Raw genomic sequence first — 71,817 nt, 5'->3', positions numbered from 1 at the left:
TATTAATTATGTCTTTATAATAAATGACATTATGCTCTTCTCGAAAAATTTTAAGTTTAAAATTTGCTACATCATCGTGATGAGTTTTAATTTTTTCAACGTAGATCTTGTCAGCCTTTACATATTCAGCATTTAATTGACGAAGTTTTGCATTTTCTTTCAAAACTTCGTCCAGAAGATATCTATAATATGTAACCTTATTTATGCAAGCTTGAATGCACAGATTGTGATTTACCTCTTCGATTGGTGATGTGTCGGGAATGATAGGACATGCGTGACTGCTTTTACCGGCAGCACTTGTCCAAACTTTATTACTTGTCCCAACTTTATTTTCTTTGGACTGATTGTTCATTTGGAACTTATCTTCCATTATTTCAAAAGACTTGATGTTAGAAGCCAACTCTGAGAGTGTCATGGTATACAGGTTTGTGGTTCTTTTGATGGTAACCACATTGATGCTCCATGTATAAGGCAGTGAATTCAACAGCTTCATGTTGATCTGAAACAAACCATTGATGATACCGACACTTCTCATTTTGGTGACGAGCGACTCAAATCTGTTGATGAGAGAGGCAACCGATTCTCCTTTAATATGTGTAAACACATCGAATTCTCCTTTTAACATTTTCTTTCGGCTTTCTCCCATATCCAGATTTCCTCCAAGATTAAGTTCGTAAGACATTCTTTTTTTTTTAAAGAGAAAAAAAAATTTAAGGTTTTTTTTTTTGCTACAGTACCGAGTCGCTACAGTGTTTCACATGAGTTGCTACAGTACCAAGTCGCTACAGTTACGGATGAATTGCTACAGTACCGAGTCGCTACATTGTTTCACATGAGTTGCTACAGTCCCGAGTTGCTACAGTGTTTCGCATGAGTTGCTACAGTACCGAGTCGCTACAGTGTTTCGCATGAGTTGCTACAGTACCCGATGCGAAGCGATTGCTATAGTACCCGTGCGATGCGAAGCGGTTGCTACAGTACCCCCTGTGCGAAGCAAAACAATTTGTTACAATACCCCCCGTGCGAAGCGATTGCTACAGTACCTCGGCGATGCGATTGCTACAGTACCCCCCCCCCCCTGATTGCTACAGTACCTCAGAAGCGACTGCTACAGTACCTGATGCGATTTTTTTTTTTTAATTTTTTTTTTTGAGAATATAACACCCAAACTTCCAAAAAGTCAAAAAGACTTTGGTCTAAAAATCAATAAATCGGCCTAGATCTGAGTTTTAAGCCGAATATGTGCTCAGACACAAAAACTTAAAATACTAAAAACTTAGATTTAGTTATTCTCGTGTGTTTCTAAGGTGTAAGGGAATCCAAAAGAGATGAGTAACACGAAATCAACCTCAAATCCAACAAAAACTAAGATCAAAATCCGAAAAGTTTGACCCGAAAACCACAAAAAGTCGATCCGAAAGCTCTAATACCACTTGTAGGTCCTCTAAATGGATCTCAAGACTTGACTCGGATCAACGTGTTGTTGGTTAGCGGAAATCACCAATGACACTCGGATCTCGGATCTTAGTTTGTTATTACAAAAGAGAGAAAATGAGAGGAGAGGTTTTGGAGAGAGAGAAACTTTATTTTCTTGAAGTAGTGAAGAGTTGTTATGGAGAAATGGGTAGGTGACCTTTTATAGGGTCCCCATTTCTCCAAAACTTACAAACTAAACGTACCGAGTACGTACTACACCGACTAAAAGCAAACTAAAATGTGATATACAATCCTAAAAACAATATAGAATATTGGCCCTGTATAAAGTGCATGTTCAATGTCGGTCGGGGCATATGCGGTATTATACGCCTGAGTGGGACGGGGACCAAGGATACCATTGCCGATTCCGGTGGTGTTGGGCCTCGTGGGATAGGGGCAGGGTGGTGAAGCCCACTGTGAAGGTTGTTGTGACATGGTTTGGCTTTGAGCCCATTATGAGGGTTGTTGTGGTGGACCGGTCTAGTGAGTAGGCTGTTGTTGTTGTGAGGGCCAAGGGGTAGTCCAAGGTTGACCGCTAGGATAACCCATCCCATGGTGGTACTGCTGTGAGACGGGGGAGCCACCCCGAGCACGACCCCAAGTGTTTCTGCCACGACCCGTCCACGAGAACGCCCGCGACCACGACCACGGTCAGAATATTGATCCAGGTTCGAAGAAGATTGTGATGGTGATTTGGTGGTCTTGGTGTGGAAGGCATGGCCAGCAACTTGTGCAGCATGCATAGCACGGGCTGCTTTGCGACCTTCTTCAAAAATAAGCTTGGATCGTACATCATAAAAGTCAGGAATAGGGTCGTTAGAGAGGAGAGTAGCAGAGGTTTCATATTGGTTAATGAGACCAGTTATTAACTGGATGACCAGTTTGTTATTGTCAACCGGAGCACCGACATTAGCTAATTGATCAGCAATAATCTTCAATTCTTGGCAGTACGCTGACATGTCCTTGAAATTTTCAAGGCGCGTATTGGTGAATTTCTGATTGAGCGGAACCGTGCGAGCAGCTTTGTTATCTTGGAATTTGTTTTGAAGAGAAATTCAAGCATCATATGCAGTTGCATTCTTTTTCATTATTGTGTGGAGAAGGTCACTAGAGATTGTTCCATAGATCCATTGCAAAACAATGGCATCTAACCGGTCCCAAGTGTCCACTGATGGAGTAGGAGTGTTACTGGTATTGGGTGTTTCTTTGTTTGCGACTGTTGGGGTTGGTCGTGGGGCTAGGTGATCAGAAACAAGAAAAGCAAGGCAATGAATTTGGAAGAGTTCACTCTAGGATGAGTAGTGGCTTGTTTCCATCTCGAGAGTGACGAGGATGTAGGTTTTTATGTTTGAAACCGTGACCGCGGGATGTATATTTGAGTCCATCATTCACAATATGAAAGTGGCAGTGAACAAATGAAATCAGGTGATAGAGAAGAGGGAGTAGGGACGAGCAAAAAGAAATGGCGGCTAGGGTTAGTATAGAGAGATTGAGAATCGGTAGGTGATACCATGATAGAATGTAATCCCCTTCCTCATCATTCATTATAATCATCTATATATAATTACATATGACAATCTTCTAATTAGGATAGTGATATAACATTATCTCATAAATATATGGAGAGATTTATATCCTAATATTTGTGTAACAGATTAGTTTTTTTTCTATTTTTTTTTTTTTTGGCAAACCACGTACACATTGACATGTGTCTCCCAAAAGCCTTTTAGTCTGTTTCTGGTTTTACATTTATAACTTTTGAAATATCATATCTTTTATAAAATTCAAATACACGGTTGCAACATACTGATTTTTTATTATGTTTTGAATCAAGTTTCGGTTAAACGAAGTTGCACGAGAAGCACTTATGTACATGTCATGAAAGTTGTATGCATATTCGACATCAATCTTACCACGGTTCAACGCCCGCTAAAAAGTACGGTGGGTCTGCATAGATGTTTGATCTTATTTAATAAAGCTATGTGGAAGTTAATTAGTTTTGGCATTTTAGTCGCCACAAAGTGCACGTGTTTAATACTGGTTAATGATACTTTTAAGAGAAAAATATTGTTTGCGTTCCTGTGGTTTTAGAGCGGAGGTACAAAAATGAGTCCCTAGAAAAAAAATGAACCGGTTTGGTCCATATGGTTTCAAAAATTAACTATTTGAGCCCCGACGTTGCTTAAATGTGTTAGTTTCTAGGGTAGATTTGACATTCACCTCTACATATACACATGGTCATTATAAGTCCAATAACTTTCATAATTGGTCAACTTGAATCATGTGGTTTCAGAACTACTTTTTTAACATAAATAAAAGATTCTTTTTTTAAACAAAAATAAACGAACCTTTTTTTAATACAAAACAAATGAATCGAACTACTTTTATAACAAAAAATAAATGAACCGGACTACTTTTTTAACAAAAATAAGCGAATGAGACAACCTTTTAACAAAAATAAGCGAATGAGACTACTTTTTTAACAAAAATAAATGAATCAAGCTACTTTTTTTTAACAAAAATAAACGTACCGAACTACGCTTTTTAACAAAAATAAACGAACCAAACTTTTTTTTCACAAAAATAAGCGTACCGACCTACGTTTTTAACAAATATAAACGAACCGAACTTTTATTCACAAAAATATACGAATCGAACTACTTTTTTAATACAAATATATGAAGCAAACTTTTTTTCACAAAAAGTTGTTCGATACTTTTATTTTTATTTAAAAAGTAGTTCCGCTTGTTTATTTTGTTAAAAAAGTGGTTCAATGCATTTATTTAGGTTAAAAAAGTAGTTCGGTTCTTTTATGATTTATTAAAAAAAATAAGTTCGCTTTGTTTATTTCTGCTGAAAAAGGTTCGGTACATTTATTTTTGTTAAAAAAGAAGTTTGCTTCATTTATTTTGTGAAAGAAAAAGTTTGGTACATTTATTTTTGTTAAAAAGGTAGTTATGCTCGTTTATTTTTGTTAAAAAAAAAGTAGTTCCACACGTTTATGTTTGTATAAAAAAGGTTCGGTTCGTTTATTTTTGTTAAATAAAGTAGTTTAGTTACTTTGTTTATTTTTTTTTAAAAACATTTCGGTTCATTTATTTTTGCTAAACTAAAACTCGGTTCGTTTGTTTTTGGTTGATTATGGTTTGGTTAATTGATTTTTGGTTGATTATGGCTTGGTTGTTTATTATTTGGTGGTTGATTTTTGAATTTAAAAAGAATTTAATTTAGGGACTAAAACTGAGCAATCACTTAAACCACATGGACTCATACTAGTCATAAGGGCAAACTAGTGATTTCATATTTTCCGTTGATGGTCAGTGATGTTCGGTTTATTTGTACATATTTAATTGTGTTAACGTACTTGTTTTACGTGTTTAGTTTAGGAACTTTGGTACTTCATACGTGTTCGTTGTATTTCAGGTCACAGGTACTTAACGCGTTTAATTTGGACCTGTACGAGCATGGAATGAAGACCGGGATGTCCAGCACGCTTACCGAGGCAATCATGTGAAGCTGCTGAGAAAAGAGACCCATCGCGTAGCGCAATGGGTGTTGAAGGTACGAGCATGTAAATGTCTGCGTTGACTTTTGGTCCATCGCATAGCACGATGGACCAGGAGAGGAGGCCATCGCGCTACGCGATGGTCCCCAGAATCGTGAAAGTTAGGGTTTTGTTTTATATTATGTTTTGACGACTCGAGACGCCATTCTTCACCTTCCAGGCGATTTCCAGAGCAGAAGAGCAAGTCCCGATCATCCCCAATCATCTCTAAGTGTCCTACATGGCCTACCAGATCATAACCAAGGCCCGAGAGATGCCGATGCGCGGGTAGTTTCTTCGAGTCATACCCGTGATCTAGAGTATTGTATCTTTCATTTTTTCTCATGTATTTAGAACGAATTGATTGTAATGATCTTTGATTTATCTATGAGTATTGATGTCTAGTATTATTGTGCACTCAGTCGGTTTAGGTTTATTTCGATCAGAACGATTATTGTGCCAGTTGCTATGATAATTGCTTATAGGATTGTTTTGACTAGTTGAATGTGATGAAGCATACGCTTTCCCTTAGTTGAGTCACACTGGCAGGGACTGTTTGATAACCAGTGCCGTGTGTTAGTAAGCGTTGATGCCTAAGGTTTATCTAGTTAGTCAATCGGTATTGATCAGTGATTGTAAATCTGTTAAGTTACATGAGTTTGCTGTTAGGTTAATAACTTGGATTCCCGGGTGTGATTTGTCTTTGTTAATTGATTGAACACGTGATTACTTGCTTGCTTGTTACAACATATAAACCATTTGCTAGTGTGATCAGCACTTTAATTGAATTACTTCATAAGTTTAGAAATTGATTTCACTTCACACTGACCACATACTCCTGGTGGATACGATACCTGACTTACCCTAGCTGCTTAGGTTAATTAGGTTTTTGCATGACTCAAACGACGGTCATCAAAATGGCGCCGTTGCCGGGGAGTTGGTGCACTTAGTGTTTTTGTGATTAATTGATTTCTTTGTTTAGTTTAGTTTAATTTAGTTTTTGTTTTTATTTTTAGTTTAGTTTTATTTTCCCATTTTACGCGGGGTGTGTTATTTGTGCAGGTAACAGGTTTATGCACACCCGCCATTCAGGAAGAAATTCTCCACTGATTTACGAGCCAGAATTCGAACGGTTAGCTCGGCAGAACCGAGCTCAGATCAGACATCCAGAAATGGATGGTCAGAACATGAACCAAAACCAAGACCCACCACCCGAAATTAACGTTTTCCAACCCGAACTGAATCCACCAAACAATGATCCACCACCACCAATAAACACCAATCAACAACCCCAAAATTCAGCCTGACACTCCAGAAACCGAAACCGAAACCATGACAGACCCGGGCCATCAGCCCCGAACAATACCCCTCATCACCGACAGACGATTATTCAAGAGTTTGACCATGTCAGTATTCACACGGAAGATGAAGAAGAGGGAGATGAAGAGGAATTTGGCCCGAGAAATGAAAATGCAGGTTTGCATGTTGAAGAGGTTGATGAGGTTGAGGAACCGGTTAGGGTGAGAGGTAACAGGTGGAGGAACAGAAATCTTGATCGAGGTGGTATAGGCAGGTATCGGGAGGAACAGAGACAACCGATTCAGGTTAATCGGGGAGGTTTTGAGGAACCGAGGGCTAGACAAAGGAATTACAGGCCTCCGGTTCAGGGTGTTAACAGTCGGTTCAGACCGGCTATTTCAGATGGTGCGTCACCGATTGTCCCACAGGTGCATGTTCAGGGACAACCGACATTTAAATCCCGTCCGTCCTACATCAACATAATTCCCCATTTTCACGGACTGGGATTAGAAGACCCGTATTCACACTTGTTAGATTTTTCAGCGATTTGCGGGTCTATTGGTGTTGGTACTTATGATCAAGATGAGGTTCGGTTGCGGTTGTTCCAGTTTTCATTAAAAGATAAAGCAAAACACTGGTTCAACTCGCTACCGATGCACAGTATTGAGAGCTGGGCCGAGATGCAGCAGGTTTTCCTTAACGAGTACTATTCACAGTCGAAGACTATCGAGGCCCGAATGGAGATTAGACACTTTTCACAGTTACCAGGTGAGTTGTTTCACGAGGCTTTTATTCGTTACAAGGAAATGATTCGAAAGTGCCCGCACCATCAGATTGAGTTGTGGGAGTTGGTTAAGTGTTTCGTTGATGGGTTGACGTATGAAGACAGAAAGCATTTGAAGGCTTCGTGTAATAGTCAGTTGTTGAATCAACCCGAGGAAGATGATTGGGAATTTTTGGAATTTATGTGTGAAGATTCCAAGGCAGAGGCAGCAGCAGATCGAAGACGAAAAGTCGGGGTTACCATTACAGTTAAATCAGCCTCGAGCAAGTCAGTCAGAATTGCAGAGTTGGAACGGGAACTCGCGGGTTATCGAAAAGAGAAAAAGGAGGTTGGTAAGGTCGGTGTGAAATTCCCGATTTGGGGCATAAGGTTGAAGATTGCCCCGGGTTCGATGATGACGAGTATACCGATGAGGCGGAAGTCAGTTACGCATACGGGGAGTCCAAGGGCCAAGGGTTCAATTCGAACACTTATCACCCGGGCCTGAGGAATCACCCAAATTTCAAGTACAGGAACGCGTCGAATCAGTCGAACCCGAACTTTCAGGGGTCCAGTCAGAACCAACAGCAGAGCAGCTACCGACAAGGTGGTTCGAACAGTCAGTATAACAGTCGGGGATATAACAGAGATGGTTACCGGGGTAACAGTTCGTCGGGTAATCAGAATCAGGACCAGCAGAAGGGTAGTTCGGGAAATTCAAACGAGTCGATACATTCAAAGTTAGATGCGTTGTTGAAGGTTGCGACTGATAATTAGAAGGAAACGCAGAAACAGTTTGAGTTGAGAGACAAGTCAGCAGAAGCAATGTCAAAGCAAATTGGTCAGCTTGCAGCAGATATGGCAAAGTTGCAGAAAACCGCGGGTCAACTACCGAGTGATACCACAGTGAACCCGTAGCACCTCAGTTCGAGTTCGAATTCGAAGAAGCACGTCAGTCAGGTAAGTATTTTAAGAAATGGTAAAAAGTATGATAATAAGGTTGGGGTTCCACCATCTCGGGTTGATGGGGTGGTGGAAGATGTCGATGAGACAGTCATCAGTGATGACGAGCCAGAACCAGCTATAATTGAAACGAACCGGTTCTGAAGGATGGTAACAACAAGTCTAAGGACACGGAAAAGGCCAACGCCGTTCCCTATCCCGATGCCTTGTTGTCGCCATCAAAGGTGAAGATGGCATCTAAACGGGGCCCACTATAGGAAGAAATGTGGGAAACGTTTAGACAGGTTAAAATTAATATTCCTCTTTTAGATGCCATAACAAGTTCCCGCCTATGCAAAGCACTTGAAAGATTTGTGCACACAGAAACAGAACCGAAAGATCCCTAAACGGATTGATTTAACAGATAATGTGAGTGCAATTCTTTCGGGTGCTCTTCCACCTAAGCTACAAGATCCGGGAACGCCCATTATATCCATTCAGGTGGGTGATTTTAAAATGACACGAGCACTCCTAGATCTTGGAGCTAGCATTAGCATCCTCCCGGGAAGTCTATACGATCAGTATGACTTCGGCCCGCTTGTAACATCCCGAAATTTCCAAAATGATATTATTTATATTACTTAATAATAGAGGGAAAGTTTACTCGGATTATCGGGAAATAAATAAATAGAGTAGGAGTTAGTATGGGTCGGGCTAGTGTTGGGTAATGGATATGGGTTATGGACTTGGGTTATGAAAGAAGGAAGGAGAGTCCATGGGCTTAAGCCCATGATCCCTAAATATAAATACCATTAACCACCATTTAATCCTCATTCTCACCTATTCCATACACACACACCCAAAACACACACGACCCGAACCAAGATCCGAAGGCGAAAACCCGAGCTTGTTGGTGCTGGAACGTCGTGACGGACCAAAACAACATCAAGGGTTAACCGTGTTCGTAGTTCGACTCGTTCAAGGTACGTTTATAGTTAGAAATCGTTCGTATAGGTTCGGTTTGATTTGAGAAATGATAGATCTGAGTTTGTATGGTAAAAACGAATCCAACAAAGCTAATCTTACTGAAAATGGTTATGATTTGATGGGTTAATCGATTGATAAAAAGAACCCGTAACCTATATGCCTAAATCGCACCCTTTAAACATCGATGTTAGGTCGATTTGATGGTTGGGGTTTGTAGGCGCTGGTCAGACGATCCCGTGGGTACCTAAATCGAGTTATTTGGTTAAGAAACGAAGGTGATTAAGGGATTTAAGAACGAACAGTAGCTGCAGACGACAACTTCGCCTGCAAGATAAGTTCGCCTGATGAACTTCGCCTGCAAGCTAAGTTCGCCTGATGACAACTTCGCCTACAAGCCAAGTTCGCCTGATGACAACTTCGCCTAAAGCCAAGTTCGCATGATGACAACTTCGCCTAAAGCCAAGTTCGCCTGATGACAACTTCGCCTAAAGCCAAGTTCGCCTGATGACAACTTCGCCTAAAGCTAAGTTCGCCTAAGGTTTAACTTCGCCTAAAGCTAAGTTCGCCTAAGGTTTAACTTCGCCTAAAGTCAAGTTCGATTAGAGAATAGATTAAAACAATAAGTAAAAGTAAGCTAATACTAGGCCACCAGATTAGATCAGGCGAGTATTGATACGTGTAACTTATACAGTCAGCCGAGCTCAGTTAAAGAAAGGATTTACAACTATCAGAGGAAGAAGCAGAGTTCAGGTGAGTTTCTAGCCCCATTCCTTGTTATGTTTTCGGGGCTGTGTGCATACTCGATGTGAAGTGTGAATACACTTACCTTAAGTGGTAAGTGTATGCTATAGATGTTATACGAGGTATATATTTTATAATGCTTGGCGGTACGTGAACGATCTTCGGATATTGCACGTATCGCCAAGGATAGTAAATTCCAAGTGGTTGATAGTGTGTACGAATGTTATGATGTGACTGGTTTATTACGTAAATACCGAGCTGATATGAAGTGTGATATAGGCAGGTAGAGGTAGAGTGTGTTAAAAGTGGCAAGAGTCTAGCAAGGGTGTTAGTGGCATAACGTGAGCGCGTGATAGGGAAAGCCTGTACGTGCCATCGTTATTATGTGTGTATGATTGTTGACGTGACATGCTTATTATGTAAATGATATGAAGCGTGTTGTAGACAAGTAGAGGTAGAACGTGTTAGAAGTGGCAAGAGTCTAGTAAGAGTGTTAGTGGCATAACGATAGTACGTGGTAGGGTAAGCCTATACGTGCCTTCGTTATTAAAGTGGCATAACGTTTTACGTTATTAAAGTGGCAAAGTGGCATAACGTTTTACGTTATTAAAGTGGCAAAGTGGCATAACGTTATACGTTATTAAAGTGGCAAAGTGGCATAACGTTTTACGTTATTAAAGTGGCAAAGTGGCATAACGTAATACGTTATTAAGTGGCAAAGTGGCATAACGTTATACGTTATTAAAGTGGCAAAGTGGCAAGGTGGTAGGTGTAAATAAGAGGCTAAGTGGTAAGTTAAGCAGGTTAGATGCGAAAGTGTGAATACACTTACCTTAAGTGGTAAGTGTATAGATGTTATACAAGTAGCTATTATGTAATGCTTGTCGGTACGTGAACGATCTTCGGATATTGCACGTATCGTCAAGGAGAGTGATTGTCAAGTGGTTGTTAGTGTGTATGTATTCTATGATGCGACTTGCTTATTATGTAAATATTGTATTGGTATAAAGAGTGCTGTAGACAAGTAGAGGTAGAGTGTGATATAAGTGGCAGAGTCTAGTAAGAGTGTTAGTGGCATGACGATAGTACGTGGTAGGGTAAGCCTATACGTGACTTCGTTATTAAGGTGGCATCAAGTGGCATAAAGTGGCATAAGTGGCTAAGTTGTAGGGGTAATTAAGAGGCTAAGCTATAGGGGTAATTAAGTGGTTAAATAGTGGCATGTTAGACAGTGGACTATGTGTCTTCGGATACGTATATATTGTATGAAGTGGTTGTATGATAAGTTGCTTGATTAACTAGAACTCACTCAGCGTAGCTGACTTTTAGTATGCACGCAGGTGAGTAGGATGAGGCAGCTCGCTTGAGGAGACACGTGGCACTGAATAAGAGGCTGGCATCGAAAGACTCAAGACGTTTAAGTTTAATGTTTCGTTTATTTTGAAAGACAAAATGATGTTTTAAGACAAGACGTGTTTTGTTATGAAATGTTTTATGAAAGTTTTTAAATTCCGCGAATGTTTTAATTAACTCTGATATTTAGAACTGCGTTTATGAGTAAATCCAACGCTAAAGTAGGGCCACCGGTGACGGGGCCTTACACCGCTTCGGGCAGCCGCGACTACGGTTGTTCTCGCGGACCAGACACCGAAACTTCCCCAGGGAATGTTACATGCCGTGATTGTTAAGGTGGAAGATTTTTACTATCCAGTTGACTTTTTGGTTCTCGATTATGTTTCGGGTGAGAGAACCAAACAGCCCACGGTTATCCTCCGTAGGCCATTTTTGGCCACCGCAAATGCCAAAATCGATTGTCGAACCGGTACTGTAGACGTGGCATTTGGTAACCATAAGCTTAGACTTAATGTTTTCACACATGTAAATAATTCTCCGGTCGATGATGAATGCTTTATGGCGAACATTATTGACGGGTGCATTATGTTATACGACTCTATCGTGGATCCGGACTGCACAATGGAGACGTGCTTTATGTTTGACAGGTTACAGGTGGAGACTGTTAAGCAGCTGGAAGAGGAGGAGAAGAAGTTGGAGGTTGCAGCTTTACTGGCAAATCAACCCGTGGTCGGTTCAGGTGGAACCGCTTCCCGAGAAGATCGATACCGTGTTGAAACCATCGTTACTGGAAGCACCGAAAGTCGAGCTGAAAGAGCTACCAAGGCATCTGAAATATGCATTTTTGGGTAAGAATGACACATTGCCTATTATTATAGCTTCTAACTTGTCTTTGGAACAAGAATCTGCTTTGCTGAAGGTGCTGGTGATGAACAAGGAAGCGATCGGGTGGACCATCGCGGATCTGAAAGGGATTAGTCCTTCGATAGTGATGCACAAAATTTTGACAGATCCGGATGTTAAACCCGCGCATGATGCACAGAGACGGTTGAACCCGAACATGCGGGAAGTCGTGAAGAAGGAGGTACTGAAGTGGCTCGATGCTGGAATTATTTTTGCCATTTCAGACAGCACATGGGTGAGCCCGACTCAGACAGTCCCAAAGAAAGCGGGCATCCAAGTCGTCAAGGACGACTCAGGTAACGAGGTTGCCACCCGGCCGGTAACCGGGTGGCCTATTTGTATTGATTATCGAAAACTGAACGCGGCAACATCGAAAGATCACTTTCCGCTTCCGTTTATCGATCAGATTGTAGAAAAGCTATCGGGTCAAAAATTCTATTGTTTTTTTGATGGTTATTCGGGTTATAACCAGATAGCGATTCATCCTGAATATCAGGAGAAGACTACGTTCACATGCCCGTATGGCACCTTCGCATTCAGGCGAATGCCATTCGGACTGTGCAACGCCCCCGCCACCTTTCAAAGGTGCGTGATGAGTATTTTTTTCCGATATGGTGGGGGTGTCTTTAGAAATTTTCATGGATGATTTCTCAATCTTTGGCACATCTTTCGAGTCTTGTTTACATCAACTTGAGAGAGTTCTAGAAAGATGTGTTGAAACAAATTTGGTTCTTAGCTGGGAAAAGAGCCATTTCAAGGTCCAGGAGGGGATTGTATTGGGCCATGTTGTGTCGAGTCGTGGGATCGAGGTGGACCGGACTAAGGTCCAAGTTATTTCCACTCTACCTTATCCCAAAAATGTCAAAGGCCTTAGATCTTTCCTCGGGCACGCTAGGTTTTATAGAAGGTTTATTAAAGGTGTTAGTGACATCACCAAACCCTTATGTAACCTATTGTTAAAAGATGCCCCATTCGATTTTAATGAGGAATGTACTAAGGCCTTCGACATTTTGAAACAGAAATTAGTTGAAGCCTCGATTTTGCAATCACCCGATTGGGAATTGCCTTTTGAAATCATGTGTGACGCGAGTGATTATGCAGTTGAGGCTGTTTTGGGTCAACGGGTTGAGAAGAAATCCGTTGCCATATACTATGCAAGCAAAACCCTCTCAGACGCTCAGTTGAATTATACTACAACCGAGAAGGAGTTGCTTGCGGTAGTGTATGCTTTGGATAAATTCCGTTCTTATATATGGGGTAGCAAAGTAATAGTTTATTTGGATCATTCTGCAGTTAGGTACCTCATGGACCAGAAAGACGCAAAACCCCGGTTAATAAGATGGGTTTTGTTGTTGCAGGAATTTGACTTGGAAATCCAGGACAAAAAGGGAACAGAGAATGTCGTTGCGGATCATCTGTCCCGGATTGTGATTGAAGATGGAGACCGGGATGGACCCATAAACGAGTCTTTCCCCGATGAATAGATTTTGGCGGTTTCCCAAAACCCTTGGTTTGCTCATATTGTCAATTTTATAGTTGCAGGTGATCTACCCGAACACTGGCCAAGGAGGAAGAAGAAACATTTGATGGCACAGGCGAAGCAGTATATTTGGGACGACCCCGATCTGTTCAAGATTGGAGCTGATCAGATGATTAGAAGATGTATACCTGAAGAGGATGTTCGATCAGTATTTGAGCACGCGCATTCATCTGCGTGTGGTGGTCATTTTAGCGGACATAAAACCGCTAGAAAAGTGTTGACTAGTAGCTTTTATTGGCCAACACTGTTTAGGGATGCTCACGAGTTTGCGACATGTTGTTTGAAGTGTCAACAACTCGGGAGTAGCTCCAAAAGGGATGAGATGCCCTTGAAACCGATCATAGTAATTGATATTTTTGACGTGTGAGGGATCGATTTCATGGGCCCATTCCCGAACTCGTACGGTAATTCATACATCCTAGTGGCTGTCGTTTATGTTTCTAAATGGGTCGAAGCGATAGCCACCAGGAGAAATGATCACTCTGTAGTTTGTAATTTCGTACAAAGCAACATTTTTTCGAGTTTTGGAATTCCCCGAACTATTATTAATGACGGGGGTTCCATTTTAAAATTTTTTTAATTTGGAAAGTTGCTTAAAAGGTATGGAGTGGATCATAGAATTGCAACACCTTACCATCCACAAACGAGTGGACAGGTTGAGGTTTCAAACCGACAAATTAAACAGATTTTACAGAAAACTGTAAGGACGGACCGCAAGGATTGGTCAACAAAGTTAACCGATGCGTTATGGGCCTACCGAACCGCTTTTAAAACGCCGATTGGAACCACACCATATAGACTTGTGTATGGAAAGGATTGCCATTTACCGGTAGAGATTGCACAACGTGCTTATTGGGCTACTAAGGAAGTTAATACTAGCTATGATGATGCAGGTAAAGCTAGGAAATTAGCATTGTGCGAGATCGAGGAGTTGCGGGATGAAGCGTATGAGTGTGCATCCGCTTACAAGGCAAAAATGAAAAAGGTACATGACGCGAAGATCCGGTTGAAGAACTTTGAAGTTGGTCAGAAGGTTTGGTTATACAACACGAGGATGAAGCTCTTCCCGGGTAAGCTAAAAAGTAAGTGGACGGGCCCGTTTGTGATAGTTGGAGTTGGAAACCATGGTTAATACGAGATAGAAGACTTTGACAACCATGTGAGGCAAGTGGTAAATGGCTATAGGTTGAAGCCATATTTGGAGACGGACGATATTCACAAGATGGACAAGGAATCGGTGAGTTCATTGTGACATCACCGGTTTATGAGGACTTCGAGGCATTGTCGAGCTGTAGACACGCAATTCAGCGCTGACCGAGAGGCAACCCGGGGTTTGTAAGTTTGTTCCATTTTATTTGTTTGTTTGTTGAGTCGTTGTTTGACTTTTGTCTCGAGTTTTGTGCAACAATCCCCAAGTGTGGGGAGGCTTTTGGTAGAAATGTGCATCATGGAGGTTCGGTAAGTTCTTGGTCAAATTCACGCCAATCCAGGTACGTATTGAAAATTTTGACGTCGGAAACGTGTTCAGGTTGATGTCGGGATGTCGAAAAGTGACCAGGGCGGAAAATGCCCGACGCAAAAATTAAAAAAACTTTCTGTTCCCAGGGGACCATCGCGTAGCGCGATGGCCCGGGAAGGTTAACCATCGCGCTACGCGATGGTTACCTTGGCATCCAAGACATTTGACGTCATCGCGTAGTGTCACACCCCGACTAGCACAATGCGGAAGCGTAAAACGGGAATGTAACAGACACCTCTGGTATCAACAACATTGTTTATAAAGAAACATTACAAACTAATTTACATTATATTACCTTTCATTGTTCTATCATTGTTTTACAGTCTAGGTGATACAAACCAAACTAGTTCATTAACTATACGATCTTACTACTAGTATCCTTGCTTCTATTCACATAGCATCAACCACACACCTTTGGGCAAGTAACAGATCACCAAATCATTCCGATTTAGGTACACCTAAAAAGCAGTTTAAAACAGGTCAACTACTAAAGTTGGTGAGTTTCACGAGTTTCGAGAAAACAGTAATGAGTATTCACAAGTTAACACTTATAATCATGAAATAAGTATGTATGTATGTAAATGATGTAATTATGCTATGCTACAGTGAAGCCTTGACTGTATGTGTTGCGTGCATCCATTTCCCATGCTCAATCAACCACTGTGGCCCATTTCCGCCCACAACATGCCCCAAGTAGCTATGTCTAACACTACATAGCGTGTTGTATAATTATGGTCATGTGCAAACGGGGTAAAGTCTCAGCAATACATGCCGGCTCCGTTTGGGTTTGTCAAACCAATAGTACTATTCACAAGCCACCGGCTCGAAGTTAATCACTGTGATAGTGGGGACTTTCGTGTGTTAGCACTTAAATAATTCACATCAATACATGTTTCAGGTATGTATATGTTATCAAACATGCTTTTCACCCCAAAAGTTCGAAAAACTGTTTAAAGAGTGGGGTCATGAAACTCACGGTTTAGTAGATAATCAGTACTGTATCAGCTCGTGGTTTGTTTGGTCCGCTATCAGTAGTTCCTATAATCAATATTATAATAATATTAATATTTTAATATTATTATAATCTCAATACTATTTGGGCTGTATAACTAATCTGGGAATAGTTGGAACGCCCAGAAAGTGGCAATAGGCTTAGGTTGTGACGTTGTTCAATGTCTAATACTTAGAACTGAACTTGGCTCAGATTCCCGTTTTCCCAGCTGGGCCAAGTTGTTCGTTTACGCGTTCAGAAAACAGTTATGGTAAAATAAGCTTGGGTAAATGTATTGGTTAATAAAATGATTAAGTTATAAAGAAGGATCACATACTGGGGTCCTGAATTAGCCACGGGGCTCGTTTCCGTTTATTCAGTTTGATTTAAGAAGAAACGCACACAATCCATCCGGATTGTCCAGGTCTGTCATAGAAAAGTTTGTTTTTACTTAATTAGTCCAAAAATATGAATTTTGATCACTCTTGGTTTTTTGATATTCCCGCAGGTTCGTTAGTCGCGAACTTGCCGGTTTTTATAAAAACTGAATTTGTTTAATCTTTAAATTAGCATAATTAATTAACCGTTAATCATTAAATTATGAAAATTTAGCCAATTATCAATTAAAATATGTAGATTTTTATAAAAATATTTTTGGAATTATTTACTGATTTATTAATTTATAAAAATTCATTTTATCAGGTATATTTCGCCTGAAAATCGTCCGTTTACCCCAAACAATTTCCAAAAATTCCACAAAAATTCCTAAATGCTAAAATCATGTCCCAAATCAACTTGTATCAATACCAGAATGTAAAAAGCTCGTGCAATATTCTTTTCGGCCCAAATTCAGTTATAAAAATTCACACAAACGCATATAAACAAAACACCTTTAAAATTCTCCAAATGATCCCAAAATTCATATGTGATCAAAATACATAAAATCTGAGTTCCTAGAAAAATTTCATAATTTTTGAAGTATTTTAGCTATTTTTCCCAAATAAACGTCCCAATTCGGTAATAAATATGCCAAATATTCTCGGATGGTCGAAAAATTACCAAATTTGAACAGGGACTCATTGACATGGTTCCTGATGTCCCTGCAAAATTTCAAGGCCTAATAATATGCACATCATAACCTTAACCTAAATAGCCCGTAAGCGAGTGTTTCGGCATTACCTTAGCGGGTTTGGCTCGTTTCCGACTTTTTAATCAAGTTTTCAGGTTCTTGTGCTTCTATGCAAGCTAGGTACAAGTCCTATATTATAAACCAAGCAGGTTTCATCAATAGAACAGCCCTTTAACTTAGGGTTTCGGCTAGTGCACAAAAACGAACTTTTGAACCATAAAAACGCCGTTTCAACCCTATAATCCGTGTTTATGGCCCAAAAAACTATCAAAACAGGTTCCTTACCATGTGTATGATCAAAACATGTTTATGGACCATTTTTAGGACTTTTACATGGTTAGGAATGATTTTTAGTAATCAAGACATGTTTTTATGGTATTAATCAAGGTTAAACAAATACAAAAGTTACTTATTTAAGCTCCTTACCTTAGGGTTTGAAGAATTCTGGAAAAATCAGGTTGCAGCTTCTTGTACCTCAACTTTTATAAATTAGAATGAATAAACAAGCTTGCAAAACAAGTTTTATAAAAAAAATGGGGGTGGGGTGGGCTGGTCCGATCGAAAGGCTTCATGGGCCCCCTTTGGGCTGTTTTGGCCCAATATTCTGATTTGTCAAGCCCAAATATGAAAAGCCCGGTCCAAATTTAGTTCGGGTTCGGTTTTTGGAGCGAAAAACTTATCGGGTGCGTTAAACAGTGCGAAAACGAGTGTTTTTCGGCTAGTTTTGAGTAAAATTATAAAAACATACTATATGTTTGTAAAAATCAAAAATATTTTCACGGATCGCTTAAAACATTTCCAATAAGTGTTTGGTAAGTCTTTTTCAGCTTATTGGATGATACAATGCTTGGTTTGTAACTATCTTTCGCGTTTAAATCTATAGCGGGTAGTTAAACGAGTATGTTTTCGTTTAACTTGTTTGCTATCAAAATAAGGCCATATTTCTAATGTTTTAGTTTGTATTAAACGTATATCACTTATAAATGGCCCTCCCGAGATATATGGGTCATAACCCGACCGGCTCGGTTAATCGTTCGTTTGTTACGCAAAAGGCGTTTATTTGCTTAATCGGTAAATACGTACTGAGGTGTACCTTGTTTTGGCCCAAATGTCACATTCTCCCCCCATTAGAAAATTTCGTCCCCGAAATTTTATTATTCAACTTTGTCTTTGTTTGGAAACAAGTGCGGGTATTTCTTTTTGAATTCGGATTTCCGCTCCCAAGTGAATTCGGGTCCCCGTTCTGAGTTCCATCGAACTTTGACTAGAGAGATTTTGTTGTGTCTTAATTGTTTTATTTTTCCCTTTAATATTTCCACCGGTTCTTCAACGAAATTTAGTTTTTCGTTTATGTTTAAGTCTTTTAAAGGCACGATTTCGGTTTCATCGGTAAGACACTTTTACAGGTTCGAAATGTGAAAGACATCGTGAATAGAACTCAACTCCTAAGGTAATTTCAGTCGGTAAGCTACAGGACCGATCTTAGAAATGACTTCATATGGTCTAATGTATCGCGGAGCTAGTTTACCGGTTTTTCCGAATCGAATGACGCCTTTCCACGGGGACACTTTCAGGAAAACTTTGTCGCCTATTTCAAAGGATAACGGCTTTCTTCGAACATCAGCATAGCTTTTCTGTCGATCTCGGGCGATTTTCAATTTACTTGTAATTTTACGGATTTTGTCGGTGGTTTCTTGAATCAAGTCAGATCGTGTAACTTGGGTATCTCCCACCTCAGTCCAACACAAGGGTGATCTACATTTCCGCCCGTACAGCGCTTCATATGGTGCCGCTTGAATGCTACTGTGATAGCTATTGTTGTACGAAAATTCAACCAGTGGAAGATGTTGATCCCAATTTCCACCGAATTCTAGTATACAAGCGCGAAGCAAATCTTCTAAGGTTTGAATGGTTCGCTCAGATTGACCGTCGGTTTGGGGATGGTAGGCAGTACTTAGGTCAATTCGGGTTCCCAAAGCTTCTTGTACAACTTGCCAGAAACGAGAGGTGAAATGGCTATTACGATCAGAAATAATTGAAACGGGTATGCCGTGTCGGGATCGATTTCATTGATGTAGATGTGAGCAAGTTTTTCGGTTGTGTAAGTGGTTCGGATTGGAAGGAAGTGTGCTGACTTGGTTAATCGGTCAACTATCACCCATATTGCATCATTTCCTCGGGAAGTTTTTGGGAGATGTGTTACAAAATCCATGGTAATTTGTTCCCATTTCCATTATCGTATTTCCGGTTGGTGCAACATTCCCGAAGGTTTTTGATATTCAGCATTAACCCTCGCACATATCCGGTTGGTGCAACATTCCCGAAGGTATTTCCGGTTTTTTATATTCATCAGGTACGCCGGGAATGAGATCCCGATCACTCCCGATACCCCTCGGGAGGCGATCGTGGGGGACGGCCGCCTATTCCCTCACATTATTCTTCAATTCGCTCCGTTGTCGGAGGAGCAGACCGCGCATCGTCGCTTTGCGGCCATGCAGCTCTTCCGACGCCGGACGATCGACTGGCCCCTGCTCGCTGCAGTGGGCCGGGAGGTGGCCGTCCGGGCCATGTTGAGCTACCGGTGGGTACAGGTCCTCACATGTGACTCAGCACAGTACGTTGAGCTCACACGTGAGTTGTTTTCTACGTTCCGACACGTGCCCACCGATTTCTCCGAGCCACACGCGGTGTCTTTCGCCTTGGGACGGCAAACTTTCGAGATGTCCGTTCCTCAGTTTGCCGTCGCCACTGGCTATTACAACGCAGAGGAGGTGCTGAACCCGGAGTTCCTTACGAGCCTCCGGGGTTATACTCTTAGGTCGCAGACTGACCGAGAGTTTTGGTTGACCGAGGCCCAGTTGGGCCAGTTTTGGGCCACGATAGCGGACGGGGCCCACTCGAGCACCGTCATCGAGTCTTCCATTCGGGACCCCGTCCACCGCTACCTTCACCGCATAGTTGCTTGCTCTATCGTGGGTCGTCATTCGGGCCACGATAAGTGCAGCAACATTGATTTGTTCACACTGCTATCGATGATCACGGGCCGGGAGGCCAATATAGCGACGCTGCTTCTCGCGTCGTTCTCCCGGAGCCGTAGCTGGCAGGGTCGGTCGGCCCAGCTATCTATGGGGCCGTATATCACACGTTTAGCAGAGCGCCTCGGGGTATTTGACCGTCATCCGATTGATTATTTTACCCGAGGGCCTGCTACGGCCCCATATGATTTGGAGGACGCCCGGAGGGCCGGGTACTATGAGTTACATGATCCATCCACGCTCGTACCGGTCTGACAGGGTCCTCAGGCACCACCACCTCCGGGGACGGACGCGGCTGTCGCACTCCAGATGGGTATTCCGACTCACCGACAGCCCGTCCATGTCCCCCACATCATGAGACCGCAGCAGCAGCACCCTCTTTGCCAGCCACCGCAGCCGCCACAGCCGCCAGTCACACTAGAGAATATACATCAGCAGCAGATGGAGATGCGGGCCCACATGGCCCGCCAGGACGAGTATTTCCACATACTATTCACTCATCTGCAGGTACCGATCCCAGCATCTTTAGAGACACATCAGCAGGCTGGAGATCAGGCGGAGGCGTCGGGGTCGGGTCAGGCAGCTGATCAGCCTGATCCCGCTGGAGGAGATTAGTTGGCAGCAGACGCCGGTTGCCGTTTTTGATTGTTTTCCATGTTTTTTTGTTTTCATCTATATGGTCTGTATATTTTATTATTTTATATTTGGGAAACATGTATGGGTAACCGGTTGGGTAACATTTGTATATATCTTGTGATGTTTGTCTGCTATATGTGAATTGTATATTTGTATATCTTTGTATATTTGTCTGTGTTGCTTTGGAACTTTGTGGGTGTGTTCACTATAAACCCTTACGAGACCTCACTCGTCCACCCAGGCTACCGGGGGGGTTAAAGGGCTTGTTGCATACGCTAAATGCAACTGTGATTCCTACGAAAGTGAGTTAGGTCTTTTATTATTTTTAATTAATTAACAAAAATTTTTATGAAATTGACTAACTTGGCTCGGTAATGATTTTATAATATAATAATAATTTTGACTCTCAAAAGACCTAAGTCTTATACTTGTGAGTGGTTGCTTATACATGTCTCGAGAGTTGTGCAAATTTGGTTAGACAGAATTGGTCAGTGATGGAGACATGTGTCACGAGTGTGTTGAGAGTTGTGGGCCGAGTTTCGCATTGCATTGTCATTATTATCAGGTGATTTCGGCTTCATAAACTATTTTGTAGTTGTATTTTTTTTATTTTTTTAGTTTAGTTGGTAGAAATGTAATTGTATATTTTCCCCGAGTTTTTAAGTGGTCAAACTGTCAGTTCAACCTCGTTCCCCAAATGATTATTAATTGTTTTATTATTTTAACATTGAGGACAATGTCAACCTCAAGTGTGGGGATGGACGAAAATTGAAAATTTTTAGCCCGATAGTACCTCGAACAGTATTCAGAAACTTAAGTTGTTGACTGTCACTTATTGCTATTAATGCCAAGTTAGAGATTTTTGGTCATGGTTGGTTTTTCAGCTTCTCGATAGTTTTCCCGACAAATGTTTTTAAAATGAGAAATTGGAAAATGGAATCGTTTAGCCCGGGATAACGAGTCGAGGGGACGGGTATTCATGTTTCATATCGGCAGCCTATATTTCCAGACATATTGTGAGATTGGCCCCTATACTTAATACACATATTATATAATAGATATAAAACATGTCTCACCATTTATTGAGGGAAACTGGTATGTTTTACAGAATTAGAACTTGCTTGTCAGATGCTTTTCGAGATCTTAATACCACCACCTGTATGGAGATTAGGACTTTAGAAAACCCATTCCGTACATATTTTCCTCACTAAATAAATTCCTTACCCGACATTATCCCCTAGGAGCCCGTTTGGACCTTATTCCTTTTCGTTTGTTAAACTGAACATTACACACCATTTCAGCCTTGGCCTTTATGTTATTTTTACCCGTGTGATGAAATCTAGTTCGTTATCGAGTTGTATATATATCGAGTTGTACTTAGTCAGACGAGTTGTAAAGTTGTCAAGTTCTGAGGTGTAATTTTCAGTTATTTCAGTTATTAAAAAAACAAAAAAAAATCAGCAAAAATACAAAAAGAAGTTATCAGTTAGTATAGTAGTTGTTTTTAGCAGTTGAGTTTGTAAATAGCAGTTGATTATGTAATTAGTTCGTTTGTATTTGTGAATGTGTATGTTGGCGTGTTTAACTGGGTTTCATCCACCTGAGTCACTAAATAAGCCTAATCCGCACCCAAACCTAAGCCTCAGCAAAACCCTAGTCCGAGTCTTTATGCAACCGGTGGTTAATGGGTGGAGATAAGACTGACCTGCAAGCATATTAAGTTGTAACTCATATTAGGTATATTGAGGGCAGAGACATATACTGGCACATCTTTTGTCAGTCCAGATATTAATCCGAGTGGAGTGTTAATAGTGTGAGGGGTGTGAACATGTATGCTCTAACCGGAAACAAAGTACACTTGTCTGGGCGATTCTATGGTTTTATGGTAGCATTAACTTTATTTATGGGTTGTCAATCTAGAAAGTGTCAGTCTGGGAAACTGGGTATGACCTTAAACCTTGCTAGTATTAATGGTGATAATTGGTTGACCTATGATGGTGGTTAATGTTTACTTTAGAGTTTTGCTTGAGGGCAAGCAAAAGATAAGTATGGGGATGTGATGTTTGGTTTATTTGTACATATTTAATTGTGTTAACGTACTTGTTTTACGTGTTTAGTTTTGGAACTTTGGTACTTCATACGTGTTCGTTGTATTTCAGGTCACAGGTACTTAACGCGTTTAATTTGGACCTATACGAGCATGGAATGAAGACCCGGGATGTCCAGCACGCTTACCGAGGCAATCATGTGAAGTTGCTGAGAAAAGAGACCCATCGCGTAGCGCGATGGGTGTTGAAGGTGGCGCGATGCCCTGTAAATGTCTGCGTTGACTTTTGGTCCATCGCGCAGGAGAGGAGGCCATCGCGCTACGCGATGGTCCCCAGAATCGGGAAAGTTAGGGTTTTGTTTTATATTACGTTTTGACGACCCGAGACGCCATTCTTCACTTTCCAGGCAATTTCCAGAGCAGAAGAGCAAGTCCCGATCATCCCCAATCATCTCTAAGTGTCCTACATGGCCTACCAGATCATAACCGAGGCCCGAGAGATGCCGATGGGCGGGTAGTTTCTTCGAGTCATACCCGGGATCTAGAGTATTGTATCTTTCAGTTTTTCTCATGTATTTAGAACGAATTGATTGTAATGATCTTTGATTTATCTATGAGTATTGATGTCTAGTATTATTGTGCACTCAGTCGGTTTAGGTTTATTTCGATCAGAACGATTATTGTGCCAGTTGCTATGATAATTGCTTATAGGATTGTTTTGACTAGTTGAATGTGATGAAGCATACGCTTTCAATTAGTTGAGTCACACTGGCAGGGACTGTTTGATAACCAGTGCCGTGTGTTAGTAAGCGTTGATGCCTAAGGTTTATCTAGTTAGTCAATCGGTATTGATCAGTGATTGTTAATCTGTTAAGTTACATGAGTTTGTTGTTAGGTTAATTACTTGGATTCCCGGGTGTGATTTGTCTTTGTTAATTGATTGAACACGTGATTACTTGCTTGCTTGTTACAACATATAAACCATTTGCTAGTGTGATCAGCACTTTAATTGAATTACTTCATAAGTTTAGAACTTGATTTCACTTCACACTGACCACATACTCCTGGTGGATACGATACCTGACTTACCCTAGCTGCTTAGGTTAATTAGGTTTTTGCATGACTCAAACGACGGTCGTCAGTCAGTTAACGGCAGGGACTCAGATGACTCATTTTTCAAACCACATGGACTCAACCGGTTCATTCTTTTTAGAGGGACTCATTGTGTCTCCGCCCTAAAACCACTAGAATGCAAATATATTTTCCTCTATTTTTAATTTGTACTTCTTGTATTAAAAAAAAGTAAGTAATTTGTGGAGTTAATATCACATATGCCCCATGTGGTTTGTGCGGATTTTATGTATGCTCTCTAACTTCGTAAAATTACATGCATGCTCCTCAACTGTGTTATAAAACGTAACATGAGTGCTCCTTCAAGGGGATGAAGGCTGGTCTTTCCAGTTAAATATGTGTGAAATTACTTAACTACCTTTAGTATTAAAACAAAAAAAATAATAAAAATATATAAAAAAAATATCGTTACTTGTAATACATAAGTGCATGAAGAGCTAGGATACCGAACCCATCCAAGCGCCAAAGCGCATATTTAGGCGCTTGATTACATTCTGTCAGGCACCAAACATTCCCTAACACCTCGGGAAATGTAGTGCCAAAGATCTTCCTAGGTATTGTACAAAAAGGAAGTATCTTAATGAAGTAGACGCCCAGCCAATAAGGGAATGACAACACATAGCTCATAGTACTACATAGTACAAGCATCACCATTAGTCAACTACTTTTCCCACCAACCTTCCAGGTGTAACACCCCGACTTTAAGCGGAATGCGCCTGGGTTTAATGTACAAATCACTCATAAGCTCGTAACGCTATTAAAGCGACAATAATTATATTTATTTCATTTCATAGTATAACAAGTACACAAAATGTTCATAAATATAGAAAGGAACAATAAACAATTCATCGAACAACAAATAAGTTCTTTATTTAAATAACCTAAAGTATACTAATTATCTTCATCCTTAGCACGCCATCGATTTAACCTGTAGCATGTTGAAAATAATATATTATTGTCAACATTTAAGTTGGTGAGAATTCATAAGTTTAGAATATATATGTAATATGAAATTTTCTCGATTCATATGTCTCATGCAATAATACCAACCATACATAGATGATAACAAGCATGTAAATAGCGCCCCACTCTCCCAACCAAAGTCGTGGAACCGGGGGAATGATAACCACTATAGGCGGCGCGGTACGTCGCGACCCTCCCACTTTGATGTTTGATGTACCAAGCATAAACGATAAACACATTGCACATAGTTTCACATGTGATAATCATAAACGAATCGGAAAGATAATATTCACATGTTTAAACACAAGTATGAATCGGTCTGAAACTTGATGACATAACAATCGATAAAGGCTAGTAACATGCTACACCCCAAAAATAAAGGTTTAAAATGAGGTTATGAAAACTCACTTGGAATTGAGGAATACGGTAACTAGAAGACGGTAATTGTTTAAGTGAACTAGATGGTTTCACGAGAAGCTCTGACAATTTGTCCTATGTATTAAAGCGCAAATAAAATAAATATTTAAACGAGATAAACGATCAAGACACAAAGAAATGAGTTTATAACGGATTTGAGGATCATTAAAGTACTAAGTATATTTTATAAAATATTGATATAAGTGAAATTAAAATCTTATTAGTTTAATTATTTTTAAAAAGATCAAATTTGATTTTTAAACGAAAGTTATAGGTTTAACATAAATATAGAATTTTATACATACATACATACATACTAGGTTAGTTACGTACCTGTGTAACACACGGGTTGGAATAAATAGATTTATTTAAACAATAACACAATGTCAAATACATACTATTATTTTCAACATATATAAAGATATATTATACGGTAGAATAAATTACACATTACATAATATAAAGGAAAAAAAAGTTAGAAAATTCATAAATCTCTAAATATTTCGTTGTACACAATATTTGTAGTTTTATTGGTAACTTTACTTTCTATATCAAAATGTAGAAGTTTCATATTGTTTGTGCTTCTAACTCTAGATAATGCAATGTATAACTGGCCACGAGTTAAAATAAATTGTCCAAAAACAAAGCAACCCTCTATAGTGGCTGACCGCTTTTATTAATCTTCATTGCAAAACAAAAAAGAAAGTGAAAAATCATTCTTTTAAATTAATCATTTTATCTAAAGGTGCAGGATTTTTGTTTTTAAGAATAAAAGTGTGAGTTCCAGTATTACCTCCGGATATGATTTCCGCTTCTATAATATGGTTATCATATTGTATTTTCACATGTATTCTAGTTTCATTGCATAGACCTCTTAAGAAACATCACTTCAACGTTCAGGACTAACCTATAACTTGACAACCTTAGATTTTGAGGCGATTTAAAATATCAGGAAACTAATACTTTCTTACAATGTTTCATTTTATGTCTGATAGATACCAAATGAATAATGATAATATTTTAAATCCCCTGAAAACATAGATAGCAAACGTTTGCTAATTTCTTGAAGGAACTCGTTTTTTGTTGCAAGTATACTCGTTCACTAAAGAAATCATGTTTTTGAAATCTTTAATAATTAAGGATATACAAAGTCAATTTATCATCTGATTAACAGTGTGTTAATATCTAACATTTGTATTCCCATGGGGCCATGGTAAGAAGTTGTCTCATCCACCTAAAAAACCAAAACATAGTTTATTGAAATTTCAAGTCAATTAACATAAACACTAAAAATACATCAATAGTGAATTTGTATTTTAAGGGTTAGAAAGAAAAAAAACTTGTAATTTAGTAAATATCATATATTTAATAAGTTAATGTTTATTGAAATTTCAATTGTAAATTAATCTTGCCTATAATTATTTACTAATATTAATTGAAGTTTCTTACAAAACCTCAATATTAATTTACTAATATAATATATTTAAAACCTTAATTTTTTGGAATCATTATTCAAAATAAGCATAAAAATTGGTTACTTATAAAAACATAATATTAATAACTAATACAATATATTTATATAAAACAAATAATATATTTATGCTGGTATTAAATTTTTTAAATCATGAGAGAATTATTAAAAAGAGAAAATGAAATATTCAAAAGAAAAAAAAATGAAATACAAAATTATTAATAAGAAAAATAAATATATTTAATATGAGAGAGGGGAGGAAAAATATTTGTAAGGATCATCATGGTGGTGACACATGTCATTTAGAAAGCTTTGTTTATTATATTGTATATGTATACACACACATTATGAAACGTTAAACGAAACTAATATAAAAGTTTAGCGGGTTCGATTTGGTTAAACGAGTGATAGATGACATTAGTTTTAAATTTAGTTATAATAAATTTAAGTTCATATAATAAAGGAAAGATAAATAAAAAAGAATAAAATAATAAAACAAAACCAGCCAAGGGAAGGACTCGAACCCGGGTCTCACCCTAGTCTTGAGGCTTTAATCAAAACGCACCAGCCAACTAGGCAGGTGCTTCAACTTGTAAGTGGACAGAATGAATTTTATTTATATAGAAAATGAAATTGAATCCAATTTTAAAGAAAAACCCTAGATTCGATCCATCCCAATTGATCAGTGTTTTCCCTCTGTCAATCAAAATTGACAGGGGGCTTTTATTCTCCTATGAAATACAAATCACAATCGTGCAACAATTACCTAGTTTGGGCACGGATTGAAGGAGAACAAGAAACTAGGGTTTTGTCTTGTAACCTGAATTCAAAAACGGTACTGGAAAGCTTCAGAGGTAAAATTTATTGAGGGTTCTAGTTCGTGAGGGTGAGAGGATTGTATGGAGCATTTCAATTGAGTTTTGAACATTTATTTATAGTGTTACGAGGTCAAAGCCAGTCCGTGTTCAATGATAATGAGAAACTGATTGAATTGATTCAATTAGCTGGAAAGGCTTGATGTTTGCCATGCTCATGAGGTGTGTTGGTTACGAAATAATCAAATTCCGTGATTTGCGGGTTAGATTGAATCATAACAAGAAGGTGGGGGGTCGACGGGAGGAAAAGAAAAAGCAAAAGAAAAAGAATAATATTTTAAAAGTTTGCTATTAGGTCCCTATAGTTTGGTTTGTTGATCAAGATGTGCAAAAAGTATAGTTAGGGGTTGAACTTTTATGCATATCATACTTTAAATAGCTCGTTTACGAACAACCAAATTACAAGCGACGCGTAGATACGATAAAGACAAAACCGAAAGACATAATTAATACTTTGACGTCATTATTAAATATAAAGATCCGATAACAAATGGATAAAAATATTAAACGGAAAAAAGAAAAGACGAATGTCATACCAGGTGCACGTTAGAACTCTTTGATTGGTGGAAACTTGACATGGTAGGCGGCCCATATCTTCTCTCCTCCAATCCGGCTATAAATATCACTCAAACCTCAATGGTAAGAGGATCTAAACTTTAAGGCAAGAACACTCACTAGTGCTCCGCGATAGTCGATATTCATTATTTCTCAGTCTCCCATACTGATTCTCACGTCGGAGGGTGGTTACGAGAAGACCCCCTCTCCTTCTCGCAACTAACTTATGGTGTTCTGTTTTGCAGGTGCTCACACTTAGATTAGCCGGATTACATCTAACCGCTATGGGAAATACTTGACCTCAACCGCTATGGGGTTGAACCAGCATTTCTTCATTGGTGCCATCCGTGCTTTTTGCAAGAACTAGCTTTATTTAAAAACTCCTTTCATTTTTCCAGTTAAAATGAATGGAAAAACATCCAGCCCCACGGCTAGACAAGCATGGGCTGCTCAGCAAAAGGGGAACCCCGTGCTAGACACTGTTACAACAAACCCAGAGGACGTTGTTAGCGCGTCTAACCATTCTCCCAACTTCACGATAACTGCTAGCACCAGGTTCCGCACACGTCAGCAACCACGAACCCCACTACCACCAGATATGATGGAATGGAGGGAAGAGGAACAAGAGAAGTTGATGGCTAGAATGCAGCAAAAGCTTGCATCAGGAGTCCAACCTAAAACTCTGTTTGGCGGAGCGTCAAGTAGTAACAACGAATACGAGCGTGACGAGGAGGAAGAGGAATATGAATCTGCTCTGCACAGGCATCATATCTCATACCCCCATTCTGCTCGGCCTCAACAAGACAGCCAAGGCAGTAGCCAGTCAGGTAGTCAGTTACCGCAGCACTCCCGCCATACGGCTTCTTCGTTAAAAAATGACTTGGACTACGAGGATAGCCAAGAGAGGCTGGACCCTCAAGATATGCCCAACAAGAAACTCACTGAGTATCATCCTGATGCCAACGTTGACTTTTCTAAGCTATATAGGCAAGCCGCCTTGGTAGGATAGTCGAAGTTCATTAAGAAGGTGGTAGAGGCAGGACTACAAGCAAACCGAAAAATCCCACCGACAGTAGTAAAGTATGATGGCCTATCCGACCCGGACGACCATCTACAAACCTACATCGTTGCGGGTATGGTTTCTGGATGGACGATGCTGCTTTGGTTTCACATGTTTACGTTAACCCTAGTAGGCGCAGCACGAGCCTGGTTTGAGCGCTTGCCAGAAGAGCAAATCACTTATTGGCATGACCTGGCCAACAAGTTCACCCAGCACTTCAATCAACAACGATGCCACATCAACGACCCGGCAGATATCCTCAACGTCACCTGCCAAGACAATGAGAGCGTTGAATGTTTCATAACTCGCTTCAATAAAAAAGCGCTCAACATTAAAAAGGTGCTGACATGGGTTCGAACCCGGGACCTTTGGTCCTCACACAAGAGAACAAACCCCTAGACAAGCTAATTATTTGATAACATAATAGAAACAATAATTTTTAAACAATAACTCATGTTCTTAATTATTCATAAAACCCTAGGCTTTCAATTCGGTAATTTGGTCCCATGTACAATTAATTTGTGTTAGGGGTTTTAATCTACTGATGAAAACGATTCATTTGCATATAACAATTACCTGGAATTGTAAAGGTTTGATGGTGAACGGAGGTTGACCGGAGTTTGAATTTGGACGAACGATTACGAGATATAAAGAGTATTTTAGTTAAAATTGGTGTTAGTAGCAAGTTTAGATGATGTATTAGGTCCTTTATATAGCTTAAATTGGAGTGTATGGAGTTAATTGCTCGTTATTAGATTTTTATTATATTTCGGCGGTTTCTCGGATTGAATCGCACATTAAAGGTTGTTATTACGAGCTATTATTGATTATTATTATTTGCCGTTAGTGTATAAGTGATTTACGAGCTTTTAATTGGATTAATACGCGAGTTATAATGAGTTTCAAGGGGTCGTAGGAATTGTTTTTGGGTCGCCGGAACTGCCGTTGGGAAAACGTGACGGGGGAGAGGGAGGTGGGTTGGTTTTTAATATTATTAATTTAAATTAATTTTCACATTTGTCCCCCGAACATCAAGTTGTTTTAAAATAGAAATTTAAAATATAATTACAAATTGGTCCTTGAATTTTGAAATGTTATAATACTTGGATATTTTTCATATATACCCATAAAGTTTGCAAATTGTTTAAATTTAATAAAAACTATAAACCTCGGAGTTTCGTTAATTAATCAAAATGAATAGAAAACAAATGAACGATAACCTCAAATCATTGTGAATATTCTATTAATGATGAACGATAAACAAAAATACATTGAAACAACAAAACGGGTCGGTTTAACGAATACAAATATAAATTAAAAAATGACGAATGTCACAGTTAGGATTGGTGTTTGTCCATAGTTGTTCGATGTTTAAGAAGAGTTGATCTTTGTCGTCGTGTGCATGTTTAGCCATGGGTGTGCGGCATGCCAAGTGGCCAAGGCTATGGAAAGTGATCCACCTAGTAACCCATGTTTATGTAGTTATGGGTTGTGTCAGGTGATCTAGAAAATGGAAAGTGTTTAAAACGAATGTTTTATAGGTGTTATGAATTAATAAAGTTTCTTTCAATACTAATTGTCTGTATAGTAAATGGTACGTAGAGGTTGGACTATATAGCAAACTTGATTTAACGGTATAGTTTGCTTGCATTTGTCAATATATATATGCATCGCATATATTAGTGTGTGTGTGTGTGTGTGTTTGTGTGTATATAGTTTGTATTTTTCTTTTTGGTCACTTTTTTATTCTGATTGAAATAAAATTTCTTCTTTGATTCTTTTCTCTTTTCATTATGTGTCATCTTTCTTCAACGATTGCATGGTATCAAAGCATTGTTCTTAATCCTGCTTTTCGTTTCAACCGGTTTCTCTTGATTCACCGATTTTCTCTCTTTGTCTGTTATTTGTTCTTGATATTTTGATCATTTTCTTTCATCATTCCTATGTTTATTCGGAAATTGATCTTGTTATCTTCTTGGAAAACTTCAATTTAATCTCTTTTTACCTTTTTTTTCTTCATTTCAGAAGGTTTAACCATTCAAATCTTGCCAAAATTTCACAACATGTCATATTCTTTTTTTGAATAGTCTCTCAAAGTTCATATCATTTCACCTTCATTCTTCCATAAAACTTGCACAAATGTTTATTTTTTTCACTTATACGGCGCATAAGTCTGAGCGTATAAGCATATGCACCGTATAAGTCTCCGTATAAAACTTATGTGTCGCATGATATACGATGCATAATTTGTTCTTCTTCTCGTGCATTTGTTTCATTCTGTTGTGTTTCTTCATCTCGTGCGTTCTTTTGTGTGCAATGGTAGACTCAAACAGTTCAGTTCCTCAAAATATGTCTATCGATTCCTCGAACCCTCTCTATCTTCATCCTTCTGATCATCACTAGATGATCCTCGTTTACAAATTCTTTGATGGTACTAGATTCGGAGCTTGGAAAAGAGCAATGACGATTGCTCTATCAGCTAAAAATAAGCTTGGTTTAATCAATAACACTTTAACCATGCGAAATAACGAGCGGCAGCTGGCAGTTTGGCAGCGTTGTAATGACATGGTGATCTCATGGATTCTTAACACTCTCACTCGTGACATCAGTGATAGTGTCTTGTATGCTGAAACTGCTCGGATCTTTAAAATGAGCTTAATTCTCGCTATGGTCAGGTAAATGGTGCTAAGTTTTATCAGTTGCAAAAGAACCTTTGCCAAATCACTCAGGGAAAATGATACTGCTACCTACTTTGCTAAAATGAAGTGAAATTGGGATGAGCTTAATGAGATTAATATCATTCCCTCATGCACATGTGGAGCTGCTCATTCTTTTGCTAAGAGAGATGAAGACAAAGGCTGATTCAATTTCTTGTTGGTCTTAATCCTAGTTATGACACGATCAGAAGTAACATTTTGATTATGCAGCCTCTTCCTACTATAAATCATGCATATGGTATTCTCATGCAAGATGAGAAGCAAAAGGAAATTCACACCACTGACTTCACTACATCTTCTGCATCTATGAATGCAAGCAGTGGAGGAAAGGGGGAGAATATGAGAACTTTGGTCTTTACTCATTGCAAGAAGAATGGCCATTCTTTCAACAAATGCTATAAGCTGATTGATTTTCCCAAAGATTTCAAGTTCACCAAAGGAAAGAAATTTGCTAGCCTTGCTGAAGATCAAGGAAAAAGTGGTCAAAATCAGTCTCAGCAGCAGCAAGGGATAACTCAGCAACAATATCATGATTTGATGGTTTTATTGCACCAAACTAAAGTTCAACCTGGTACTTCAACCGCATATGTTGCTAAGTGTACCACAACCAATTGTACCGCATATGCAGCAAACTAATATAGGACTATTCCTTGGACTGATGACATTTCTTTGTCTAATGTTCTTTTCGTGCCACGTTTTAAACAATATTTTCTCTCTGTCTCAAGATTATGCATTGATACTGATGGTATTGTTCTTTTCTCTAAGAATACATGCGTTTTGCAGGCCCCTCTCTAAAGAGCCCATAGGTTTTTGGTGAAATGCTAAATGGACTTTATCTTCTCGAGGCCACTAAGTATTTTCCTGTCAATTCTTTTGTTTCAAATAATGTTTGTAATTCTGTTGTAAGTTGTGAAACTTGGCACAACATACTTGGTCATTTACCAAGTTACAGACTAAAGCAATTACCTTTCATTTCTAATGCTTCTTTGAAATCTATTGAACATTGTTATATTTGTCCTAAAAAGCATAACAACATAAACTGCCATTTTCTACTAGTACCACATCAACTAAACAAAAGAAATCCAATACAATATATTTAAATTCAGTACCATTGTCACTTCGAATTCTCCTCACTTTCTGTTTGTATAGTGATTCGATCTTAGTGATTAAATTTTGAACGAGAACTGGTACGAAGTACAGCGATGATCAAGTTTAATGACTTTGGGTTTGCTTCTTGAAAGCGAGTGAAATAGTCATGCTTATGAATACCCAGATGATTAAGCCGCATAAAAACTCACAGTGTCCAGAATCTATATCTTGTGGGTTGACCCGCCCCGCTCGATGTTAAGGCGGGTACATACCCCTTCAAAAGTACCTGCTGAGAATGCTCTTACTCATTATTAGTAAAATTTTTGAGCTAATCCATATTGATGTTTGGGGGCCTTATCACACAGCTACATACAATGGTTTTAGATATTTTCTAACCATAGTGGATGATTACAGCAAAACCACATGAACACATTTGCTTTCAACTAAAAGCAACGCCTTTCCCATACTTCAATCCTTTATTGAAATGGTTAGAAAAACCAGTTTGGCACCACTGTGAAGTGCATCAGATCCGGTAATGCTTTTGAACTGGGGTATGGATCAATTCAAAGTGCTTATTTGTTAAGTAAAGGAATTATTCATCAAATCACTTATGTAGATGTCCCTCAACAAAACGGCATTGCTGAAAGAAAGCATAAACATTTGCTTAAAACCTCCAGAGCTCTTATGTTTCAATCTAAGCTGCCAGTTTTGTTTTGGTCTGATTGTGTGTTAACTGCAACACATTTAATCAATCGGTTTCCTACTGAAATTCTTAACAATAAAACCCGTTATGAGGTTTTAACATGAAAGGCTCCTTAATATGCTCATATGAAGTCTTTTGGTTGTCTTACATATGCTTCCACCTTGTCTCATGGCAGTGATAAATTCAAACCAAGGGTTGTGCCTTGTGTTTTTCTGGGTTATCCTCTTGGTAAAAAGGCATACAAATTTTATGACCTTGATATGAACAAAGTTGTCATATCACGAGACGTTGTTTTCTTTGAAGCTTTATTTCCTTCTATGCGTAAATCCAAAGATAACTTCATGTTTCCATCTATTGATCTTATCAATCGACTTTTTGATTATTCTTTGTCTACTCCTCCTGCTCATAATCCTTCTTCTTACACTTCTATCTATGTCTATATTCCTAATCCTCCATCTTCCGTTCCTACTCTTAATCCACTTCCTAATAATCCTACTGAACCTCTCATCATTGTTTCCATATTGTCCCTAATTCCTACTCCTCTCTTGCTTTTCTTCTCATCTTCATCCTTCCAGTTAGTCTCTCACCCAAGCGATCTCTGATTTACATGAACCTACTTCTTATAAGGAAGCTGCTGCCATTCTTAAATAGTAAGATTCCACGAAAGCTGAATTTCAAGATCTTGAAAACAATAATACTTGGGTTGTTATTTGTAACACCCCGACCAAAGGCGGATTATACATCGGGGCGCCACATATTGTTTCATTACTCGTGACACTATTGGGTGTCAATATTTAATAAATACATTCATTCGCGCACACGCAAGGTATACATAAGATAACATAAATCGACATAAATCAATATATTATAAATCATAATATTCGAACAGCAATAACTTGTCTTGATACATTTTAATCTAGGTCCAAAATAAAGAAAACTTCCTAGGTTATCTCGAGCTCCAAAACAGCTACTGCAAACCTGAACATGTGTTAAAATAAAACGTCAAACACTTGCGTGTTGGTGAGAAATCAAGTTTAATAGTTAATACATAGATAACAATAAATCTGCGCGCAACATGTGTATGTCTGGTTTTCAACAGGAGTGTAATCTGATCGGGACCAACTCTAAGATTCATAGACTGCCAGTGCTCACAATTGAGCTCACAAACAAGACAAACTGTGCGTGTGTAAACAAAAGAGAAAATCATAAACGATAGTTCTCCCGTGTTCATCTAATGGTACCATGAGAACTGCGGAATAGACCGACAAGACGGTTAATGATCCACACATACAAATAAACAGCCAAGTCTACGTCCTCAACACATGGGATACTGCGCGACTAAAGTTCATAAACAGTTTAAGACTCTAAGTTTGTATGAACACATGAACATCCCAAAACATTAAAAATAAAAAGGGATTAGGTACGAGATTACTCACTTGATAAACGGTGTGAAGATAGGTAAAGCAAGAACCAAACAAGCAAAGTTAACCTATAATTAAAGATCATTGTTTTAACGATTGGTTTTAAGTCTTGATTATAAGTTAGCATAATTAATAAGTAACTTAAACAAATTATTATATATAATAGATTACCGGAAAACAGGGCAGAATAGGAGAAGACGGAGGCAGAGAGGAGACGGCAGAGAGCAAAGGAAGAGAAAGATAATAAGTGCTTTGTGTGTGTAGTGTTAGGAAATTAACATTATTATTTATAGAGAAACCCTAGGGAACACAATCCCTAGCAAAGGGGAAAAGATCTCAAAAAGTAAAAGATTCCAAAAGCAAAAGATATCAAAAGCATAAGAAAACAAAAGCAAAAGATATGGAAAGATATGGCAGCTGCAGGGGACAAGGGAAAAGCTGTCAGGTAACAGTAAACAGGCATGGGAGGGTCAGATAAAGGTACTGGTCAAGCATGGAAAAAGCAGATCTCCAAAAGATAATGTCAGTCACTTTTTCTGTCAACCAATGGGGTTGGTGCGCATGCTGCGCCGAAAGTAACTTTTCAGACATAAGACAGGTTAGGTCAACAGCACAGAAGATAAGACATCACAAAAGCAACGGCTAGATTAAACAGGAGAAGACTCAAGGGTTAAACGCGAGAAGGCATCGAGCGCGAAGGCAAAAGTGCGCGAGCGCGAAGGCAGACAGAACCAACCTTAACGCGCCGCGGGAAGAACAATATCCATAGCGCGCCGCGGGAAGAACTAAAATCCTTAGCGCGCTGCGGGGACAGTTCGTCTCGCGTATCGCAGTAACAGGTGGTCTTCACGCAGGCTTCCTTGTAAAGAGTCTGGCGCGTGGAGCTGCGCAGACAACCTTAGGCGGGAAGGAACAAAGGACAGAGGTTCAAGGCTTAAGGGCGGGACGGCGACAAGGGGGAAAAGAAGGCGGAAAGAGAAAAGAGGGACGGGACGGCGGGAAGGAAAATATTATTATTAAAAATAAAGTAAGTATAAATAAATATTAAATCCTAAAAGAAAGAGATCGGATCAGAGAAATGGGTACCTGGGTCGGGTCGGATCGGGTCAGATGTCACATTATTGATCTTCCCCCTGGAAAGAAAACTATAAAATGCAAATGGGTGTCTAAAGTTAAACACAAAGAATATGGGGCGGTTGAGCGTTGTAAAGCTAAATTGGTGGTGAGAGGAGATACTCAAAAAGAGGGAATTAATTACAATGAAACTTTTTCTCATGTTATCAAAATGATCACTATTCGAAGCCTTGTAGCTATCGCTACAAAAAGAAGTTGGCCTCTACTCCAGCTAGATGTCAATATGTTGCCACCACCTGGTATGGCGCTTCCTGATAATCAACTGCTTAAACTTCAGAAATCTTTATATGGTTTAAAACAGGCTTCTAGACAATGGTATGGGAAATTGTCTTCAGCTTTACAGGCAAGAGGGCATATGGGTTCTCAGAATGATGATTCCTTGTTTTCAAAGGCTATGGAATCCTCAGTGGTATATGTTGTTGTATGCGTCGATGACCTATTACTTACTAGGAACACTTTGAAAGAGATTAATAATCTCAAGACTTTCCTGGACTCAACTTTCAAAATTAAAGATTTGGGAAGTCTCAATTATTTTTTAGGTATGGAAGTTCTTTATGCTGCCAAAGGTGTTATCATGTGCCAATGGAAGTTTGCTAAGGACATGCTTTCTGAATTTGATACTTCCAATCTTCCTGTACAAATTCTCCGTTACCTCATCATTTACAACTTAAAGTTCAAGAGAGACTTGTTCTTAATGACCCTTTACAATACAGGAAGCTTGTTAGTAAACTTAATTGCCTTACTCACACAAAACCTGATCTTGATTTTGTTGTTAAGATTTTAAGTCAATTCGTGCAAGATTCAAGGATTCCTCATTCAGAATGATGCGCTTCATACTCTCTCGTATATCAAATTAACTTTATCTCAAGGTTTATTCTTCAATAACAATCCTTCCTTTGATCTACAAGCTTTCTGTGATTCAGACTGTGCAGCATGTCTAATACGCATCGATCGGTTCATGGTTTTTATGTTTCTCTTGGGGGGATTTCCAATTTCTTGGAAATCTAAAAAGCAACCAACTATTTCTTTGAGCTCGGCTAAAGCCGAGTACCACGCTCTTCGATGCGTGACTGCTGAACTTGCCTGGTTGGCAAGACTCCTCTCAGAGTTCAATGCTCCTAACATTACTCCTGTCACGCTTAAATGTGATAGTCATGCTGCAATCTATATTGCCAAAAATCTTGTTTTTCATGATTGAACTAAACGCATTGAAATAGACAGTCATTTTGTTCGTGAGAAATTGCAAGAGGGGCTGGTCACTTTGGTGCATACAACACAAAATATCAGCTTGCTAATATTTTGACTAAGAGCTTACTAGGATGTCATTTTCGCTCACTGTTGTACAAGTTGGGGTTTTCTCAACCTCCAACAAGGGGGATGTGAATATGCATATACGCCGTATATCTTATACGGTGTATATACTTATGCATCGTATATGTTATATATATATAGTTTGTATTTTTCTTTCTGGTCACATTTTTATTTTGACCGAAATAATATTTCTTCTTTGATTCTTTTCTCTTTTCGTTCTTTGTCATCGTTCTTCAACGATTACAACATCTAACCTGTGATTGTGAATGATTTAAAGTGCTAATGTGATAAGTTTACGTGCCTTGTGAGATTATATATATTAGATGGTTAAATGTTTAAAGTGTGTGTTTCATGGTGCCTTGTGAGATTATATATATTAGATGGTTAAATGTTTAAAGTGTGTGTTTCATGGTGAGTCTGACATAACTTCTCAAGCTATCTACCAATAATAATAAGCAAGGTAGTTATTACATCGAAACAGAAGGCAACAAATAGAATGTAGAACACCCTAAGATATTTAGAGTTGGTTTTTTTTTTTTTTTAAAATTAAGATGTAAGAACTTATGTAATGTTTTAAGTCTTTTGAGTATGTGATGTGTAAACCCAGCAAAAGTCACACGCCCAGATTTTGGGGTGTCATATGTAAGAAGCGTGATGCATTATTGCTTAATATGGGGTTTTGTATGAAACGTATTCAAGAATCCATCGAGGAAAGAAAATAAATTAAAGAATTTTCCTTATTGATAATTCGTCTCTGATGTGTTTCAGCAGTTAAGCATGGTTATAAAAATTGAGCCTAGACGCTAATTACTCAACAGGTAATCCTCAAGTGCTCCTGCCTAGGCGGAGTTCTCAATGAGCCATCCTCGAGTACTTCCAGACCAAAACCGAGTTGAGTACTCGCAACTCCCTAATCAATCGAGTTGGCAGCGGCTAATAACTTTTGCAATCATGGTTATGGGGCGTTGGAGTTCGTTCATTGATAATAAGACAGAACTAGAAAACTATCTGAAGTATAAGCATTAAAGATTAAGTTTAATAAAGTGAACTTGGATTTTATGATTTTTTTTTTTATTAACAGAAACTTACACACTCTCTTACTCTATTTCTAAATTACACATTTATTAGACGAGATTTGAACTCTCAGTCTCTCACCCCTTAGAAAGACATAACCTTATCCGACACTTTAGTATTGCACGATTGTGAATGTTGTTTTGTTTGTTTGGTAGATGTTACGTTCTATTTATAATTTAAGCTCTTGGATCAAATGTTTAGTGTTTCACTGTTGTAAATGGCATCAAACCAACTGTTAAAATTAGAAGCACCAAACTACCTGTTAAAGTCATGGCCCATTTACCTTTGAATCGGGCTCATTTACTCATTCAAGTTGAAGCAATCCAAACAACAACTATTAAATTGGTTCTAAGTCTCAACCGAAACCCAAATCCCATAAATCCAGTAAGCCTGAGACCGGCCCAGCCATTAACGGTCCCATCATAATCTTCATCAAATCAAGTTTCGGTCCGGGCCGGGTAAGACCCAACGGCGACCTCTACTACCAAGTACCAAGAGTTATAGACCTCCCTTAATTAGTTACACTTAAAAGCCTAAATCTTTCTAAGTTACTTTTAAACTTTATATTTATTTCAAAATACAATACTTTATAACACAAAATTTATTTTAATTAATATTAATACCCATCTTATCTTATGAAAGACGCAACCCATATAAGGCCGTCCTTTGGCTTTTCACATGAGTTTTGCTGCAACATGTAACACATGATAATCATTGTTTTTTAAACGAAAATATTCATGAATAATAATAAAAAGCAATATATGAGCTCAAAAAAGAGTCAAAAGGTTCCCAAAAAAGAACTATTTTAAGCCAACAACTTGCAAATTCTAAGCCTTTTTTTATCGGTTACAAAAAGGATAACTGTCCTATGATTACATTTTATGTCTATATATATCCATGCAAATTACATGCATTGTCCATCATTAAGCTAAAACATTTATTGTGTTTAAACAAGGGTAAAAATGGCCGGATTTAGGTGGTGGTTCATGGCGGTTTTGGTGGTGGCGTGCTGGATGAAAGGTGTTGCGGGACAAGCACGGCAACAACAGGCTCCGGCGATATGGGTGTTTGGAGATTCCCTGGTGGAAAGTGGGAATAACAACTTCCTTAGATCAACTGCTAGAGCTGATTTTTATCCGTACGGCAGCGATTATTATCGCGGTCCTACTGGTAGATTTAGTAATGCAAGAACGTTCAGTGACATTCTTGGTACGTCCACTATTAATTGACTTGTTTCATTGTTCTTACTTAAACTTTTAATTATGATCCAAATGATTAACTTAATTTCGGGTGCAGGAGATTGGTTGGGAATAGCGGCTCCGCCTCCGTTTTCGGATCCCACTGCAGCCGGAAACAGGATCATGGGTGGTGTTAATTATGCTTCTGCTGCCGGTGGTATCCTTGATGAAACTGGCCAACACTATGTATGTGATTATATAAGCTCATACACTTTGACTTTTCAAAAGTCAATCTATTAACTTTTAGATTTGAAAGAAGTTATGATACAAGACGTGTTTGGGATCCCTTATTTTACCTCATTATAACTTTTATTTGTTGAAAGTTAATAATTCAGAATATTCTAACTTATTAATTTATGACTCAAAGTCACAATATTACCAAACACCTTATTAATTTATATTAAGTTTTCTGAAAAGTTAAAAAAGAGGTTAAATAAGCAATCTCAAAGTTGTCTCTTTGAATGAGATTGCATAAGTTGTTACTTTTTTATATAATTTTAGCAATTGTTTTGATTATTGCAGGGAGATCGATACAGCTTAAACCAACAAGTTGTGAACTTTGAGACGACTTTAAGCCAATTACGAACCATGATGAACCCTGAAAGCCTCAATCAGCTCCTTTCCAACTCCATAGTAGTCATGGTTTTCGGCAGCAACGATTACATCAACAATTATCTCATGCCAAACATTTATGCAACGAGCCGCACTTACACACCCACAGCCTTCGCTAACCTCCTCTTAAACCGCTACTCCCGGCAAATTGAAGTATAACCCATCTATTATTATCTCTTTACTTTCTTCATAGTAACTATTCATGTTGACAAGTGTTTTCAAAACCAGTTCGGCTGGTTGAACTGATGACTGGACACGTAACTAGGGTCGACCTGATTTAGAAGTTATTTCTCTTTTTTCCTTCTAAATTAAATATCATTTAATGGTCTACATCTCATTTTTTTATTAAGTTCGTTATATAGTTATATGTTTAATTACCAACTTATTTATTACGTTATTTAGTTTTTAATCCGGTCCAATCAATAAACCTGTAAAATGGTCGATTTGACAACCGGCCTTGTTATGAAAATACTGATGTTGAGTCGAACTTTTAACCTTTTATGCAGGCACTATACAGCCAAGGACTGCGGAAATTCTTTCTACCAGGAATCGGACCACTTGGGTGCATACCTAACCAGCTAGCCACTGGTCAAGCCCCTCCTGGGAGATGTGCTGACTCAGTGAACCAGATGCTAGGTCCCTTTAATGAAGGCCTTAGAGGACTTGTTGGTCAGTTCAATGGTGGCTCGCACCCTGGCGCCACATTTGTTTATGGAAACACATATGGTGTGTTTGGTGACATCTTGAATAATCCCGGAAGATACGGTACATTGCTAACAATAATGACCCTTACAAATGAATAACTTTATAAACATTACATGTTTCATGTAACTCTTTTTAACTTTTAATATTCACAGGGTTTACAGTGAGAGACAAAGCATGTTGCGGGTTTGGGCAAGGACAAATAACGTGCGTCCCGTTAGAAACACCATGCTTCAACCATGATCAATATGTGTTTTGGGATGCTTTCCATCCGACTCAAGCTGCGAATGGTGTTCTTGCTCAGAGGGCGTACTCTGGGACGACTAATGACTGCTTCCCGATGAATGTTCAGCAGTTGGCGCAAGTTAGGCCTATGTAACATGTTCAGGCTTTGGTTTTGGTGTGAATCGGGTTGTTTCGTAGGTCTTTCAAGATCAAAGTTATGTTGGTGTGTTTTGCTTATGAAAAATGTTTTGAAACTTTTGAACAATAAAAGTTTGTGATGCAGTAAGATGCTTATTGAAATGTAATTTTACTGTGTGAATTTCAGTCAAATGGATTGTCACATTAGTTGGAATTGGATATTTATAGTCTATAGACCACTGAAACCGATATATAACTGTTTATCCAGTATGAGGTTTATGCATTTCAGCTCACTGTGTAAAATTGGATTTAACCTGCTGCATAAGATTCATTGTTTGGAACCAACCATTTTCCTTTATTATTTGGATTTTTATTAATTTTTTCTAATATACAATTTCTAACAAAAAGTATGTCATTAAGAGGTGAAGAACACCGCTACTTATGACCAACACTTGGATTACAGGATTCAAGAAGTTGGTAAGTGTTATGACCTTTTGAAAGAGGCATCGTTGTTACTAAGCTAATGTTGTTCAAAATAAAATATATATCCTAGATTACATTTTTTTTTTCTGAAAAGCCAAATTATATAAAAGAAAACAAGGAAACCCAAGTTAGATATTAAGGGTCCAAATTACAAAATGAATAGAAAATACAGACATCACATGGGAATGGGAAGTAAGAGTTCCGGATACATCATATTGCTAATTTCTCACTCTTAAAACTCAGCCAATTCTCCAATTCTATCTTTAAACTTTTGTCTTGTTTAGTAATCCATAGAAAAAAGCTCATCTTTATGTCACCCACTATTTTGCTTGTAAATAAAGGTTTATTATTAAAAACAATATCGTTTCTTGCTTTCCACTAGAGCTGGCATATCATGTATACCCGTACACGATAAGACACGAACACGAAATGTGTATACCTGTACACGACACGAAAACTTATCATGTACCTGTATCCCAAACATGAGCACGAACCTGCTAATACCTTATACACGATAAGAGCTGAAATCGATCATACAACAGTCAAATTATTCGTATTAACCTAATTGGGAATGTCGTGAGAGTGTGACAGCTAAGAGAAAGTGAGAATGCTTTAGAAATTTAGGGTTTAGGATAACTTATAATTATATATATTTAATTACAAAAAATCTAATCAGTTTCTTAACATATACTTAACAGGTAAACAGGTGTTTTACCTATTTAGACACGAAAATTAACAAGTAGACTCGTGTCTACCTGTTTAGTACACAAAACCTGTTAAAGCCTTATCTGTTAGATGTTAAAATTGTGTAGTTACGTGTATTAGGTATAAATTGCCATATCAACACCATTGCCTAGATTACATATTTAAAAACTTTCAAAAACACATATGCAGACGGTACAGCTGCCCAAGATTAAAAGACAAACATGTAAATATATCAAAGTCCAAGGACAATCCAACAATAAGCTGACGGAATAGAGCTTTGAAAACCCTTGGAAAGAGCGAAGCCAGTAAAGGGGTTTTGGGTTCCTGAAACAATGGCGTTGTGTCTACCCAAATCACTTCCGGCAGCATCATTCCGGTTGAGATCACATTATTATCTTCACAGCCTGCTATACTCTACCACCAAGAGACCCAAAAAGCAAGAAACAATCTCCGCCGACGAGATCAATGAGATACCAACTCCTTCTCCGCCGGCTTCTTATTACGACGTTCCTCCGTCGGGGATAAGCCGTCCGATTTCAGAGATTCTGAAAGAACTCAACAAGAAGGTTCCGGATTCACTCATCAGAACTCGAACTGAAGCAGATGGCTTCACTTTGAGACACTTGCCATGGTTATTTCTTTCTTAACCTAATTCATTTTCATATATGATTATATGTTATGTTACTCATTATTATTATTATTCTGGTTATTTACTTGTGTAGGATATTAGACCTATAAAAATGATTGAATAGAAATTAGAAGATGCCTGCTTGCATTTTATTAACATTTGAAACTTTTACTCCTATTTCACAAGATTTCTTTAATAAAGTTTTTTTCTTTTTTTCTGTCTTGTCTGTTATGATCACAATTTACCAATGTTTACTTGATTTAGAGGTATATTTAAAACACCTGATTATTTGAGTCTAACGAGATAATTTATATGATCTCTTTCATAAAGCACCTCGATAGTCTCTTGAATCGGATTTTATATTAGATGAAAATGTTGTGACTGTTTTAAATTTTTGAGCCTGGATATAGAGTGTTGGTGGTTCTTGACTGATAATCCGACTCATATATTTTTTAGGGAACTGAGAGTCTGATATGTTGCACTTCATAAGTTTTTTTCTTTTCTTTTCATTTTTTGTTAAATGTAAAGTCAAATAGAGTCAGAGTCAAAGTTCTGGTTCATTAAAAGTCAACAAAGCAGTTTGGTGTACTATTTCCGTAGTTGGTGAATGTTTGGGGTTTAATTGGAGTGCTTACTAAACATAAGGGACCAGAGTTGCTGATTTGATACTTAGTTTGTTAATTGTCTGTTAACAACCAATTTGGGGGGTATAGCCGTTGGATTCATAGCTCATTCGATTAGGCTTCGCATTCATTTATTTTTGTTTTGGTTTTTCGTTGTAATTGTTCAATAGTAACTAAGAGTGAAAATTGTTTGATCTTTTGACTGTTATTCATCTTTTTTTGGTGTTAATTCTACAACATCTTTGTTGATGAAAATGCGATTTGTGATCGAGAAAATGTGCATTCAACTTGCAACAAGTGGCTTGTGTGTTGATGGGATTCACTAAACTATTTGGACTTTATGACTTGAATGTCACGTCTTTGTTAGATGCTAATGTGTGTGAACCTTGTGTTATGAGGGACTAATGTGATTACTCAATTTTTTACTGCAGGCATATAGTGAACAGGATTATGAATTTGCATGCTCCAGGTACATCAAAGATATTAAATCATGATTTATTGTATTACACATTTACGCTCATCTTTCATTTGACTAATATAGTTTATTTACTTTCAACACATTTTAGAATGGTCTGGTGAAGTGCGAAGTATTACCTATTCAGCAGATGGGAAATATGTGACTGTTACTTATCGGGTTACAATCTATGGTACTGATGCAGAGGTATACCTTTTACTTCTCACTTTCTTATAATCTAATACTTGATTAATAGAAGGGTATTTTTGTCTTTTTAAAAGCTTTAAGGGTATTTATGTCATTATGCATGTTTTTGGTCGAATTTATAGGCCTATACAGTAGTTTAAAAATGTTAAATACATGGATGGCATCCCCATAAGTTATCTAAAATAATGCAACATTTTTACTTGATACATAGTTTAATAAAACGTTATATTGTCAGTTATATAGGGAGTCAACTGGAACTGCATCGGTTGATGAGGTGGGATACGGTGACCCGGTGCAGAAGGCAGAAGCCATGGCGTTCCGTCGAGCTTGTGCTCGGTTTGGTCTCGGGCTTCATCTTTATCATGAGGAGCTGTAGCCTTACTATGATTTGGTGGTAACTTGTAGTTAATCTTTATGCTGTGGCAGCAGGTGTTATGCTTTGACCACAATTTTGGCTACTTAATTTTGGGGCTTTGACCACAACTTTGGCTACTTATTTTTGGATTTAAAAACGTAATTATTGATCTAGGCTTTTGAGGGTTATTTTATGTCTTGAATTATTGTAATCTTTGAAGGGTCCCAATGATCACAATTTTACCCAAGTTGACCGACACCATGTAACTGGGGTGTTCATACTTCGTAACGAGCTGCCAAACCAAAGCAAGTTGTTAGTTGATTATACGAGTGGGGATGATTCACCCGGATCGCTTGGTTTCAGTCTTAAACAACCATACCAATTACCAAGTATCTATTTCCATTTTCACCAATTGTACAATAAAATTTGTTGCTCAAAAAATTTATAAAGTACAAATAGTATGTAAATTTTTTCTTTTCAGAATATTGAATTATCAAAGGATTTGTAATTATAAGAGCACCTCCAGTATGATTGTTTTTAGTCATTTTTAAACAATATAACATTTACGTGGAGAGTGGAAAACTTCGGTTGTTACGAATGCCGGATGGTATGTGTTGGGAGGAGAGTGGAGACGTATTTGAATATTGTTAAATCAAGTGTAGTGGGTGTTAATCCAATACCATGCCATTGAAATTGGGCGCTACTCACCATTACTGAGAGGAGGTAGTAGGGGCGCCAGACGTTAATTGAATGGCATGTACACCAAGGCAATTTCAATTAGTTATTACATTTTTTTTTTCTTCTTTTGTTTAGTGTTTAGTTAATCTCATTACACCTAAGTGAAATACGACTTTAGCTAAATGGTTTTTGCTTAAATAACAACATGCGTGACACTTTAAATAAAAACTACTACACGGATGTTTGTGCACTCTAATTGGTCAAACAAATACGGTAATTGTGTTTGAAGAGATAATATAATGTGTATGTTTCAAACTTTACAATGATATTATAACCATATTTACCTGATAAAAATTTATAACACAGGATTCCCAACATGTCATCTATATTATTGTGAGTGAGTTCCCTATATTTTATAAAGTAGTTATAAGTGAAGAAGATAGAAAAACTTTGGTTGACGGGTAAATTTGAAGAAACATTATCCACCCTCTATTATAAATTTTTTTATGTTTTTTAAAAGTAGTTGTAAGTAGATGAGAGAAAAAAGTTAATGATGAAGGTAAAAAGAATATATATTATTTAATTAAAAATTAAAGAGAAAATGTAATTGTAGTATAATTATAAGAGAAAGATATGAAAAATAATATAATATTTAAAATATAAATTGTATTTAATTAAATTAGTAAACATGACATCTTAAGCATTTATGTTATTATAAACTTTTAAAAGTATAAAAAAAATTATCACAAGATATCAATCTTCTAAAATACTTTTATTTTATTAAAATAAATAAATATAAAAATGTATAATATAATTTGAAAAATTCAAAAGAGTGAAGAGGTTAAACACAAACAGCTATATGTTGGAAAGGAAAGAGGAGGCAGGGGTCCAGTCCAGTCCAGTAGTCCTGATCCGGTCAAAATCACAAACACCTCTTCCATTTTCACTCTATTTTGACTTTCCAATTTCAATTCAATCACCTCCTACTCCTAGATCTGGATTCAGCTAACCCAATTCAACTGGTGATGGATGATTCATCCATCTTTACTTTCAATTTCTTCAAGCCCATCTTCATTTCATACTTTCAGCTTCATCTAAGTTAGGGTTTTTGTACTGCTGTAGTCTAATTAGGGATCTGAAGTTTCAATTCTCAGTTTAGTTAGGATCTGTGATTTCTAGGGTTTTCAATGGGCTCGATTCGTAATACAGTTTATTATTGTTGTGTGTGGAATGGTGGGAAGGTTTTGTATGCGTATAACAACAATAATGGAAATGGAGATGAAGAAATTGAAAAGCTTGCTGCTTTGTGTTTGGAAAAGGCTCCTGCTTATCATAAATGGTACTTTCAAACCATGTTTAATAAAAGTTTCGGCTTTTTAATGGACGACGGGTTCGTGTATTTTGCTATCTTTGATGAGAGTGTTGGGAGTCCGAGAAATCTAGAGTTTTTGGAGCGGGTTCAGGACGCGTTCAAGAAGGCTGCGAAAAAGGGGTCCAAGAGGATCTTGTCAAACCCTAACTCACCTGCTTTACAAGACCAGTTGCTTCCGGTTATTAAAGTGTTGATCGCGTCTCTAGAGCCGTCGGCTTATAATGACGGTTTGTCTCCTTCGCCGACTGGGAATGATAACAACGGGCAGGTTGACGGGGCTTCAACGAAAGCCCCTTTGTTGGGGAAATCTAGTAGGCAAGATAAACGAAAGACGAGAGATCATGTGATTTCGGTTAGGGAAAATGGGGTGATTGAGGAACATAGGAAGTCTGATGATAAACCGGGTAGCAAGGTGGATTCTTCGGGTCGGGATTTGACTGGTCAAGACGGGTCGGTGGCGGGTATGTCTTTGACAAAAGAAGTGAGTTCAATGAGTAGATCGGGTGCTCCAACCGTGAGAAATAAGTGGTGTCATCAAGTTCGTATTGTTCTTGCGATTGATGTTGCTATTTGTTTGACACTGTTTATTGTTTGGTTAGTGGTGTGTCGTGGAACCGCGTGTATTCGTTAAGAACCGTAAGAGATGCGTGTTTTTGTTCTTTGAATGAATTTCGTTGCGATAGTATATGGAAGCTGCACGTGATTCCGGATTTGAGATTCAAATATGGTGAGGTATTGGCTCCTGATTATTGTTCATAACAGCTTTGTTGTTTTAAACATTTTTGTACATTGTTTTTTCAAGAATCTATTTAATGTACATTATTTTGTTGAGAACACCCAAGTTGCTTTATTTACAGTATATGATACCATGTTGATGTTTGACAACATAGTACTTTGCTTTTGTGCCATTTGACTGTGGGATAACCCAGCAATTTGAGACTGAGTGTGTTGATGTGGCACCAGGTTAATCTCTTTATGATAATTTCGTGTACTTTAATTTGTAGCTTCTTTTTCAAGTAGGTGACCACCACCAACAACATTATATCTACCTTTAACTTTATATTGGTTTGTTAAAGAAAAATATTGACAAATCAGCATCATCACCAACTCCCACAGCAACGTCATATGGGTCACATAATTATCCACAATATTGTTTAGAAACAACCGGCAAAACTAAGCTGATAAAATCATTAAAGTTGAACCCAGTTTAAAGCATCTCGTTTTGACCCGAAAGCAGTTTAAACTCGTTACCCACATTGTGAATTGTATCATTGGACTTAAAAACAAAATTTGAGAAAATAATATTGCAATGAGTGGCATCAATCAAAGTTTTAAAAAAATCAGAGTTTTATATCTAGTTTAGTGGTCAGGATCCTTGTATAGAAAAGCCATCAACAAGGCATTTTTTTCTAACATCTCGCATGGAACTCTGAAGCAAAGATGGATCACTTGTGATAATGGCATCTACATTTTCAGTTAACATTTTGTGCATAGCTGCCTCATCATCAACAGTCCATGCATATATTTTCTTCTTCCTCCTGTCAATTATATAAACACGAATTAGAACCCTACATATTGCGTAGGTTTTCTGGGTTTTATACGCTACGATCAAATGTATTACCTGTGCAGAATTTTGACAACCGACTCGTCAACTAGACCGTGGTAAATTCCAACAACATCAGCAGCTCTCATCCGCAACAACTTTGTTCTGACCCCAGTAGAAAAATTCATCATAACAATGTAGCCCACCTAAAAAAAACCCACATTAGGATTTAGAATGACACAGAAGTTAATAAGTGATAGTTACAATGGATGGATATGATCTTACTGTCATGTCTGATGAATGTAAAACTACATCCAGCACTAAGTTGTCACTTTTAGCCCATATAACACAGTTCCTGCATTGTGTCTTCTTGACCTGAAATTATAGCACAGTTCTCACATGTTATGAATCATATGTCAACAAATTTGTAGTTTATAAAAGATGGAGAAATGAAGACTCACAACTGATATTAGATCATGTGCAAGCTCCTTTTCATATGACGGAGGGCCGATTTTTGCATCAACGACCACCTTCTGAACGGAACTTGAAATCAACTATAATAACAAACCTTGTCAAAAACTTTCCTGCTTTCGGATAAAAATATGGATTTATAATGTCAGGAAGTGAATGTACCTGGAGTGCATCTTCCATTGTAGGAATGGCTATATTATGAGAAGCAGCCATCTCTTTTATCTACAATAAGAAGCTAAAATATACTCTCATTCAACGATAAAGTTTCATAAAAACCACAAGTAGTTAAAACTTTTTTTCATTTGGAACCAAGCCTGGCAAAACGGACGGGTGGGTCGGGTCTGGACGAGTTTTAACAAATGGGTTTGGGTTGTCGTTTTAGAGAAAAAGTATCAAAACAGGTTCACCCGCTATATTCGTTTTATATGAAGGCCAGTCACACATGACGGTAGTCAGTGGTGAAATTTGAAAATATCATAAGGACATTCGTGTAATTCTTTAAAGAGATTCTTTTGTGCACACATAAAAGAAAGCAAGAAAGCCTCACCTCCTTGGCACTCAGGTAGCCAACCTTGGATGAATTGTTCCCAGATAATCGCTGCAAATCCCTGCCTGTTTCATATCAGAATCAACTCTACAAATACCTCGGAATAATCCATATTTCCTCCTTATTTTCATATTAAATATATTACTCATTTCAATCTTTAAGCATTACAACAAAGATTCACCTGTCATGAAGAGCAAGCAAAACCCCATCAGCAGAACGGGAAACATCAATCTCAATGCAGTCTACTTGAGAACGAAGCGCAATATTGTAAGCAGCCATCTGTTTAATGAAAAAAAAGGAAAAATAGTCAAAAACGCTACATTTAAAAGTGAAGAGAAACTGTAATAAAATACTTAGATATCTCCCTACAAGATTGTACACCAAGCATAGTTATATGTAGTAGCATGCCGTATAGTTCTAATATGAATCCATATGCACATTAGAAGTAGGGGAAAGATAAGGAATAAGGAATAACTAAACATATATATACATACTGTATTAGGAAAGGCCTTGGAAGCATCACCGCCATGAGCACACACAAGAGGAGGATTGTTTAGCCAACTGCACTTTTTCAACTCCAGCTGCAAAGAAATAGACAACATCATTAATATTTGAACTCGGTCAGAATAACCATTGACTGTATAAGCACAACATAATAGCAAAATATTGTTTACGATCACAAAAATGTAACTCTTTGAAACCTGCCCTGATGTATATCTATATAGCCTACATGAAGCTCAAAATTGGTATTTAAGAGAGAAAATCACAGACTAATTTTTGCAGCATTACAGGTTTACTCAACCTTAATGTGTTCACCCTGTAGTTTGAGGTCTCGAACATGTTGACTTGTTTTCCATGATTGATGATATCTATTTGATCTCCTACTTGTGTACACATTTCAGTTTTTTTATAAAACAACTTTGATTTCTCAAAAATTCAAAAATTAGTTATTGAATTAACTCCACACTCCAAAGATCTTTAGTTATACAGGTTCATTGAATTCACAAACTGCAGCATGATCCCATCAGATTGCAACCATATATCTTTTTTACTAACAATTTAAAGATGCAGTAAGGAAATCCAATGTTTAAGAGCCAACAGTTAATAGCCAGCTGCAGACTAATTGCAACCTTTCTCCATATAGTAATTAAGTTGTAATTACAATTGGCTTATAAAGTTAATTACCATCTGGAGAAAGGTTGTAATGTGCAACCTATTTAAGGCCTTGTTAGCCTCAACCAAATTAACCAATCGGTTTTCGGTTGAATATCGATGAATAGCAGGTTCGTAAAGTGCAAGAAGAAATTGAATGAAAAAGAAACCTGATGAAATCGACGTAGAGTGAAGTGGAAATAAAGAGGAGGAAGGATCGCGATGACTGCGAGGATTGAAAGAAGGTAACCGAAGACGTACTTTCTGCTGAACAATACTCGGATTCTCCGATTCAGCGACTGCGATTGTATAACACCGCCACCACCACCACCACGTCGTCTTCTCCATTTAAATGGTGTTGCCATGGTGTACCTGTGATTGTGGAATTTGGTGGTTGCTTGGTTATTCGGATCGCTAATCAAACCAACAATCAGATCATTAACCTAACCCGGTTCAATACTTCAATCTCCAGTTAACAGCCATTATTTTTTTGTTAATCCTGGTAAAGAGTAAAGTCATTTTAAAGTTTGGCCATGTATATAACTTATAGCATAAAAAATTTAGTGAAGGCTCATTTTCTTTCTCAAGTTAACAGCCATTATCTTTTGTTAACTAAAGTTGACATTAGACTAGACTAGACGGTTAAGATGTAGCCACATAAGCATTCTTTACAATTTTTGGTATGTATAAAGGTTAAATTCTAACCATGTTCGTAAATTGGTAATGAAATGCAAACATCAAATGATGCATTTTCAAGCTTCGGGGCTTGGAACACTAACAAAATGTAAAAACACTTCTTTAAAGATAAATTGCATTTATAGTCTCACGTGATAAAGTCACGTATTAAAATTTGAATAATTATCAAAGGGTAATAGCAAAGTTATTGTAACAAAGAAAAGAGTCAATTTATTCTTATTAGGATGCTTCTCGCCTTCTCGTCTTACTTCATACTCAAATCACTATATGATTGCTCATTAACAAGGTTTTTAATTTTTCACCCCTTTCTTTCAAAAAAAAAAAGAAAGAAAGAAAGAAAAATAAAAACGTAACACACCCACTTCTATCTTTATATCAATTTCTTTTCCTTTCTTTTTTAAGTGAAACTCGAGAACATATAGCATATGGTCTTATATCACACGATAAACATTTTCTTTTTAAGCTTTAGAAATATAAAATAATTCAAATTTGATATTTAAATTATTCAAATTACAAACAAATTAAAATTAAAATAGATCAATAATACGTTGAGAACTATGAGTAACAAGAATTGTATGATGCATAAGATGGTCAACGCCGTATTTTATTTCTCTCGCTAGTCGCTACCTTTATTATCATCTTTGTGGTATCTACAAGTATGTTATGCATGCAGTTATCATGATTTCAAACATCTAGAAGTAGGGATTAGATCGGTACCGGTACCGAAATGTCGGATCAGTACATGTTTGATACCGATATTTCATACAAAATTTGAGAAATGTCGATACCAAAAACTCAAAAAGTTGATACCGATGTGATACCTGGACCGAAAATGCTATCCCTACCTAGAAGTACAAGTAAAAGTTTCAGTGAATAATAATTAGTTTCCCATTTTTTTTACCCTACACAATCCATTATGATGGATATGATTAATGGGCGGCCCAACAACAATCTAGGGTTTTCTCGTACTTTGCTGCGGTTTCAGGTCATAATCCGATCGAGTGTTCAACCGGCGATCACACACACAGCTCGTAACTCCAAAACTCCGACTTATAACGATGAGGCCGATCTTAATGAAAGGACATGAGAGGCCTCTCACTTTCCTAAAGTACAACCGAGACGGAGAGCTTCTCTTCTCCTGCGCTAAAGACCACACTCCCACCGTCTGGTTCGCCGATAACGGCGAGCGTTTAGGCACCTACCGCGGCCATAACGGCGCCGTTTGGTGCTGCGATGTTTCAAGTAATCTTCTTCACTTATTTCTTTTATTTATTTATTCATTTTAGCAATTACAACTGAATTCATGCACTGGATTTCTTTAATTGTTAGTCCTCTTCTAGAACACTCGTTAGGTGCTAGTATGCCGGTGGGGTGGGGACTAGCGATTAATCCAATTGGAATTTTTATATGTAATTTTTTGATATATATATATATATATACACAGACACATTTTTATTGTAAATGTCAGTTTTATACACACACATACACATTTTATATGTAATTTTCAGTTTTTTATATGCACACAAATTTATCTTGTAATTGCCAGTTTTATATACACACACACATGCTTTTTTATATGGAAATTTTTATAGGTAGTTTTCAGTTTTATACATGCATACACATATTTTTATATGTAATTGTCAATTTTATATATATATGCACACACACATTTTATATGTAATTATGAGTTTTACACACACACACACACACACTTATTTTTTTATATGTAATTTTGAGTTTTTTACACACGCACACACATTTACTTTTTTATATTTAATTTTCAGTTTTATATGTACACATACACATTTTTATATAATTTACAAGGGTTGGCTGGAATTTGGTTTAACTAGACCCGACCAGGGGCGATTTGGCCGGTTAGCTAAAAATTAAAATCAGTTATTCCCCAGCCCACGAGCAATTAATTACAGATGAGTCCCAGTTTTTACAGCACTGAGTGTTAGTGTTTTGGCTATTTATTTGGCAGGGGATTCAACAAGATTGATTACAGGGAGTGCAGATCAAACTGCTAAGCTATGGGATGTTCAAAGTGGAACACAGCTTTTTACTTTCAATTTTGACTCACCTGCTAGAGCTGTTGACTTTTCTGTTGGCGATAAGCTTTCGGTTATCACTACCGACCCGTTTATGGGCCTGCCTTCTGCGATTCACGTAAAGCGAATTGCTGCGGATCCTGATGACCGTGAGTTTCCTGAATTATGAAATTGAATTGATTTTGTTTATGTGATGGTTTACGATTGTCGTTTTGCAGAGAGTGGTGAATCTGTTCTTGTGCTCAAGGGACCTCAAGGAAGAATAAACAGAGCGGTTTGGGGACCGTTAAATAGGACAATTATTAGTGCTGGTGAAGATGCTGTGATTAGAATTTGGGATACTGAGGTATGATTAGAATTTCAGCTCGTCTTGTTTCATCGTTTTCAATTTTTAACTTAAAAATAAGCATTTATATTCTTTTAAACTTGCAGACAGGAAAATTGCTACAAGAAAATGAGAAAGATGTTGGTCACAAGAAGACCATTACATCACTTGCCAAATCGACCGATGGTTCACACTTTCTCACAGGGTCTCTAGATAAGTCAGCAAAGGTAATATTATCTATGTGACTGTTATATTTGTTTCTAGTTAATGATAATTTATTCTTTAAATGGAACCTTTTTTTCATTCCTGTCATTTGTAAATTCTTAGCTCTGGGACAGTAGAACATTGACATTGATCAAGACATATGTTACTGAACGGCCAGTCAATGCTGTTGCAATGTCTCCACTTAATCATGTAAGTTTAGTTCTAAAATCTCTTACATGTCCATATATTTGGTAATTTTCATCATATGGGAGAAATTGCAATTAATTTGATTGGAACGTATATGATACGCTATAGGTGGTGCTTGGAGGTGGTCAGGATGCATCATCTGTTACCACGACTGATCATCGTGCTGGGAAGTTTGAAGCCAAATTTTATGACAAGGTAAAATATTATTTGTACAATCTTGTTCTTTTAACTGATTTAACTTTTAATAATCATTTATTGTTACTCGCGGCCATTAGATTCTACAAGAGGAGATTGGAGGCGTGAAAGGACATTTTGGTCCTATAAATGCTTTGGCATTCAATCCTGATGGTAAAAGGTACCATTTTTTTCTTTAAAAATCCTTTCTTTCGTCAGAATTGTCTTGTAATATTAACCGTTTCTTTCATCAGGATTGTCTTGTGATACTAATCTTTTGTGGTTTGAATGCGTTGTAGTTTTTCTAGCGGAGGTGAAGATGGGTATGTGAGGTTGCATCATTTTGATCCAGATTACTTCAAGATCCCATCAATTTGATTCGACATCAAAAGACTATAAACTTTAAGATGTCACTTGTGGCGGAATCATTTGCTTCAAAACTTTTAGTGTAGAATTGAGTTGTGATGCTTATTTTCTTTATTTTTCTTGTAATGTTATCATGATTTTCTAATTAATGTTTTTTTTGCCAATTTTGGAGGTAAAACCATCTTGTTATTCAATGACGTAAAGTTATTCCATTAATCCATTCTAATTAGGTGCTCTACATTTCAAAATAAAGTAAAAGTAAATTACCAGTTGGTGAAACTTGGTTTATAGTGAAATTTACAAAAAAACAAAGAGACTTCACAAAACTATGTGTATATTTATATAACACAATTAAAATTTATATAAAGAAAAAATAAAACCCCACACTATTCTGTATTCTGCATGATTTTGGGTATAGTTTTCTAGTTAAACAAACAAAACTATCCATTTCATAATACTTTTCTGAAACAAGTTTTCAAATTTTGGATCAAAATACCTTCAGTTCTAACAATTGATATGATCATTACAGGATTCAGCAAAAAGAATGACCAACTAATCTGCACTTACCACAAAAAACTAAAGGGCAATGTGAAACAAAAAACTAATGTACCCAAGCCTGTAACCTGACTGATCCATTTACAAACCAAGCTTCTTCAAAGACACAAACTTGTTTTTCTTCTTCCTGCTACATCTTTACTTCCATCACTTTTCTTCCTCACCCCCTTCATATTCTCATGGTTTCCTTCATGAGCACCAGAACTCCTGTTAAAATTTAAAACATTATCGGCTTGTAAAATCCAGAATATACATGATTATAAACAGTATACACCATCCTACACAATACAGATTACCGTAAATCATCAACATATTCGCTGCTTGTAGCCTCACAACTATTCTGTTTCCATTTCCTTTTCCTTTTCCTGTTCCGCTTCATCTTCTTTTCAGTAGCTTGTCTACTTCATTAAAAGAAGAAAATATATAATACAAAAACCAAAAGAAAATATCATCATTTAGCTTCTAAGCTGATTTTAATAAAAAAAAATTTACCTATTCTTTTCAAGAAGTCTACCAAAAGCTGAATGTGTTTTCACAGCGATCGTTTTCTCTTGATCTTCACTGCCATCCTTTCTGAGTTCAAAATTCAAACCAAATTTATATGCTCAAGCATATACATTTTTTACTTGTAATAATTATTTACCAAGAACGGAAGCAAAGAATGAAGAAATGTGAAAGCATACCCTTTTTTCTGGTCAAGAGTTATGATCTTTTTGTTTCTAGAATATTTTAGCAGACGTTTCCCACCTTTAGCGTTTTCATCAGTACGTTCAATGCCTACGTTTTGAGCATCGATAGACTCTTTAACAGGATCTGTAAAAGTACATTGTTTATACACAATTAGGAAATTCAAAAAAAGAGCATGATAATCAGACTTACAGTAACTTAAATGTCACAACTATTAGTATATTAAAGAGCATACCTGTTACAATAAAATCAATATCATCCTTGTGCAAATCTTGATCACTAACAAGTAACAAATAACAATCATATCATGACATATTATTCGACCAATGCCAAACATCAACACCAATTAACCACTCTATAAAAGATCGATTCGCGTTCTTAGAAAACTCACATTGAATGCTGCTGAGCATCACGACCAGGAGGGACTATGTAGCCCGCAAGATACACGCCTCGTGGGCCCATGACTGAGAAAACAACATCATGGGATTCCTCAAATTCAAGGTCTAGTTGACAGCAAGTCAACTCTTTTACCGACAACGAACAAATAGCTATCGCAGGCTTATCACCTACCGAACATTTTACTATGCTCCTAGCTGGCGAATTACGAGTAGCATCACCAAGTGTAGCCTGTTGGCAGCACGTTACTCAAAAATAAACATAATAAAATAACCTAAGCCCCTAAATTAGATTTTAGCATATGATAATTGAAAAAAAAAAACATTTTTTAGAATGGGATTGATTTGTACCTGAGTAATACGAAGTCTATTGTGATCATGATAGTGAAGAGTGTAAGGTTCATTGGGCTTCAAATAAACCCCTAATTAATCGCAAAGGATTATGAACAAGATTGCAATTTTAAAGACGATTGAAAATGAAAATGATCAAGATTACGTACCCCAGAACGCCATCAGAGTAATAGCTGCAGAACCCGTTTGAAGGCAGATTCAATTTCAAATGAGTGTGTTTTGGCGGCAAGAAAGAAATTTAAAGGTTGAATAAGCTGTCAAATCCAAGGTACACGAGTACGGATTCATTGCCTGTTTGTGTTTTTCATGAATTTGGAATCCCCGAACAGGCATGAACGAGTTGGGCCGGGTCGGGTCGGCGGGCTCATTTATGAGTTTAGCAGCTTTGGAACTCGTGTGTTGCATTGGATGCTTAAAACAATACAATTAAGTTATAAAAATTAAACGATTAAATTTAAAAAAATATATGTATTTTATCAAATTAAATGGTTTTGTAAGTTCAAATTATATTTTCTAATGAAATATTCATACAAATACGTGGCGTCGCTGTGTATTTTCAAGCAAATTCTTCGTATTCACGAAAAAAATGCACATAGTGATTTTATAAGTTGTTATTATATTTTTTAAAGGAATAACGAATTCTAACAAAAGATGATTTAATGTTTCATTATGAATGACAGAAAAACGAACATGATATATAAAATTAGCATGAATAAATCACGCTTTTGAATTACAATTTCGAAAAAGAGGGATGAAAACTCTATGGAAGTTGAATGAATATATGATAATAAAAATGTTATTTTTTCATAATTTCTTCTTGTCTTAGACCTATAAATATCATTCATTGAATTTTACCACATTCATCTTCTTCATTTAAAAGTGTATAAGTTGATTTAATTAAAATAAAAGAGAGATATAATTTCATTAAAGATATAAATATTTGATTATACTGACATAAATACCAGCATATTTTTAATCCCTGTAATTTGTTATTTGATTAAAGAATTTATTTGCATAAATATATTTTCATAAAAAATAAAAGAATAGTTTGAACAGGAAATTTAGGCTATGAACGAATCTTCAAGTGACATGTGTCCAGTTATTTTATTTTATTAATAATAATAATAATATGTAGATTAGCAAATGTAGGAGGGGTTAATTCTCATGTTTATTTACCTTCTTAGTTTACTTTTCTTATGTTTTTTATGCTAGATTTATATGATAATATATCGGTCTATACGAGGCTTATTACTTTCATAAATTCCAAAGTCAAACGCTCACATATACTAGTTGTTTTAATGCTTTAATGGCAAGTGATTTTACAAGGTTATTGATAGAAGTGATTACTAAGACATAGAACCGGACCAATTATCTCTTATGTGGTTTCAGTCGGTTATTTAATTGGGTAACAAATGAAATGCATAAACAATGTTTGGTTATTTTAGTTGGACTGATACTAAAATGCGGAAAACAATGTATCGTGCAAAAGTTTAAACAATGCTTAGACCATCCACAATGATAAATGCTTGTTTTGGTGTTTTTAGGATGTCTACCTAGCACTTAGCCAAGTAATTCCTATTCTTCTTTCTATTGCTATCCTCACAGGTTGTGTGTAGTGGTTTAAGTTAAAAGAGATACTTTAAAGTGTTACGTAGATAATGGAGGCTTTAACTAACATTTACTCACTCACTCTTAACAATGATCTAGACGTGTAGTGGTTTTAACTTAACAAACAACCCCCCCCCCCCCTCCCAACAACAAAAAATAATAATAATTAATAAAAGGTCGTAACCTCTCTTTCTTTCTCCTTCATGCCCGTTAAGAGCTTGGTGAAGGGAGGGCTAGCACCCCTCCATGGTAGTCATGTAATCATTTTTAGCCTTCGAACACGGTGATGTGACCACACCTTGGTGCCCCACTAACAACTATTAGACAGAGCCTCATAATATTTATCTCCCTACAAGCTATAGTTTCTCCTCCCATCCTATTACATTGTTGTTTTTATTCGTTTTTTACCTTAAACTTTCTCACTCCTTCTCTCATCCATCTCACCTCCCTCTCTCTTAAAACTAACAGAATGGTTATGCTCTTGGTCTCTTATACATGTAATCATTGGTTTTACTTGCATAATATTAAGAGAATTTACATCAATAATTTTGTTTTATTAACATAAACTTACAAAGTGTTGATTGATTTACGGTTTTTTGCTTCATCTGTCACAAACAAAAGAATGTAATTGCGTGTAAATGTTTGTACATGAACAAAAACATGGCACTAAAAGAGACAAAGATGTATAGGCCTATGATAGATTGAGTTGCTCAATCTCTTAAATTGACCAACACAAGCATAGGCAATGGTGTAAGACGAACGAATGACGATGTATAAATCCAACTCAAAACTCGCAACACATCCATATATGACTTATCCTGTCAAAAGACATACCATCCAAAGACCGTATAATACCATCAAAAAAGGGTGTTATACCGTCGGATTCCAACAAAATAAGCGTAGATACAGGTGTTTCCGCCAATGGTTAGACACATGGAGAAATGTAATTGATTTATTTAGTATAATGTCGTTTGCTCGGTCTAACGCCATGTTGACATTCTTGGAAGAAAATTTCAAAGGGATACATTGAAAAATGACAATTGGTCAAATGGACATTTTGGGGTTTTCCCTTAGGATAATATGCTCCAAATAAGGCAGAGGCTAAACGGAAATGTACTACATACTAATAAAATGTGTAGTTTAGCGCTTGTTTATACGTAAACTGATCTATAAACATATTTTGTAAATTATTAGAGGTTGGGATAATTGCATATTTCTCTCTCTCTAGCATTTTAGGAAGAAATATGCAATTGCCCCTTTATATATTATTTATTTAATTGTTTGATTTTTTTACCTTTTTTTCTTAAATGGCAAGAGCATTTTGGTTTTTTAAGAGCATTCCTAGCAGGTCTCTAATCCCTATCTCTATAATTATACTAAAATTTACTACATTTCTCTCTTATATTTAATTAAATAATACTTTTATTTCTTTTTCATTACAGTTTTCTCTCTCCTCTACTCATAACCAATTCAACAAATATTAAAAAATAAATAGGGGCAAACAAAGTCTCCCAAAATTTACAAAAAATCACCGCATTTCTCTCTTCACCCTATAATTTGCACTCATAACTCCACCCTATAATTTGCAAAACCCTCTCACATAATTTTACGGGAGTTGTTGGAAATGCTCTAACATGACTTGATAGAAAAACTTAACTCCATGTTTGGTCGGGGACTGAACGGGTTACTTTTTTCATACTTGTTTACGCTGCAAAGACGATTCGTGCTAGCTCTAGCTCTTCTTTAACTAGTTACATAAATAGCCTAGTGGGCTAGTTTACTAAGCTTTCAGTCTACATAAACTTCATTCAATATTGATTACACTCCTTCTCCTACTGCTTCTCCTTATACCCACTAATGTGTTATTCTACATCCTACCTTGACTATTGGGAAATTTCCATTTGAGAAAGAGACATACGAATAAAGGAGCGAAGCTGACTCGACCGGACAGTAGAGGTTGTTTAAGAATCGAGATAGGCACCGTGAAAGAAAGAACTTCGCTAGCTTACCTCACGTAGCAGTCCTAGTAAATACATGTGCTTTATAGAATAGGGCCTTATAGGATATGATTACAATGCTTCAGTTGTCATTGATCAAGAAGGAAATCAAAAGGGCAGTCGATTTTTTGGTGCGATTACGAAGGAATTGAGACAGTTTCATTTTACTAAAATAGTTTCATTAGCTCCTTAGGTATTATAAGATGTGACTTCGTCTAAGATGTAATGTTATAAAAATGAATCAAATTGAAAACATAGGTAAACCACTTGGACTTGGACTGTGCATTCAATTAATTTTATATTTTACTAGATTTTATCCTCCATTACAGGGGGTGTTTTATATTTTTCGTTTGTAATATTTATATATTTTTTTTTGAATTTAATTTTATTTATTGTATGAAAGTTAATAATATACTTAAGGTTTGATGATGAAAGAGTTTCACAAATAAATGAGATACTATAACTCGGTTTAAAGATATCTGGGTTTGGTGATAACCATGACCCGCTTATTTTTTACTATAAAATTGTTTATTAACTGAATATCTTTTAAAAAAAATCAGATATTATTTTTTAGCATATCCCTATTTTATAGGATTTTCATATAAAAAATTTGGTGAGATTAATTTTTAATTTAATGAGATGTTATAACCCGTTTAAGAGCTATCTGGGTTTGGTGAGACCCATACCCGTGAATTCGGGTCAAATGAATGAGAAGTCTCTAGTTACAAATAAAAAAATCTGGTGGCTTGAGAGAATGCAGAGAGCAAACAGTGAGCTTTTAATGGTTACGTTTATATATATTTAAGATTCTTATTATAATTTTACATACCATACGTCACAACATTGAAAAATAAATGAAGTTAACGCTTTATTAAAGTGAGATTGCTATTGGTAACACCAATGAAAGTTAGAGATTATCACTAGTTAGATTGTTAGTAAAAATTAATATTGACTAATAGTTTGGATTGTTAGTAAAAAACTATTACAATTTTACAGTTTTACTAGTTTACTACACTTGGGCTTTAGGTGAAACCCTGGCTACAAATGATGTCCCCACGAATCGCAATCCTTACGGAAGCTACTTTATACCTTAAACCACCGGACGTTATGCTTTAATTAATCAATCTACACAACTTTTCTTGTACAAACATAAATCATTCCTTTGCATAATGATACAAAGTCAAGAGTCCCTGCCCAAATCTCACGTCAACTAATTAAACAAAGGAGAAAAATAAAACATCACCACTTCTTATAATCATTTCTAAGTCGTGACAGTGAAATGATTATATTTTTTGAAAAGTAACCAAAGTTCGCTTGCTACACCAGTAAACTTATACGTCATGAGTAGCGTACTTCATCGAAGTCTAAGAAGTTCCAAAAAACTTCTAAAGTACCAGTCTCGTTTCTAAACAACCTCCTAATACGAAAAAATAATTCTAGCAAATACACAATATAATTTAGAAGGGATTATGTAATTTTGGCTTTGATCACGGCTGTGGTGGGACAAAAAGTAAATGAGCAATTTTAGTCAACGAACATGCTTAGGGGACTGCAGCCATCATTAGGAGTTCCCAAAAGTAAACATAGATATGATTTATGTTTTTTAGTTAGAATAAAGCTACAAAACCATGAGTTTTGCAACTTAAATACTTGTATTCATCACCTTCATTTTTGAGGTGGCAATTAACTTAATTAAACTTTGATACAACAAACACACATAATGCTTGCACTGTGAAATTCTAAATCTATAATCTAAGGAGTTTATCTCCCAGATAAGAATGCTAAAGGTCCAACTATAGCTGCATTGATGTATGTAGCCGGTTCCGAGTGACTATAATCGGTTCGCTCATCCGGGAAGAAATCATTGTTGTTTGGACCCCCGACAATCGCACCTACTAGTATGTTCGGGTTTGGGTTAGACGTATAATAGAATTGCTGGAAACCGCCTTCACAGCCAAATGATTGCGGGTGAGTTGTTATTGAGGGTAGTGATGATCCTCTGTGGTGAATTCTTCTTGGGAAGTTTGTGCCATATCCTACCATATATGACATCTTCATTGGGTTGTCTCCTAATATATAGTCCACCTGTAAAAAAAAAATATACAAAGTGACAAGTTTTTAATTATTTTAACCTCCAAAATTTTAAAAAGATATTAAAAACAAGAAAGGTACCTGTTTTCTTGCAAGATTGATTAGGGTATTTGGGGTGACTAATATGTTGCCACAACTGAAGGTACTTTTGGCTGCTTTCATGTACTTGGCATAGGTTGTGAGCAAGTTGGTTATGGATGCCACATATTGGAGATTATTATCAGGTAGTTTGAACATTAGACCCCCTGCGAGACAATAATACGCAAGTTTGTAATGTTAATACAATAAAAATCACGAAAGTAGCCATTTTTTAGTGCGTTATACCTCTATGGTTACGTCTAAACAATTTTGCGTGATAAGTGAATCTATAGTTGCATATTTAGTTTTACTCGCCCAAACCTTGTATATTTTCATTCTTTACACAAATAATAATTCATACACGAATCTATAAACAATTATCACATTAGTCATTATTGATAAAAGATGATAATGTGTAAATATAGATACGTGACTTAATCACATATCTCATGACTAAATGAATAATTTGTTTTTGGCGTGACGGATATACAAACGATACAGGTATAACACACTATTTTCATGATTTTCTATTGAGTAGTACTCTGTTCTTTTTAGCAAATTGTACCTTTAGTATATTGTGTAGTGGAATAAGGAGAATTGGGTAGAATTCTGCACATGAAATCTTGAGCTTGTTGTTTGTATGGTTCATATGACTTATCATTTGCTACCAAACTCCACTGATCAATTATAAACTCATTAATATCAAGAACATAAGAATCAAATTCTCAAATTCCTAAACATAAATTGATAATTATTACAACTTACCCTCGATAGAAGAACTCGAGCACCCGCAAGTTTGTCGTCCCAGCTGAATATATCCGTCGAATCGTGAGCACCTAAAGATTCAATAAAATTGCGGTATGATACATCTTTTGTTGCCCGCAGCAGCCATGCAGCCCCCCACAACAATTCATCCTGATAAAAAAAATAATTTTTTGTTATAAATCATAATAAAAGTTATTATGTAATTGAAGTTAAAAATGAAACAAAAGATTACCTTATATCCTGAATAAGAACAATAAAACGGACAAACCGCGGAACCAAGCGAATCGCTATAAGAACCTCTATATTGTGCAGCAAATTGAAACACAGATTTTGCTGTTCTCAACAGCAACTTAGAATATTTAGAATCCACTTTTCTAAACACCAACGAAGCAGCGGCCAAAGCGGCGGCTGTTTCGGCCGCAACGTCGGACCCTGGTTTGGTCTGGGAGACAGAGTAGACGGTTCGGACCGTGTCCATATCCTCTGGTCTCTCCCAACACTTATGGTCCACATTCGGGTCTCCAACGCCAACATAAAGTACACCTGGGGTCGCTGTCGCACACTTAATGAGGTAATCCGTCGCCCACCTGATCGCGACTCTCACGTTTTCTAGTTGCGGGCCCAACGGCTTCGAGTTCTCCAATGCACTCCATGACAACATAGTAGTTGTGTAGGCCAATGGGAAGTTAAACTTGACATTGTCACCAGCATCATAGTACCCTCCAACTAAATTCACCTGCACATGTCATATCATTATTCATTTAGATATTTATAATATTTACATTTAAGCGCGCGCACATACATATATATAAAACTTGAGTTTAGTGTTTTGTATGCATACACGTGCTTGGGAGCCATCAGAGAGGCCAGAAACGGACCGCCAACGAAGATTCGGGGACTGGGTCAAGGGCAGTCTGCCGGACCGCTGACCTTGGAAAAACAATATGGATTTCGCAAGGGCGTCTTTGTAATTTTGGGTGGCTTGAACAGCATTGCTATAAAGCAAGAATGCTAAGAAGAAAGCTTGAAAGAAGGTAGGTCCCTTGGGAGAATCCATATAAATGTGGTGTTTAGAAGGTTTGGTTAGTGTGATTCTTGTTTGAATAATGTGGAGGTCGTTTTATAGGGGGGTTATCATGCCAATAACTATTTAATGTTACGCAAATTAAGGCTTTTCTTGTAAAGCTTAGGTTTTTTATTGTTGTCCAAGTAATGTTTTAAGACTTTTTTAGCATCATAAATTAGGGGTTATTTGCTTTTCACTGAAGAAACTATTACCTTCTCTTGGATACAGTTACATGGTTTTTAAAACGAAATTGGCGGGTCGAAAAACAAAAATATACATTACACATAAAAGAACAACAAGGATGAAGTAAACGCGACTCTCGACTTATGGATTCACATGTCGACAATATCGGGACAAGAGTGGTGTTTTCACGAAAGACGACCGACCAGCGTAGTGCCAACAACTTTGTTTGGTGGTCTAGGTAAAAGTTGAAGAGGCTAAAGCGGATTTAGGATTTTCAGCCTGCTAAAAGGACTTCACGAACACAAAGTCGATTTAGTCACATGCCCTTCCTCTTCTCATAATTATTCGACGATATCTAGGAATTATAGACAAATCTTGGGATGGCGAATCCAATAATGTCCGCTTTGATGGATATGATCGTCGACAGTTAAGTAGGCTCACTCAGATATTAAGTGTGATTCTAAACGCTTTAAAAAAAAACAAGAGATGATACCTGACGTAACTCTACATCTAACACTAGTTAGATTCTAAAAATGATACTTTTATCTAATATACTCTTTGTATCTAATATACTCTTTGCTTTTGTTAATTTGGTTAAGGACATCACACATTTTAAGTCACATTTAATATATTAGTAATTTACAAAAGTTTATAAAATCCTAGCCAATCTACCCTTTTAGAATTTTAGAAGTTACTAATTTTCATCACATACCAAATTACCCTCCCAATTTCATTTAATATATTGGAATGGTAAAACTAGTGATTACATAGGTTAGTTATGTGATGAGTTTTAAGCGTTTGGGGTATGCATTTATGCTTTTTAACTTTACGTAGACGTCATATCACTCACTTTACCCTTTTTTACTCCATCTCATTTAAAGTAAATTGCCCTCAAATTCATTTAAAAACAATTCTTAAAATTATTATGTGTGAGTGTAGAAAATTTTAAAGTCCGTTAATATTTTAACCCATCTTACTTTTAACACCTTTTAACCAGTGGCGGATTTATATAGAAAGGGGGTGGTTCTCCGGAACCACCCGAGTTTCGAAATAATAGTGTACTTTTATATAGAAAATATCATAAGAACCACCTTATAAATTAAGAAGAAACCACCCTAATATCAACTATGAGCGTTGGCCTGTTGGTAGAAACTTGGTTTTGTAAAGGGGGGGGGGGGGGGTCACGGGTTTGAACCGGTCATGATGCAATATTTTTGAACTTTTTTTTTAGTTAAGCCTTACATGTTATTATCAATTTAGGGTTTTAAGTTTTACCACATGTCACAACAGCCGCTGCCTCCCAAGCCTCACGAACACATACAGCCGGCTCTCCATCTCCGACCACCGCTGCTGCCGGCCGACCTGGCCTGTTCTCCGCCCACCGCCGCTGCCCGCTGGCCCTCTCTTTTCCGGCCAGCCACACGTCCACACTCAACACAGCTCCTGCCTTCAGCCTTCTACTCTTCCTCAAAGCTTGAATCCTCCCACTTTGAAGGTATGTTCACATTCATTTGTTAAATGCTAATTACTTGTTCTTGTTAATTGTTTTTTATGTTGTTAGTTGTTAAATTATTTGTTAAATTTAGTTTTAATTTGTTAGTTTCTTAGTTTTTATGAACATCAAGCAATATTTCCAAAGAGAACCATCGAACCTTGGATCATCATTTTCAAGTAGTAAACAGTCAAAAATAAATTTGGATGATCTTTCATGGGATTCTTCCGAAAGACAACCAATTTCATCTTATCACCCAAGTCAAAAAGATGAAATTTGACGGGCATATCTACTTAGAGGTCTTTTATTATTTTATCGTATTTTTATTGTGTAATGAACTTTTCCATCGAACCGACCCGAACCTCAAACCGACCCGAAACTTTTTTATACCCGACTCTATGAAATTGAAACATCTATAAGTAGTACACCACCTAAAAAAAAAATCCTAGATCCGCCACTGCTTTTAACCCATAACGGGAGTGGCTTCCCACTCATTAATCTATGCCAAATCTGCTTTAACTCACTGGACGTTAAGATATACCCAAGACCAATCTCGTATTAGTTTGTAAAACCGTGTTCCATAATAAGAAAGGATAGTTACTAATCCGCTTCTTTTATGAGGTTTCTTGTACGTCATGTAACTTGTTTATAATCTCAAGTTATTAACAATTATTCGTTGAAATTCCTATTGCCAAAAACCAATCTTAACTCGCCCCAAATTTAGGTATCACATTATACACTTCACTTCTAACTATTTTATATTTGTAATACTTATAAATTCTAACATCAAATACTAATTGTTGCATATTCCAAAGATCATATAATGTATTGGGTTTTGATATGGGCAATCAAGTATTAGATCAGTTTCGGGTAACCGGGACATTATCACCTAAGACCACATCGGTCCAAAACCCGTGAAAAAATTTATATTAAGGCATCTAATCGATAAACACTCTATTATTGTAAAGAGAAAACTGACCCACAAAATTGCTACAACAATTCTATAATGATTACATATCAAAAGCCTAGACCAAGCACCATATTTATAGATCTAACTCTAGCTTGTGACCAAGACATTACCATACTAATTCTATTACAGTTATGAAACTAGATAGTGCCGTCTTCGAGAAACCGTTAAATTTTTGGGACTCGGACGAGTAAAAAAGAAGAGCGTCTAAAATCACATTTTTGATTATGTTATAAATAATTTGACAATTTTAGCAATTTGGCTGAATTTCCAAAGCTCAATACAGACCAAAACACAAAAATAAATAAATAAATAAACTACTAAAATGACCCATTCTATATAAAAAAAACACCACTCATAAGAATTTAACACATGACATTTGGTTCGATCGGCCAACGCTTTTGTCATTGCATATAGGAGTCATTTTGTAGGCTTTTGTTTTAAAACATTAATATATATATACACACACACATACATATATATACTAGGCGGGTGCATGCGCGATGCAGCGGAAAACACAAACCTTGGTAATCATATAGTAGATTTATGAACGTTTATTGTTCTATTTGAAACCCTGAAACTGTTTGTTGGTATATGTAGATTAATAATTCTTATTTTAAACTCAATTTATTATCGAAGTGCAAGCCAAATCGGAACCAAATTGTTGGTAATGAATAATGATTCAGTTTGGTTGGTTTCAATTTTCAATAGTCTGGTTTTAGATTACTAATGATTTGGCTCACAATTTAATTCAAACAATTAAAACCCGACCACAAAACCTATACATAAAATGCTATTTTTATAACTTAGACAAACTATGGCAATATTATACTCAAATTAAAGAGAATAAAACGCTCGCTTTTATGGTGTAATTTTTTTTTTTAAATATTAACGTACGAAAAAGTTAAGACCGTTTAAAAATCGTGGGGGAAGTTGGGTTAAAAGTGAAATTAAAAAGAGTATATAGATAAAAGATAAAGGTTAAATCTGTAACTATTCTTTAAATTTACAAAAAGTTAACTAAAGTAGAGGGACTAAAATTGTAACTATCTTAGTAAAAACATAAAACACAAGTGATATTTCTGTTATAATGACCATGTTGCCCCTCTTTGAAGTCGTACTATATGCTTGAACAATTACAAATCCCTTAAAATCCACCATTTTGTCCATCACTTCTATATTGTATATAGCGTGTATATATATATAGAGCAAGGTTAGAATAAGAAGTGAATATTTCCTAAGAAGCGTAAGAAAAAATCTGAACCATTAGATTGATTATAGCACAAAAAGGTATGGTCGTCCATAATTCTTTTATTATTTTTGGAAAGAATTCTTTTATTATTTTTTAATTTATTTATGTATCCTCTCTCTCTCTCTCTCAACACACCCTTTTCAAAAACCACCAGTTCCTGGCTTCCATGGTTTCCGGCGAGTCCATGATTTCCGCCGTAGTTAGATTCTTTTCAGGTGACTCCATTGTTCTGGCGATCGTTTCACGCTGTAAGTTAGATCTTTTTCCGGTGACTCCATGGTTTCCGGCGCTCCCACCTCCCTTCAGCCCATATTAGCATAACCATCACTATCTATCACCATCTCCATGCCACGATAATCCATGGTTTCTGGCGCCGCCACCGTCCTCATAACCCGGCAACATCTAAATACACCCCACTGCACAGCGCCGCCACCCCACTGCACGGCGCCACCACCGTCCTCATAACCCGCCACCATCCTCATAACTCGCCAACACAGCGGCGGCGGCATATTATCCGGATGTTGCACCGCTAATCATCCAACATCACCAATCAACATCCATCTTCCATCGACGGTTCTGGTGATCAATTTATTGCTTGAAAGAAGAAAAAACGAACTACTAAACCTCCAAACCTGGTTACGAATAGGGCGCCGCAATACCAGATCTACAGTTAGATCTAAGCACATGATGATGTCCATGTTACAAAAGAGGTTAATGATACTAAACTTTCTGTTACGGCGAGTCAGTTTCATCAATTGATTGAGCTGATTAACTCGCCATCGGTGGTTACATTCTTGGAGATTTCGTGTTTGTTACATTTTTGGAGAAAGTATATATCACTTTTAATTGGAATTTGATTGTTAGTTGACTTGAAATTTATTGATTTGTGTGTTATCTTGTAAAGAAAAAGATGCTAAAATTAAAAGTCTCCATCTGCTTGATTTTTTTAATAATATGCTTGTTTGCAATGAAATTCATTTTGATTTTATAATTTAAATGGAAACCATAACATAGAATATCATATAATTATAATATTGATTTAAGAAATTACAAAAATGAATCTGTTTCTTTTTTTGTTGATTGATTGTCGGAATGAAACAGCTTTTGTGTTAATTGATTTTAACACACAGGTAATGGATGAAGATAAAAACACACTTTTATGGGGGAACACGGCGGTTTACCGATGGCGGAGGTGGATGGTGGTGACGGTGGAGTGGGGGTGTACGTCGGCGGAGGTGAATGGTGGTACGGTGGAATGAGGGGTGTACAGCGGCGGAGGCGATGGTGGTGACAGCGGAGGTGAATGAAATGTCGCCCGCTTAATATGCTATGCTTTAATATATATTTTTTGTAGTTAGAATTAGTACTAATTATGTTTTAATTATTGGTGTGTTTTTGTTAAGTGTGTTTTTGTTCTTGGTGTTCTTAGTGTTCTTGGTGTTCTTGATGTTGTGTTCTAAATATGAATCAATATTTGGTGTTGTGTTTTAAAACACATTGTAATACAGATTACGATGTGTTTTTGGTGTTGTAATTTAATTTTGTTTTCATATATAATACAACACACTAGACAATTATGCCCTTAGAGTGTTATAAAACAAGTATTAAAATAAAACGCACCGCCTAAAAAACACGCTTTCTATCTGGACCATCAGATCACTAAATCTAACGCACCAGATTACTTCTTACACTTTTTAGATACACTTCACTTTTTATTAAAACTCCACCATATATATATATATAGGCTAAGTATAAAATGAAAACCCACTTGAGTTGTGAAAACTCTAAAAACCTATTCTCAACCACATGTTTTTAATTAATGTTTAGATCTTGTGGTCCACGATTAAAGTGAATAAAAAATGTAAATATAAATATAACTTTTTCTCTCTCCTGAAAACATATATAAAAATTAGTAAAAAAATGTTAAAAAAATAGCAAAACATTTTTTTTTATGTTTTGATGTTTTGTATTAAATGTTACAACATATATTACATGTAAAAAAAAAAAACGATATTACATAGGGTTTTCACAACTCAAGTGGGTTTTCATTTTAACCTTACCATATATATATATATATGGTTAGGTTATAATAGAAAGTATAGTTTTTGTATGAATGATAAGAAGTAATCTTGTCCATTGATTTTGAACATGGAGGGTTGAGATTAGTTTAGGTGGAAATCAATTGTGAACACAAGATAAAGGGCATAAAAGGAATAACACATTCATTGACTTTCTCTCTCCACATGCAAGGCACACGCCAAATTCCCTTATCATTTTAAAACGTCAATAACTTATTTTTACGGCACTTTTATTGAAAAACAAATTCACCATAATAACAAGTGTATTTTTCATTATGTTTTTTTTCATAATGTTTTTTTCATTGTGTCATACAATTGCGTTTTTTTTTCATAGTATTTTTTTCCATTATATTTTTCATAGTATTTTCCATTGTGTTTTTTTCAGCGGCCGTTTTCCGGTGACCTTTTTCGGCAACTTTTCGGTGAATTTTTCGTCTATTTTTCCGGCAAAATTTCTCGGGATTGTGTTCCGGTGACTTTCCGACGACTTTTCCGGTGAAATTTTCCGGCGAATTTTCCATTCCGGCGAGGTGGTGGTAGTTGTAGGAGATGAGTGAAGATGTAAATGAGTTTTGAAATTAATGTAAGTGGGTTTTGAGATTAAAGTAAGTAGGTTTTGATATAAAAGTGTCAGACAAAAACACTCTCCCTCCTAGCCTTTTTAGAAAAATCAAACTTCTTATTTGAAACTAACCCTATATATATATATATATATATATATATATTTTAAAATTGTGGGCCTTTTAGGATAATGACTTACTTATCAACTAAGGTTCTGAAGAGGTAGGTCCCAGCAGAGCCCAGTTGGACCCGCAAGACTCACTTTGAAGAGGGACGTCTGCGCAGAAACCAACTGGATCCGCAGGACCCACCATGCTCAGAGACGTGACGTCCTTACGCGCAGTACGCAAGCTGTTCCCGCAGGAAATGCCTCCCAATGGTGAAGGACTCTGCCTGTTCCCGCAGCTGCGGATACAAGCCATCAGGGAAGGCCACCCACGCAGCAAGGCTACACGCACAAGGCACTTAGCTCTCAATCACTCAGTGTCACCTGAAGGAATGAGCAAAGCCGGGAACAATCCCGCACAAAGGCGGGAGGGGGAATACTCCCGCCCAAAAGCCAGTCCGTACGATACGGGAAGATCTTCTGTACTGTACCTGACGAGGTATGGGCAAAAGATCTGACTAAAGATACGACAGCTTATTGAACAGTATGGCGAGCAGCATGCTCTTGTACTGTATGTCACTATTAGCCGCTGCCTACTCACCA

General features: G+C 37.1%; 5 protein-coding genes and 1 pseudogene across 5 annotated transcripts; 4 read left to right on the top strand and 2 right to left on the bottom strand.

Annotated features, from left to right (window-relative positions):
- Positions 1-39,688: 39,688 nt before the first annotated feature.
- Positions 39,689-41,757, top strand: LOC143631752 (GDSL esterase/lipase At1g71250-like). The gene is made up of 5 exons (XM_077100407.1): positions 39,689-40,035; positions 40,123-40,250; positions 40,587-40,829; positions 41,183-41,441; positions 41,534-41,757. Exons 1-5 carry the CDS (start codon positions 39,789-39,791, stop codon positions 41,755-41,757), a joined length of 1,101 nt encoding a protein of 366 aa, XP_076956522.1. The 5' UTR covers positions 39,689-39,788.
- Positions 41,758-43,242: 1,485 nt separating this feature from the next.
- Positions 43,243-45,410, top strand: LOC143631741 (DNA repair RAD52-like protein 1, mitochondrial). Its single transcript, XM_077100401.1, has 4 exons — positions 43,243-43,560; positions 44,612-44,649; positions 44,747-44,841; positions 45,077-45,410. The coding sequence occupies exons 1-4, from the start codon at positions 43,262-43,264 to the stop codon at positions 45,215-45,217; spliced, it is 573 nt and encodes a 190-aa protein (XP_076956516.1). The 5' UTR covers positions 43,243-43,261; the 3' UTR covers positions 45,218-45,410.
- A 1,651-nt stretch (positions 45,411-47,061) lies between these two features.
- LOC143631740 (phytolongin Phyl1.1 pseudogene) lies at positions 47,062-48,046 on the top strand (annotated as a pseudogene).
- A 535-nt stretch (positions 48,047-48,581) lies between these two features.
- Positions 48,582-51,324, bottom strand: LOC143631738 (glycerophosphodiester phosphodiesterase GDPD4-like). Its single transcript, XM_077100400.1, has 9 exons — positions 51,130-51,324; positions 50,302-50,388; positions 49,989-50,086; positions 49,808-49,868; positions 49,423-49,482; positions 49,251-49,343; positions 49,075-49,164; positions 48,868-48,995; positions 48,582-48,784 (listed from the first exon to the last, which is right to left on the bottom strand). The coding sequence occupies exons 1-9, from the start codon at positions 51,322-51,324 to the stop codon at positions 48,613-48,615; spliced, it is 984 nt and encodes a 327-aa protein (XP_076956515.1). The 3' UTR covers positions 48,582-48,612.
- Positions 51,325-52,700: 1,376 nt separating this feature from the next.
- On the top strand, positions 52,701-55,026 carry LOC143631737 (eukaryotic translation initiation factor 3 subunit I-like). The gene is made up of 8 exons (XM_077100399.1): positions 52,701-52,897; positions 53,640-53,855; positions 53,925-54,052; positions 54,139-54,258; positions 54,359-54,445; positions 54,551-54,637; positions 54,718-54,797; positions 54,916-55,026. The coding sequence occupies exons 1-8, from the start codon at positions 52,714-52,716 to the stop codon at positions 54,992-54,994; spliced, it is 981 nt and encodes a 326-aa protein (XP_076956514.1). The 5' UTR covers positions 52,701-52,713; the 3' UTR covers positions 54,995-55,026.
- Positions 55,027-62,273: 7,247 nt separating this feature from the next.
- Positions 62,274-64,566, bottom strand: LOC143631736 (endoglucanase 9-like). Its single transcript, XM_077100398.1, has 6 exons — positions 64,351-64,566; positions 63,742-64,245; positions 63,510-63,659; positions 63,310-63,421; positions 62,748-62,911; positions 62,274-62,660 (listed from the first exon to the last, which is right to left on the bottom strand). Exons 1-6 carry the CDS (start codon positions 64,564-64,566, stop codon positions 62,337-62,339), a joined length of 1,470 nt encoding a protein of 489 aa, XP_076956513.1. The 3' UTR covers positions 62,274-62,336.
- Between the last annotated feature and the right edge of the window lie 7,251 nt (positions 64,567-71,817).

The sequence above is a fragment of the Bidens hawaiensis genome, unplaced genomic scaffold (genome assembly GCF_021521415.1).
Source record: "Bidens hawaiensis isolate Kalapana, Puna unplaced genomic scaffold, B.hawaiensis_p1.1 tig00006251_1, whole genome shotgun sequence".
NCBI lineage: Eukaryota > Viridiplantae > Streptophyta > Magnoliopsida > Asterales > Asteraceae > Bidens > Bidens hawaiensis.
The sequence above is the reverse complement of the archived record's forward strand: the minus strand, read 5'-3'. Positions and strand labels throughout refer to the sequence as shown.

Excerpts from the sequence above, each read along its gene's own strand:
- LOC143631752 (XM_077100407.1), top strand. The coding sequence starts at position 39,789 with ATGGCCGGATTTAGGTGGTGGTTCATGGCGGTTTTGGTGGTGGCGTGC. Across the intron at positions 40,251-40,586 it reads ATGAAACTGGCCAACACTAT|GGAGATCGATACAGCTTAAA; the intron begins GTATGTGATTAT and ends TGATTATTGCAG. Across the intron at positions 40,830-41,182 it reads GCTACTCCCGGCAAATTGAA|GCACTATACAGCCAAGGACT; the intron begins GTATAACCCATC and ends CCTTTTATGCAG.
- LOC143631741 (XM_077100401.1), top strand. The coding sequence starts at position 43,262 with ATGGCGTTGTGTCTACCCAAATCACTTCCGGCAGCATCATTCCGGTTG. Across the intron at positions 43,561-44,611 it reads ACTTTGAGACACTTGCCATG|GCATATAGTGAACAGGATTA; the intron begins GTTATTTCTTTC and ends TTTTTACTGCAG. Across the intron at positions 44,842-45,076 it reads TCTATGGTACTGATGCAGAG|TTATATAGGGAGTCAACTGG; the intron begins GTATACCTTTTA and ends TTATATTGTCAG.
- LOC143631738 (XM_077100400.1), bottom strand. The coding sequence starts at position 51,324 with ATGGCAACACCATTTAAATGGAGAAGACGACGTGGTGGTGGTGGTGGC. Across the intron at positions 49,165-49,250 it reads CACATGATCTAATATCAGTT|GTCAAGAAGACACAATGCAG; the intron begins GTGAGTCTTCAT and ends CTATAATTTCAG. Across the intron at positions 48,996-49,074 it reads TACATTCATCAGACATGACA|GTGGGCTACATTGTTATGAT; the intron begins GTAAGATCATAT and ends GGTTTTTTTTAG.
- LOC143631737 (XM_077100399.1), top strand. The coding sequence starts at position 52,714 with ATGAGGCCGATCTTAATGAAAGGACATGAGAGGCCTCTCACTTTCCTA. Across the intron at positions 54,053-54,138 it reads TTAGAATTTGGGATACTGAG|ACAGGAAAATTGCTACAAGA; the intron begins GTATGATTAGAA and ends TTAAACTTGCAG. Across the intron at positions 54,798-54,915 it reads TTCAATCCTGATGGTAAAAG|TTTTTCTAGCGGAGGTGAAG; the intron begins GTACCATTTTTT and ends AATGCGTTGTAG.
- LOC143631736 (XM_077100398.1), bottom strand. The coding sequence starts at position 64,566 with ATGGATTCTCCCAAGGGACCTACCTTCTTTCAAGCTTTCTTCTTAGCA. Across the intron at positions 64,246-64,350 it reads CTGATGGCTCCCAAGCACGT|GTGAATTTAGTTGGAGGGTA; the intron begins GTATGCATACAA and ends TGACATGTGCAG. Across the intron at positions 63,422-63,509 it reads CTCGAGTTCTTCTATCGAGG|TGGAGTTTGGTAGCAAATGA; the intron begins GTAAGTTGTAAT and ends ATAATTGATCAG.